We start from the raw sequence: 67,898 nt of genomic DNA, 5'->3' as shown, positions 1-67,898 counted from the left end.
GGTAGCTCAGAAACTCCTCCACCCCCACCCCCACTGATATAAGGCTACTTTGAAATATAGTTGACAATCAAATGTGTTGGATTCATTCCTGCAGTGAAAGCCACAATAACCTGTCTCTTCCCAGCACATCAGTAAGGAGCAAAACAGAGATGTGTGTACTGTGAAATGCAAGAGTCTGTGTTGCATGCTCACTCCTTTAGAGACATGCTTTTGATGTAGGAGTTTCGTGGCATTTCAAAACACGACAAAGTAGTCTTCTCCAACCTGCCCCCCTCCAGGGGTTGTGGAATACAACTCCTCTGACGACCCCCTGTTGGCATAGCAGATTGCATTAACATTTTAAATGTGATTTGTTTGGTTTTTTTGTTTTAGTGGATATATTTTAGTGGAGTCACTTGGAGATATTCTCTTTTTTGTGAAAGGAAGTAAATGGAATCATAAATGATCCAAAACCCCTGCAGTGGACCAGGTTTGGGGAGGCCACTTTAGAAATTCACTACAATTGTTGATGGCCTATGTTCTAAAAGGGCCACTTCATTTGAGCAGCAATATGCATTTTCTGCTATATGTATACACGGTGAAGAGCCATAACCAGTTCCTCACTACCTGGAATAGTTTCTATGATGCACACCTGAAAGCTGGTCACACACACATCCTAGGTTGGATCCAGTCACACTTAGTCCCATGTAAACCAATGACAGTTAAGTCAGGGCCAGACTAAAGTGCCACTGGTTTGCAAAGCACTTGCCTCCCGGACTGGCTATAATCTAGGAGTGAAGAGCAGGGAGAGAGTCTGTTTTTCCCAGCACAGGAAGTGAGCCATAGCAGGCTGGGAGAGAATGGTTTGAAGCAGAGCAGGATCTGTGTAGGAATGTCAGGGAATCCTGGTGAAAATGAAACAGGGCAAAATTGCCAATGCTCACTTATTTGGCCCATGTCCAGAAGATAAATCAATCCAGCAAATACAAATCTGTTGTTGCCTTCAGTCCACAAGCCCTATGTAAATGTTTACATCGGGGGGAAATGAATTTGAGTTGAAATGAATGGGACAGCATAATGTAACGACAATCTAATTTACATAAATATGTAATTATATACATAATTATGTAAGTTACTTAATTTTGCCAGAGTGGAGACAAATAGCACAGTTTTTGGCAGAAGACAAAGGGCAGCAGAAGAATAGGAGTGTTGCATATGGCAGTTGCAGGAAATGAAAAGATGGCCCTTAGGGGTGTGAGAGGACAGGTTTTGCTCCCACCACTCCATTTAGGGATAAAGGTAGACCTTCCCACCACTGGTTTATTGTCATACTTATGTACATGTGCATAGAAAACAAGGACACACATCTGATTTGGACATGAGTCATGAACAGAATCATGGGAGGGATCCCCAAAGCCAGGCATCCCCAAACTCGGCCCTCCAGAAGTTTTCGGACTACAACTGCCATCACCCCTAGCTTACAGGACGAGTGGTATGGGATGATGGGAATTGTAGTCCCAAAACACCTGGAGGGCCGAGCTGGGGGATGCCTGCCCAAATGGTCCTCTGTTCCAACTCCCTGCAATGCGGGACCACAGCTAATGAATGCCGGGCAGCTGGCCATCCAGCCTCCGCTTTAAAACCTCCAACGAAGGAGAGTCCACCACCTTCTGAGGTAGCCCGTTCCACCATCAAACAGCTCAGAAAGTTCTTCCGAATGTTTAGTCAGAATCTCCTTTCCTTGTACTGCAGCTTGAAATAACTTAAGCACAGCTAGTTCCCAACCCAATGTTTTCAGGTGTAAAATATAAAAAGAATTAAGGAGGCATCTTGACAGGCCTCTACCACCACCTGCCCGCCTTGACTTTTTACTCTGTATTCTGAAAGAGAACAACAAACCCCTGCTATGGGGCACTATTGTTCCAAAGGAATAAAAGCTCAACAGAAGAGCTTTGCTCTGGTTTGTTGCCCCAAACACTAAAGATTCTCCCACATTCAACCAAGCCTCTTCATGTGAAACATATCAAATTCTGCCCTGAGCACTGATCTGTAACCTCGAGGTTGAGACCACCAAGTCAGTCTGCTTTTGATCTCACTCAGATTTAAAATGTGGGTCACTGCCTCTTTCCTTACTTGTCTCCCCGCTCTCCCAAAGAGGTTTCAGTATCCAGGGTATATATTCTGTCTGCATAAAGCCTGGTCCCATGTTTAGTGCACGACTGTAATTCAATTACTGTACGTGGCTGTGTTTCACTTTTCAAGGCTAAAATCCAGGAACCTGCACAAAACCTAAGAGGAACAGCTATAGGGATATTTAATCTGGCGACATGTGATGTCATTTATGAAGTTTAAAGAAAATTGTTTCTGATCTTACAGCAAAAGGGATGGTGGTATCAGAGTGGGAGAGTATAAATTCCAAATTAAAAATACAGTTGCGCCTGGACATAACCTCATATTTAGTTGTGGCATAATCACATAAACAGCAGCAACACATGTGCTATGCATACTGTAAAGATAAGTATAGCCCAGCTCTGCCCATGGCTTTGAACCGAAGTGGAAGCTAAACTGATACGGTGCACAACATTTCATGAAAGCCCCATATCAGAGCCCTCTGCTTTACAGGATAAATTTTTGCCTTATCTCTCTCTCGTTCACTGACAGGGGATCAAAACTGTTTGGGCACTTCCATAAATAGATAGAAAGCTGAAATCTGGTCATCTGTGCATGCTTTGAAATTATGATGTTATCACCAGAGCCTAACATATGGTCACGCTAGATAAAACCACAAAGTTTCTCTGGAGATCACTATGAGGGCGACATGTGACCAGGTGGGAAGGATCAAGACTGTGGGGAAGGGCCGGGCCGTAGCTCAGGGGCCAAGCGTCTGCCTTGAATCCAAAAGCCCTCCAACCGTCCCTATTTTAACAGGACATTCCTGAAATGACAGAAGCCCCCCCGGCTTCTTATGTGATCCTGGAATGTCCTGGGATGAGTCAGTGCTTGCGGCCAGCACTGGAGCTTGCCATGGTGCCGTGCTCTCGCACAAGTCAGCGGCAGTGGTGCAGAGCACGGCACCAAAGACACACTTCCTTTGGTGCCGCTCTCTTGTCAGCCAGCTGATTCTTGCGGCACCAAAAGACGCACCACTTCTGGTGCCCTGACTTTCATCAGGGCAATGCTGGAGGGGATGTAGTCAGTGTAGACAGTAATGAGTCAGATAGACCAATGGTCTAACTCGCCATGAGGTAAATTCCTTTGTTTTATGTTCCTTTCTCAGCAGCAGAACTAAGGTGACTCTTATGCCCAGTCAGAAAACAAAATTTGCCGTATGGCATAAATAACCCCTTGACCTACAAGGCCAAAAGCTGGTCCCAACCTGAAACTGTGTGCAACCTGCCTGTTTGAGCATCAAGGCAAATTTCACAAGCCCCATGAGGATGGCAGTAAGGATCAGAAAATAACCACTGACTGAATTCAAGCTGGAAATGCTGCCAAGCAAAACAATCTCTTCAGACACTCACTGTGGAAACAGGATCCTGAGCAGACCTGGGATAGAGTAGGGTTGCCACATTTTGAAGAGCAAAAAAGAGGATGCTATGACGACTCTCATTTTAAATACCCCTACTATATGTAGGCTATAGAAGCTGTGATAAATTGCTGAGGGAGGCAGGAGAAGAGAATAGGAAACACTAAAAGAACAACCCCAAAGCAACCCCTAAAACACAACCAACATTGATCTCTCCTGAAAACATCCCATTTTACCATCAAGGTACAACAATGACTCCAAGGACATGAACCCATGTTGGATGCTAACACATGTACAGTGCATTTCTGCAGCCAAGCTACACCTTCAATTTGATACTACATACTCATAAATACGCTCCCTTGAGCTCAGATGCAGTAAAAATAAGACTGCATACTAACAGCTGATAAGCAAGGAATGTCTTTTAAAAATATCAACTCAATAAACATTTGGTTCTTTTGCCATTCAGAGCTACAAGACCCAATGGTTCAGAGCACAAACTATGTTGGAATTAAAGTTATATAGAGAATTTCTTAAAAATCAAATAATTATAATTACTTTAACAATCCCCTCATTTGCATGCAAACTGGAGGACTGCAACCATTTCCCTTTAAAGCAAGCAAAAAACTTTTTTTAAAAAAAGATGGAGAAAACAAAAAGAAAGCTATTAACACATCTACTGAAAATCTCCAAGCATTTGGGGGGGTGCATGGAGGCAAAGGCTTTTAAAATCTTTTTTCTTCCTTTTAAATGAGGAAAGGAACCCCATCAAGGCGTGTGCATTAAATCCTGGAGTTTCCAGCACAAACAGAAGGTCAGTCACGCTGCCTCAGAAGCCAAGAAGACATTTGCTGCAAAAAAAGGCCCTAGGGCCAATGCTCTCTTTTGCTCCACAGCCAGCTCAAGGAGGGACAAGGCAGGTGAGCTGAATTTGCCCAAATAAAAACAAGAGGCTAATTGCAACAAAAAGCATTTTGCGCCTCCCAGTATGTTGCTCACTCAAAAACATACATCACCCCCTTCCTCCCTGTAAATTACACATCACTGGGTATCAGATCCCAAGCAGTTGCCAGAGAAAAGAAGGAGAAGGTGGGGAAGAGACCCAGACGGAGGTGAAGCCCTGGCAAGGGAGGTAGGAAGGGGAGGAAAGAGGGAATGAGGCAGAAAAAGGGGGTGAGAGAAAAGAGGGGTTGGGAACAGCTGGCCTCTCCAGCACAGCCCTCCCTGAGCTCCAGGAGAGGCCAGGCGGTGGGGCGGGATGCTGAGGGGAGAGACCTCATCTTCATCCAATTAATTTGAAGAGAGGGCTGATGGACACTGCCTGCCCCCCAACCGGGCCTGCCAAGCCCCTTGAAAAGCAGGCCCTGAAGTGAATCAAGTTGGCAGGCGGGAGACACCAGATCCCATGGCGATGGAGGGCGGGACATAGGTAGGTGAGGGAGGCCCTTGAGCCAATGAGCGCCGCAGTACTGCTGAATGACAGGAGGCGTGCCCAATAGAGGTATACCTAAGGTGGGATCAAGGGTAGCAAACAAAACCCCCGGGACAATTTGGCCAATTTAACAAATCCCCCCAGACTGGCATTTTACCCTTGAAAAGGAGGACATGTCCGGGGGAAAGAGGACCTATGGCAACCCTAAGATAGAACTAAATTGTGTCACTTTGTCAGCAAGATTAAAAACAAAATAGCACCCCAGAAGCCCAGTGTGGGGATTATTAGGGAGGCGGGAGAGGATATATTATTTAATGATATCCTTCCTAACTTGTGCTAGCAAGTTCCATATTCTAGCAGAGTCCCCCTTTTTAAATTACACAGCGATCAGCTTCTTGCTGACTCATCTGAGTCTTACTATTAAAGATTCCTTCCTGGTAAAAACCCTTCTAATCCCTCTTAAAAAGAATAAACACAAGAATCTGATTAACGTTACTATAAAAATAGTTTACTCACAGATTCATTCAGGTTCACAGACATATCCCTGAAGGCAGGCTTGGGTTACATAACAACTAGAACTACAGTGGTGCCTCGCAAGACGAAATTAATCCATTCTGCGAGTCTCTTCGTCTTGCGGTTTTTTCGTCTTGCGAAGCACGGCTATTAGCGGCTTAGCGGCTTTAAGAAAAAGGAAACAAACTCGCAAGAACTCGCAAGACGTTTCGTCTTGCAAAGCAAGCCCATAGGGAAATTCGTCTTGCGGAACGACTCAAAAAACGGAAAACTCTTTCGTCTTGTGCGTTTTTCGTCTTGCAAGGCATTCATCTTGCGAGGTACCACTGTATTCCATAAATAAGTGAGTCCCAAGTGACTGCGACTAAGCAGTCACTTCTCCAAGCACACAGCAACATCCAAAATGGAGAAGACACACTGATCCGAACATGGAGGCCGTGGGCTCCTCCTTGCTAGTACAACAGACCTCATCCTCTTCGAGTCTGTCCCAGCTCAGGAGGAAACAGGAAGTCTTCTCCTGAGTGGGACAAAACATCCCCTAATGTGTCCACTGTAGGAATGTTGTACAGAGGTACCTCGGGTTACAGACTCCGCTACCCCAGAAATAGTGCTTCAGGTTAAGAACTTTGCTTCAGTACCTGGGGGTTAATATGACAGCTAAGAATGTGAATTTATTTAAAGATAACTATGAAAAATGCTGAACGGAAGTGAAAAAAGATTTAGAAATATGGTCAAATTTGAAGCTTTCATTGCTAGGCCATATCGCTGCGATAAAGATGAATGTACTGCCAAGAATGTTGTTTTTGTTTCAAACACTGCAAATTTTGGATAAAATGGACTGTTTCAAGAAGTGGCAGAGAGATATTTCTAGATTTGTCTGGCAGGGCAAGAAGCCCTGTATTTTAAAATTTTAAATACTAACGGATGCAAAAGAAAGAGGTGGATTTGCCCTGCCAGACCTTTAACTTTACTATGAATCAGCCGCATTCTGCTGGCTGAGAGAATGGCTACTTCTTGAAAACACAGACATTTTGGATCTAGAAGGTTTCAACAATGTATCTGGGTGGCATGCATATTTGTGGTATGATAAGGTCAAAGCACATAAAGCATTTAAAAACCATATTGTCAGGAAAGCATTGTTTAATGTCTGGATAAGATATAAGGACCTACTTGAAAATAAAACCCCAAGGTGGTTGTCACCGATGGAAGCGAAGGCTCAGAAAAAGCTCAATATGGAGGCCAAATGGCCGAAATATTGGGAAATTCTGGAACAAGAGGGAGATAAATAGAAATTGCAGAGCTTTGAAAAACTAAAAAACAAAGTGTGAGATTGGCTTCATTATTATCAAATAATGGAGGCATACAATTTGGACAAGAAAATTGGCTTCCAGGTGGAAAAATCAAAATTGGAAAAAGAACTGTTAGATCCCAAAACTAAGACTCTGTCAAAGATGTATAACTTGCTGTTGAAATGGAATACTCAGGATGAAACGGTGAAATCTGCTATGATTAAATGGGCACAAGATGTTGGACATAACATTATGATGGCTGACTGGGAACGGTTATGGACCACAGGTATGAAGTTCACGGCATGTAATGCCTTAAGAGAGAATATTATGAAAATGATATACAGGTGGTACATGACACCAGTCAAGCTTGCAAAAATCTATCATTTGCCCTATAATAAATGTTGGAAATGTAAAGAAACTGAAGGTACATTCTTTCACCTTTGGTGGACATGCCCAAGGATTAAGGCTTTCTGGGAGATGATTTATAATGAAATGAAAAGGGTATTTAAATATACCTTTCTGAAGAAACCAGAGGCCTTTCTCCTGGGCATTGTCGGCCAATTGGTGCCAAAGAAGGATAGAACTTTCTTTATGTACGCCACAACAGCAGCAAGAATACTTATTGCAAAGTACTGGAAGACACAAGATCTACCCACCCTGGAAGAATCGCAGATGATGGTGATGGACTATATGGAACTGGCGGAAATGACTGGCAGAATCCGAGACCAGGGAGAAGAGTCGGTGGAAGAAGATTGGAAGAAATTTAAAGACTATTTACAGAAATACTGCAAAATTAATGAATGTTAGAATGATGTCGGAATGAAGTTAAGTGGTTTTAGCAGCAATGTTACAAAGGAGTATGTAAAAATGGATTGTTAACAGGTGAGAATCTAAAGTTATAATATATTAAGATAAAGGATTAAGATAAAAACAAAGAGGGAAAGGATTTGCTGAATTAACTAACTGAACTGAAATACAAAAAAGGGAGGTGTGAGGAGGTCAGGGAAACAAGTAAATGAAAGACAAGATATGGAAAGTTTGATTTGTTTTTAATTGTTTTTATTTTTCTGTATTTTGTATTTTCTCTTTTCTTTTTTTTCTTTTTCTTTTTTTTTTGTAACCATTTCTGAAACTTTAATAAATATCATTAAAAAAACCCAAAAAACTTTGCTTCAGGATGAGAACAGAAATCGTGCTTCGGCTGCGCAGTGGCAGCAGGAGACCCCATTAGCTAAAGTGGTGCTTCAGGTTAAGAACAGTTTCAGGTTAAGAACAGACCTCCAGAACAAATTAAGTTCTTAACCCGAGGTGCCACTGCACTTGACTGCTATAAGTTTCACATCCCACACCCAGTTCCATTAAGGGCCCCTCCATACTTTAAAACAAAACAAAACAAAACAACAAGCCTGCTCTTGAGGTCTTTGTTCAAGGTGAGTGTTTTCTAGTAAATCAGAGCCTCCGAGGCCTTATCAACTTTGCTGGATGTTGCGCCCGAGTAACTATTCTGGTTTATGTACAGCATAAAATATGTTCTATTTTTGCCAGGAACATAAACTCTTCCTCATCATCTATTCCTAACCATGCCATTTCAGCAAAGGTTGGAGTAAAATATTCTAATATTCTTTTTGCTAAATATTTGCACAAACCCAGTCCTGAAACTGGCAAACCACATCACTAGGTGAGAACTTGCTCTGAACTTTGACTATGAATTTGCTAGAGGCAAATTCTTGTTAACTTTGCTGCATTTTCCTAGCCAGTGTCCCTGAAAAAAGAAGGGGGGGGATGCTCTCAGGCCTCCTGCAAGGTACCAGGGGTTTATATTTCCTGTAACCCAATGCCCCTGGATTCAAATACAAGAAATTGGTCAGATGCCTGTTTATTAAGTGGGGCGTAGTGAGGGGGGGAATGGGCAGATTTCAGCATTATGTCTCTGGCTAACTCACTGCTCTTTTGTATTATTATTTCTGTGGTTGGCTTATTATTTATTTTAAAAATGATAAATGGGGGTATTTGTCAGCCTTGCTGCTTTTTGAATAATTGGATTGTTTCACTGTTCAAAAATTCCCAGAGGAGAATAATGTTTCTGAAATCCTCAATGTAAATGCAGTTTGCTGAGTTCAGGGACAAGCCCAGTAGGTTTTCAAACTTCTGGCTTTCTTCTAACAGCCCCCCCCCCCACGCTTTGGAAACATTCCTATTTTAAAAGCAGTTTGGACATGTGGCACCATGGGGGGGGGAGTGTAGGGTTGCTCTTTGAGAAAGAAATTCAAAAGTGTGCTGTAGCAAGAGGTGCGCTGCATGGTGGGCTAAGACATCACACAGTGTTCTCATAAACCCTGTTGTTTTCAGTGAGTGCAAGCAGGCCATGGGGAAAGTGAGATTAAATCCATTGGCCATACACCCAAATATCCATTTGACCACTGGCAACCAGAGCTGGCCCACCCATGAGGCAGTGTGAGGCGACCACCTCAGGTGGCAGGATCCATAGGGACGGCAGATCCAGCCTCCAAGGAACGTACCACTGCTGCTGTTGTAGTGGTGGCGGTGGCAGCATACTCCTTGGAGGCTGGATCTGCCTCCTTCTTGGCCGCCTCTACAGCAACCTCTTGGCGAATAGGAGGCACTGCTGGTTTCTTCTCATCCCTAGGGAGGAAATGGGATACGGTACCTGGTATCTGGTATACTTCAGGTATCTGAAGAAGTGTGTAAGCACACAAAAGCTTATACCAAGAACAAACTTAGTTGGTCTCTAAGGTGTTACTGGATAATTTTTTTATTTTTTTATATATTTTATATGTGCATGTACAGTTTAAATAATGATTACTGTAATTTAAACATACATAAATAATAGTAATTTCATCTTAGCAGGGAAGGCTGTGACCATGTGACATCTTCTGGTGATAGGCAACTTCAAGCCTTCTTCTGCTCTCTCTTCTTAATGGTTCTTTCTCTTTAAACCAGATTTGGACCAAACATGGGATTGGCCCTGAAAACAGAGGGCTATCCTTTGTAAAGTTGGATTAATAGCCACCCTACCCATCTTGCCAGAGGATTGTTGATACTGATAAGGGTTATGTCTCTGCATCAAAGTTGCAGGCTGCTCTCCCAAGAGAGACCCACCTGGCTGCTCAATCTCTCTTACAGCTTCTTGCAACCTGGCCATAACCTCATTCTGCAGACAAGCTTTAGGGCAGAGAGTGGTCCACAGGTTGGTCAGCATTGTAGGTTTTGAAGGGTTATCAACTGTTGTGCTATTTTTGAATATTGGTTGTTTATCCATACAGTGGACACTCGGGTTGCGTACATGATCCGTGCGGGAAGCACTTTCGCAACCCGCAGCACCACGTGTGCGCACGCACGGGTTGCGATTTGGTGCTTCTGCACATGCACAAATGTAGCGCTTCTGCGCATGCGCAAGCGCTGAAACCCAGAATTAACCAGTTCTGGTACTTCCGAGTTCAGTGCGGTGCACAACCCGAAGCGTCTGTAACCCGAGGTATGACTGTATAAATTTTGTATTTTTCTTTATTGTTTTACCTAGTGCTATTTTTCTAGAAAACAGGTACAGGTACAGGAACCATGAACACCTCCCTCATTCTCTTAGAATGGCAACAGAGAGGTTGTGGAACATTGTTGTTAGCACTTGAAAATCAAAACTAAGAGAGAGTATTAACCTTTTAAGTTAAATGCAGTGCTTTGAACACTGTTGTTTAAATTATTGCTATCTAAGCGATCTGTTATTGTGTCTGTGTATGTTATGATGTGGGTGGTGCTGTGGTCTGAACCACTGAGCCTAGGGCTTGCCGATCAGAAGGTCGGCGGTTCGAATCCCCGCGACGGAGTGAGCTCCCATTGCTCAGTCCGTTCCTGCCAACCTAGCAGTTCAAAAGCACATCAAAGTGCAAGTACAGTGGTACCCCGCAAGACGAACGCCTTGGAAGACGAAAAACTCGCTAGACGAAGGAGTTTTTTGTTTTCTTAGCCGCTTCGCAAGACGCATTTCCCTATGGGCTTGCTTCGCAAAACGAAGCTTGCCCCGCAAGCTCCGGGGATAGCGGGGAAGCGCAGCGCATCTTCCCCGCTGTCCCCGGACCTCTTTTGAAGCAAGGGGCGGCGGGGAGAAGATCGCTTCTCCCCGTTGCCAGTACCGCAAGCTCCGGAGACAGAGGGGAAGGCGCGCGCGCCTTCCCCTCTCTCCCCGGACCCCTTTTGAGCCAAGGGGCGGCAACGGGGAGAAGCGATCTTCTCCCCTCCACCCCTTGCTTCAAAAGAGGGGACAGAGGGGAAGGCGCACGCGCCTTCCCCTCTGTCCCCAGAGATGCGGGGCAGGCAACGGGGAGAAGCAATCTTCTCCCCGCCGCCCCTTGCTTTAAACAGGTCCGGGGACAGAGGGGAAGGCGCGCGGCGCTTCCCCTCTGTCCCCGGTCTCCATAGGAACGCATTGATTGATTTTCAATGCATTCCTATGGGAAACCGTGCTTCGCAAGACGAAAAACTCGCAAGAAGAAAAAACTTGCGGAACGAATTAATTTCGTCTTGCGAGGCACCATTGTAGATAAATAGGTACCGCTCCGGCAGGAAGGTAAACAGTGTTTCCGTGCGCTGCTCTGGTTTCGCCAGAAGCGGTTTAGTCATGCTGGTCACATGACCCGGAAAAACTGTCTGCGGACAAAGGTTGGCTCCTTTGGGCAGTAAAGCGAGATGAGCGCCGCAACCCCAGAGTCGTCCGCGACTGGAGTTAACTGTCAGGGGTCCCTTTACCTTTACCTTATGTTATGATAGCACTATTTTATTCTTTTCCATTACAGAAATGAACCTTTCGCATGATGAATTCTGCATATAAGTTAAATAAGCAGGGAGACAATATACAGCCTTGCCGTACTCCTTTCCCAATTTTGAACCAATCAGTTGTTCCATATCCAGTTCTAACTGTAGCTTCTTGTCCCACATAGAGATTTCTCAGGAGACAGTTGAGGTGATCAGGCACTCCCATTTCTTTAAGAACTTGCCATAGTTTGCTGCAGTCGACACAGTCAAAGGCTTTTGCATAGTCAATGAAGCAGAAGTAGACGTCTTTCTGGAACTCTCTAGCTTTCTCCATAATCCAGCGCATGTTTGCAATTTGGTCCCTGGTTCCTCTGCCCCTTCGAAAGCCAGCTTGCACTTCTGGGAGTTCTCGGTCCACATACTGCTTAAGCCTGCCTTGTAGAATTTTAAGCATAACCTTGCTAGCGTGTGAAATGCGTGCAATTGTGCGGTAGTTGGAGCATTCTTTGGCACTGCCCTTCTTTGGGATTGGGATGTAGACTGATCTTCTCCAATCCTCTGGCCACTGTTGAGTAACATGCAAGATAGGGGACAAATAAGAGTCAAATTCCAACTACAGCACAACTGCAAATTAGATATCCATTTTCCTACCCAGCCATGCATCCATTTTCTGTGCAATGATGCTGTACTGTGCTCCAGTATTTTAAGTTGTGAATAGTTAAGGCTCATCCTCCTCCTATAATTTTTTATTGTGCACCTTTAAATAATCTGTGTGCTTTCAGAGGATAGGGTGGGGACTCTTAAGAGATGCCAGCATGTTGACTTCTTGAATAACAACTTCACCAATGCCTTCAGTGCTACTGTATGCTGAAATAAGACAGCACAGAGGACAGTTTTAAATATTTGTTGTTGTACTTATATATGGCAATTTCCCTACCTGAGACCTTGAGGAAGGCCATGAAAGTCAGTATTACTCTAGTGTATTTCTACATTCACTATTCCCCCCCCCAGAAGCCTCATTCCAGAGGTGGCTCTACCAAGTGCAACAAGGGTGTTCTGTGTGTGCGCGCATGGAGAAATAGTATGATTAAAATAACTGTGAAAAGAACTAGAAAATCATGAGCAGAAAATAATTAACCATTTCATTTAGAAAAGGCTTGGGTAAATAAAAAGGTCTCAAGCATGCATTTGGGACAGTAGGTTGATCCCACATTAAAGGGGCCACAGCACTGAAGTCACAAGGCAGAGGGAAGTAGCCCTCTTTGTGGCTGGGCATGGCGTAGGGGGCAGGCAATACCCGTACCCCTCTCTTGGTGAAGGTCAGCCATCAGAGTGGCCAAGGCCAAGTCAGTCCCAAACCCACTTTGGAATCCAGTCAAAGTACTCAGTTTCATTCAAGAGCAACTGCAGCTGAAATGCAAGTGCCCTCTCAAGAGAGCATTCGTGATCCTGTGGAAGTTGTGGACCATTGGATCCAGGGCAGGCTTTTTCAGAAGTGATCACATCAACACTCCCTTCAAAGTGGTAGGCACCACCCTCGTGCGCAATGACGCATTAGCTGCCCCCTAGACCCACCCGTCGAAAATCAGCACCACCAGTTAGTTTCAATCAGCCAAGAGGTGCAAAGAGTTGAGAGGACAGGTGTCAGGGGCAGTGCCACAAGCACCTTGTTCACGTCACCAGGTTGGCGAAACTGATCCCACAACACTCACGTGGCGCATTGGACACCTAGAGAGATTCTGCATCAATATCAGTTTTGGAGGTGAGCAACTTTATCCTCAAAGTGTCTTACAAAGAATTCACAACTACTAGATAGCACAATTTGCTATCTATTTATTTGCAAAAATCTTAGATATTGTTAGTCTCTGTTTTAAGGCAGTATCTATTAAGCTCAAGTTTACTGATTGTAATAAAGATGAATGGAAATGTGCTATGCTTGCCAGTATTTGGTTGGCAGCATGTGTGTTTGACACGACTAAACAACAACGTGTATTTCAACAGAAGTCTGATGAACAAAATGATAAAGCTTTTCCTTTAATTTCACCTCCATGCTAGGGAAAACAGTATGTTTTATATTTCTGACTTTCAGGTCACTGCTATCAAAAATAGATTCTATATTTTACTGCATCTTATTGCATTAGTTACAAGTTACCGGTCTCTGCAGCCACTATGATTCTCCAGCAGTTTGACTACACCTCTGGAGGTGCACTCCATTGTCTCTTGAGACAGATGGACACCAACAAGGCATTTTGGTGCACCTTTTATTGTGAACTGGCCTCAGCTGAAAGGTGGTACAGATAAATTTGATATATAATTTTTTAAAAAGATAAAGAAGTTAGGCCAACGGGGGGGGGGGGGGGAGATAGCTGAAACCTATCGGGAAAGATCTGCTAACTGCTAACTCAAATTCTTTAGAACTCATGGGGGGTTTTTTTGTCCCCGCGGCCCTAAAATTATACAAGGCCAAAACGTTGGCACAGCTCCTTTATGGGTCCTTGTTGGGCCCACCATCCTCTTCTTTCACTCCCCTCGAGAGAATCCAATCTAAATTTCTCAGAGCCCTTTTACAAGTCCCCAGATGCGTTTCAAATGCATAGATTAGAAATGGGGATGATGAGAGTCAAGGTTCATATTAGCTTAACATCAGTCTATAAGTGGTTGACACTGAAATTGCTCCAAGGTATAGCTCCACTGATTCTTTGTGATCGGTTCGTCTGGCTGGCAGATAGCGGTCCTGAACTCTCTGCAGAAATTGGGCCTTGCTCCTCAAGCCATCCTAAATTTGGGATTGGATCAAGCAAGATCCGTGGTCAGGCAAATAATTATGAACATAGAGAGACAACAGGACTGCCTGAGGTCCCGATTACATAATTGCAGAACACGAGAGATATGTTGCTGTCCCAGAAGCAGACCTTCATTTCCTCGTATCCAGAAATGCAAGAAGGGCCTTTCCTCTTGATACGGAGGGGGGGGGCATGTCTTCACCTTCTTCTTCGCTACAATATATCCATTTAATTCCAATTGTCAATGTCAAAAGGGACTAAAATCTATAAAATTCATAGAAAATCAACGTGCCAATTTGCTCAATTTCTCTAGGACCCCATGACATCTCCCCTGTCCTCCATAATCCCTCAAGCAAGGTGTCAAGACCCTAATCCGGTCAAATCGCTCTGCCAAGCCCTTCCTCCGGGCGATGCCAGGTGACAGACTATGCATACATGGACCATTGTCTTCTCAGGATGTGCTTATCTGCGCATATCTCCAGCTCTGCATATTCCCCCCTCCCTCCTCCATATCTCCAGCTCTGCATATTCCCCCCTCCCTCCTCCATATGTTAATCCGGTGTAACCCAACCTCTTCCTAATGTATTCATGATGTAACTGGGATGTATTTTGCACTGTATTCTGGGATATGGAGGGAAATTTCAAAAGTTCATGTCACCCCTTTCTCGCTGTTCAATCTCGCCTTGAAGCTGTTGCGCAATAAACTTGGATCTTCTGCAGTTTGCTCCTGTCCGGCTGAGCTCATTTTCTTCCGCAGGGACCCGCGGACCTAGTCCGACGAGCTGGGTGGCAGAGTAGCCCCGCACCCAGATTTTAGCCATAACACTCTCAACCCCCATCTGGTGGGGCTTGCTGACCTCCCGGACCATAGCTGTCAACATTTCCCTTTTTTAAAGGAAAATTCCCTTATTCCGAACAGGATTCCTCGCAAGAAAATTGAAAAGTTGACAGCTATGTTTTGGACAAGCCTAAACTAAATTTTCTCTTCTTAGGCAAAAATCACAAGATGACCCGGATGGTCGCCAGATTCTGCGCACAGATTTGTAGGCGTAGAACACCCCCTGGAACAAGTAGATCGCTAGGAAAACTGCCCTAGCCAGCCTCCTGGGCATCCCGGGGGCAATCTGCATGTTAGCTTAACCTTAGGTCTTTTTGTGTTCATGCAACTATTTTAATTTTAATCTATAAGCTGTTGTTGTATATTGTTTTAAATGTCTACAGTCATACCTCAGGTTACAGACGCTTCAGGTTGCATTTTTTGGGGTTATGGACCTGCTGAAATCCAGAAGTACTGGAACGGGTTTCGGCAGTCGTGCATGCACAGAAGCACAAAATCGCAAAAGCGCGGAATCACAAGCCGCACGTGCGCGGACGTGGCACTGCGGGTTGCGAACGTGCCTCCCGCATCAATCTCATTTGCAACCCGAGCGTCCACTGTATTTCATTCTTGTGAAAGCAGTCTCAGTTGTGCTTCTTGAACTGGTCTTTGACAATAATAATAAATTACTACTACTACTAGCTGAAACCTAATGCAAGATATTGTCTACAGGTTTATGCTCATAAATCACAACACACACAAAAGCATTCCATCATTTTATTATGATATATAAGGTTTTTAGCAATATTTAAAATTCTTAAATTATTTTCTATTAGTCGAATAGAAAGACATTATTGACTAAAGGATGTGGGGAAATACCATATTTATATAGATATAAAAATAAAAAGGCAAAACACCTTATCACAAAATATAAAACAGCAGAAATACTTTTGTAAGCACTTAGAAAGAGCAGAGCTACAAAAATAATTACATATCTATGTCAACAGAGCCATTAGCTACCTTCTAACTTCCCCTCTGACCATCAAATCAGCACCCACTGCCTTCTTTAAGCCTTGGAATTTTACTTTCAGTTTTCCACAGATGTAGTGGCTTTTGTGAATGGGAAAGGAAAAAAGTGTCCCAAACTATTAGATGATTTAGATGTAATGCCAAATTATGATTTGCACAGCCAGAGCATGGTTTTGTCACGACTTAGGAACAGACAACTCGCGATCTAGGTTCCAAAACACAATTTGAAGCAAGCCATGGCTTTCACATTCCTCTGAAAGCCATCGTTTGGGAACATCAGTCCACCCTATGAGGCTGTTGTTTAATAAGATAGCATCTGGGGATTTGGAGGGTAGGTGTGGAAAGAAGGAAACCACACCAACCACTGTTTGCCTGAACATCTGGAAGTAAGGGTTTGGAGTCTATGCTTAGTGCAAACCATGGTTTAAAAACATGGATTAAAAACAAATCCATTAATTTACTCAATGCTTAATATTAAACACGACGCCAAGGCTTGCATGTAGCTTGGGCAATGTCTTGTTTCAACTGAGAACACCACATGGATTTTTTTTAAACCACCCAATCTAACTCGGTGGAGAAATTCCCATTCATTTAAAAAGGAATAAATCCTACTCTTTCCCCCTATGGAACTACTTGCAATTTAAAAAAATACCACCTGAGGGAAAGAATTATTGGATTTGAGAATACAGGATGCCTGCACCTGCTTTTCTGAAGAGAAACAGCTGCCTGAAAGAGGCTTGTAACCGGTCCCTCACCTAAGTGGCCTGCTAGCACAGCCATAAAGGGTGTGGCAATGCGAAAATGTGTTTGGGGAATTGTGTCCTTTTGTGAAACGTCTTAAATGCTACAGTGTTTTGGGCCTTTTATTTGTGTATATTTGTGTGCGCTGTAATTTAAACCACCTGGAGAAGGGTGTGGGGCTTGAGCATGCCTGGAAAAAGGCTGTTCTGCCTCATGAGAGTAAACAAAACCAAGAATGTAGAGGACTTTCTGAGGCTGTCTGTTGCTAGACCTGAGCTGCATGTGCTATCAGACTCATGAACTTGAAAAACGTGCTCCCTTCAGCTTGCCCGTGTGTTAATTTGGGTGATAAAAAGTCAACCACAGCCAAACCAATGGATTGTTTAAAGTGGCCTGAACTCTGGTCATATTCACGCCCTACCTTTAAAGCTCTCCTACACTGCTTGAAGTGACATGTCTTCTCCCAAAGTGTTACGGCACTCTTAACAAGCCACAGTTCCTTGGATTATTTGGGGGGAAGCCATTACCGGTGAAGAGAGATAATTATAATTTAAATGTCTGGTGTGGGTGTCATTCTACAACTAGATGCTAGTAACTTCTTGATTTCTTAAACAATGAAAGCTGGGATTCTCGGTAAATTCACCTTTACATTGAATACCCACATCCTGTGCTTTTAATGTGCCTGCATGGAACCATGCACTTTTAGTCTTCATTTAACACCAATAAATTCTCTTTCCCTGTCACTGTCTTGTGTGTGCAAATTTGGTTGTGTCTAAATGCTACACAATGTCTTCTTCATTGGCTTGGCAATTCACATACATGTTAGTCAAAGCCCATTCTTATGTTTTCGCTTGTGTGCAAAACTTTTGCTTTTCTCACATGCTTTAGTGCAAGGCGTGAGCACACATTGGATCTAACTGCTTACATGATGATAGCTTGGTGGGAAGAGTAACACCATGCATGCACAAGTTCTCAAATTCAATCCCATGTTTCCCAGTTAGAAGGCTGTGGAGGAATCTCTCAGCCCAAGACAAAAGCACATCACTGCTACCCATCTCTGACAGCACCAGACTAAACAAACCAGTGGTCTGATTGAGGCCACTCCACACCACAAATGTAAAGCACTCTTACGCCCCTTCCAGAATCATGGCTTCCCCAAAGATTCCTGGGAACTGTAGTTTGTTAAGGGTGCAGAGTCGTTAGGCCTTTAAGAAAGCGCAGTTCCCAGGATTTGGGCAGGGGGCAGGAGCCCTGACTCTCACGGTGCAGTTGTGACATAGGAGAGCTTCATCTATTAATTGCCACCACACACACACCATTTTTTGTGGAATGCAGCCAGTTTGGGTAAAGGTTTCTATCTTCCATTTGTGTATAGAGTTGTGAAATATAAAAGTTTTAGAATTAAAGCATTTCAATACAATATTCAAGAAAGGTTTGGGCACTACAGAAGTAAGGCACTCAAGATTTTAGAAGCTGTGCTTAATTTACTCAGACTGAATAGCTGGCAATCTCAGGGTGGGGGGGATAAATATATAAAGTTCTGTCACTTAAAAAAATAGCATCCCCCTTTTTAATGGGGCAAATAGTTCCCTTAATGTACAAAACGTGCTCTGAATGCAAAATTAATAATAACCCTACACAACATAGCATAGATAAAGCAATTCTAAAGTCCTACCTCAAGCATTCAGGTCTTCAGTTGTATAAAAAGCTTCATCTTATATTTGCAATTCTTCAGAATCTGGCAACATATAAACTTTCTATCACCCATTATACTCTGGATATCATGGGTCTTGCCTGGCTAAAGTCAATAGTAACTCTGCTTTAGTGGAACGGCATGTGCAGATGTTAAGTTATGGATGGGGGCTGGATGGGTGGAGAGTTCAGACTACGGTGTCCTTCCAAGTGATTAGAAGAATTACTATTCCTCTCTTTTCCCCTCTCCACATTTCTGATGTAGGATAAATTTACAAAAGTGAGGTTTGAAGTCTTGTCACCGCTTGGCAGGATGAGCACAGACAACCATTTACCCCCTTGATGACCAGTTGGGAAACTAGCCGTGTGGAAGAGCTCCTTCCTTCACTTTGCAATGATACAGCAGTTCTGGAACCGCTTAGCAACATGTGCCACTTGGCGCGGACAAGCCCTCAAACTTTCTGCCACAATTTCCCACAGTGCTTCTGGGAAGCCCTCAAGCAAGATGCAAGTCAAACAGCACCTGCGATTCCCCACCCACAAGCACCCCAAGGCATACTGATAAATAGTCATCTGCATTCAGCATCTGTAGTAAATAACCTTTTGGCTAACTGTTTACCTGTAACAGTTATCTGTTCTCAAATGTGGGATGCATGCATACATGATGTACCCTTAACGTACATCTTTAATCTGAATCCAAGACCATACACTCCACAACATACACTTTTTAAAGGGATGTGATGGAGGTTGATTATGCCACACAACATGGCTTATAAATTAAAAAAAGTTCAAAGGACGTTTGCCATCACTCACCATGGTAACATTTTGAGGCAATAGCTGTTGCAATAAACAAAACTAAGGTCTGGGTCTCACTTGCATTTTAGTCTTGAAGTCAGGAAAAACAAGCCAGCATTGCAGAAAGAACAGTAAGATGTTTGTGATGAGCCAGTAAGAATCCATTCATGTGTAGGAGCTATATGATACCCACCCACCCACAATTTATTTTCATGAACTTTTCTGCCTTCAATAAGACCGGCATCATATATTCTGAACACTTTAAAAAAATCTGCATAATAGTCGCAAGGTACATGTGCAGTTGACTTAAATGAACTCTTTCCTCCATTCAAAAGAACAAATATGTCTAAGCAGCATAATGGATATGTAATAATTGTTGCACATTAAGATGCACAATTTGTTTAACAATGCATCTTTCCCCATTCGAAAGGACAGCTCTTAAAAGCAGTATGTATAATGACAGTCAAGACAATTGTGCATTGTATGCACAACTGTCGTTAACTTAACAACTGCTTCCACAGCTAAGCCAATACTTTCAAGTCCCTTCCCTTCATTCTGTTGTCCATACAGTCACTTCTTGTTTCATCCATTTACTTCAGGTTTACTAGGTTTGTGAATCTGCAAATCTGAACAAATGTCATTTCCCCTCCTCATACCCCTAAAGAGCTAAGCTTCCCTTCTGGGAAATCTTGGCCTGAGTTTTACAGTCCTTTATTCCAGAAAGTAAAAAAAGGCCTTTGGTCTCAAACACCGTCTTTTAAAAAGCTATTATCTTCCAGATCTTTAGCAAAAAGTAAAAAAATGCAGCCTCCTGAAGGAATGAGTCCACATGTTAACTCTTTCCCCACACATTCAACTATACGTCCAGCTATTTTCCATCTGTTATATCCACACAAGGAGGCAGGTGCCCAAGGAATCTTCTCGTTGGCTTCCTTTATAAAGGCAGCTGGCTGCCAAGGAACTGTAAACGCCTGCTTTCCACGAATGGCCCCTGTGCAGCAGGGATTTGGCAACTCCTGCTCATTGGCAAAAATGGTGCCCTTTGGCTTGCCACCCCTATCTATTGTGCTGGGACTTCCACTTAAGATCCCAGGACAAAATTAATGTTTGATATGACTAAGAACTGCCTGCCATGATCTACCTGATGTCTTTGCAAAGCCAAGTCTTTGCCAAACTGGAGATGATCTTCTGTGACACAATCACTTTCTCTAAGGATATATTTGGCCACATCCTACATGCTACAGAGGGCCCACACACTACCCTATAGTAAGCTTTCTAAATGGCGACCAAGTAACGGAAGGCCCTCACTACTGAAAATGCATTCAAGTGCTAATTAAAGAGGTTCGATCCGAGGCTGAGGGGACCCAAAACCAGCTTCTAGCTGCTTCAGCACATGAGAATATCTCCCTCAGCTGCTTCTAGGAGCAGGGAAGCTACTTGGCATATCCAAGCCTGTGTGTGAAAAATGAATGATCCTGGAGCCATTTAATGGATGCCCTCAGCCAAAGGCCATTAAGTCTTAAAAGGCTTCTCCTCCGGCGTAGGCCTATGCCTTACGCTGATGTTGTAGTCAAGAGTTCTTCGGTAAACAAAACACAGCATTAAACATTTTCTGTGTAGACAATGCAGGGACTGTTCTCCTCACAAAGCTCTAGCTGCACACTTGAGGCGAACCACCTTTTGGCAGAACCAAGGCTATAGTTGAGTGTGGTCCGGTATATGTTCTTGGCATGTTTGGGGAAGATGATTGTTGTACTCTGGAACCTCAGGGGTTTCTGGCGCGGCTCAAAGATGAGTTGGGACTTGTAGTTTCGCCATGTGCAGTTGGGGGCAGCGATGACGGTCTCACTGTAAGTGGTGACAGTGGGCATTGGGCAGTAGAAAACATCATCCCTGTAATGCCTCTCAGAGCCATATTTTACCTCAGAGTTGCACCTGAAATTTAAAAGGGGGGGGCAACAAAAAGTCACGCACAAGAACTTCAGTGGAGCCCCAACAAGATCAAACCAAAGACCTACTCAAGTCCCACATCCTGTTCCCCACAGCAAGTACCTCCTCCTCTGCTGAACCCTTTGCTCTCCAAGACGCAACCATATCTGACCCTGAGCTGCAAGTTTTGGGGGGGCCTGTGGGCACATTTGGAAATGCTGAGAAAGTGCCGTAGGTCCCACTCATAAAATGGCTGCCATAGGGGCATGGCATAAAAAGTAGGAAAAGAGGCAGGATCACCCCACAACCCCCAAAATTGTGTCTAGAAGGAAATGGGACTTCCTAGCAACTCTTGCAGCACTTGCTTTTGCCTGCCCCGTTCAAGTCTTGTGAGAGTCACACGAGAGTTGGCACTTTCCCCTTTCTGGATAAAGGATGTTTAGGACTGCAAACTCACCAGGGTTTCACTGGAGCTGAGTCTTGCCAGCTGGGGCCTGATCCTGCCCTTTTTGCTGCTTGTGCGAAGCAGAGATGGCTCACTAGAGTGCATGGGCATAGCCAGGATATATTTGGGGGGGGAGGCTTTATGTTGGGGGAGCAGAACCGTGATACAACTGGTCAGTTAGTTAAGTATTTTTATTCATTTACTTGATGGGGCAGCTGCCCCTTGCACCCCTTGGCTACACCCGCGTCTACCGCCACACACATGTGTATAACAGTGATCCTCATGTTGCAAAAACCTCGGGATCCAGCCGGACCTCCAGAACGGATCCCATTCGCAACTGGAGGTACCACTGTATGTGATTAGGCAAATGTAGCCAGTGGTTGCAGCCTGACCAGCCCAGCAGAATTAGGGATTTGTTGGCAGTGGGGCAGGGCAGGTCCTGCAAGCAACCTCTACAGGGAGGGAGACCAGGAGTGGTGCCAACTTGAAGAAAATACTGGGGGGGGGGGGAGGTAAGCCCCGCCCCACATAATTGATCACATGACGCAGCACACACACATCATTTGAATCGCAACGCCCATCAACTTTGGAAGGACCAGTTGCATATCCCCCATCCTGAGCTACTGCCAATCTGCGTCTGTTGTTTTTTTGGGGGGACACTCAGCACCTCTCTCTCATATGGACACCGTACCTGATACAGAGCCATGGAGGACCAAGAAATGGCACCTTGCCCCGACTCTGCCCTATATTCGGGGGTGGGGGGAGTTGAGGTGGCAGCTCAGGGCAGGGACTTGCATTTTCATCCCCTGCTGCCAAAAAATGATGGTATCTCCTCCCCTTCTCATTTTATTCCAGTTCCATGTTTGAGCCACTTCCATGTTTGAAGGGCAGTCGGCAGGGAAACTAATGAGAGATGGAACCAAAATGTTCTGGAACAGAACAATTGCTCATGAGTGAAAACTGGGGGAGTGACTCAGAGGTTGCCTGGGGCACAAAATACCCTTACGCCAGCACTGCTCATAAGCAAACACCAGAATAGATTCATCAAGTCTGCTTTTGCAACGAACAGGTAAGGAAACCTTGAAGGCTGGAATCCACATTTTCTTCAGGTCTTCTCCACTTACACATCCTTTGTCAAATTTGTCTGATTTGTGTCTTGGAGGGGTGGGGAGTTAACTGGAAAAACCTACATCTCCCTGCAAATCTGGTGTTTCAATATCTAGCTCGTCTCTCTGTGTCTATAGTAAGTGTCCTAAAATATTAGCCAAAGCTGGAACAGACTTCACAAACAGATATCTAGATAGATCCCTGTTAGTTTTTGCATTCTTTCACTGCACACCCAACTTGAAGAAGCAGCTTTTATAGTCTGTGAAAAGCATCCCTGTCTTCAAAGAAGCAGGAGGGACACGCAAAGCATCCTGCTGCCAGGTTGCCGTAGGGGTTTTACATGGTTTGATGCTTCCAGATCTTGGAGGCGCAACCAGCAGCAGCAGCTGAGGAATTTGCAGCTCTGTGTATAAAAAGATTAAACGCTGGGTGTGGCGCACGGCATTTGCCAACGCCCTGGAGGAGGCTTGGCCCACCAAACGGCACACGTAACACAATCTGCTTAATGAGTTTTGCACAGCTAAGCTCAGAGGCCAGCAAGTTGCTTGGTGCAGACAGCAGGAGCCCTCGATGGCAATTGGAAAAACATCCTTGTCAGTGGCACCTTGAAATTTCAAAGGCTACTCTTTAAAAGTTGGGTGCATGGGTGGCATTTACACTGGGCAGAAAGCTGCAGCAGCATTTCAGCACACCAGCAACCACCAGAACATCACTGGCTAGCACCAAAGGAAGGTTGAGGAGAACCCCAAATGAGAAATGTCACTCGTTGCATCAAAACCACATTGGCTTCCCTTAAAATGTTTTGGAAATTTGGCCCACTTAAAAAACACACTTGAACTTAACCTTACATTTTTGCCTTTAAAAGCAAAATTCAGCAGCAATGTCAAGGACTCTCACTGCCATTCACTGATGGACAAGAGTCTGATGTCACCACTACTGTCATGCCCACATATGGTTGGGCTGTTGGGCTTTGCTAGTACTGGAGACCCTCAGAGAAGAATCTGACCACAGAGCACTCGAGGAGACTCCAAAAACATGGAAGTGGGAGATGGGCAACTCTACCCCTCAGCACACAACTTAAACCCTCACAGTATAAGACTGAAAGACTAGAAGATGGGGGTGGTAATCTCTGCCTATCCAGAAGAATTCCAGAAGGGTGAGAGGTCAGAGCAGTTCTTTGCCATCATTAGAGCAATGGCTAAATTGTTCACTACCATCCAAAGGGAGAACCATGCTCTTGGGATCTCTGGGTTAGCAGTATTGTTGATTGGCACAGCTTTGGCCCTAAATGCTGTGAAAATGCCCAAGCCCAGCAGACACCTGGGATGGTTATGAAAGGTTTCACCACAAGTGCGTACTGCAAGAAATACTGAAGTATGGACTCACTTCAGAAATGGCTGGTAGGGCAGAAGAGGCAGGAAGGCCAACGATAAGCTTTTTTGAAAACTGTAAATTGCTTTTGAGACAAATTGTTTGTAGTGGAAAACAAATATTATAAATAAAATAAGTCAGTAGGTGGAGCCGGAGCCCATGTCAAACAGGGCCAAACTAATGATTGTTTTGTCCTCCTCTTCTTCTTCCATACTGCGTTCCACAAGGGCAAAACTGGACTGAAGAGGAGGAAGATGAGGGGCAGCTCCTTCCCACTGGACTGGGTGCAAGTAAGAAGGCAGGGAGCTGGGAGCTGGCTGAGGACAGACGGAACTTGATGGGGCAATGCCTCATTTGCCCTTAACGGACCAGCACCCACTGCCTGGCCTCCAAGCAAGAGTGTTTTAGTTCATGGATCTAGCCAGCCAGCCAGTCTCCTCCAGGACACTGTAAGCGACAAAGGACACAAGAAAGGCACAACACATCTGGTGTTCTTTTCCAGCAGAGATTGGGACTGATGGTACTTGCCTAAGGTCACGTAATGAGTTGTGTTCATGGACCAGGGCTGTCCTGGTTCACAGCTCAGTCTCGTAAACTTGCTTTCCTATACGATCTTGAAGTGGCCCTCTTGTCACTGTGCTACCTATTGCTTTTATTTATTTGTTAGATTTATTACCCCTTCCCCATGGCAGGTTACAGCAGCGTAAGATATCATACCAATCCTACTTCTTTGTTCCACCTGCTTGAGAGCACAGGCCCATCTCCTACACAGAGGCAGAAGCCCTCCCAATGATTTGGGACCACAACACCCACCACCCCCAACCACTGGCCACGCTGGCTGGGGCTGATGGGAACTGGAGTCCAACGACTTGTCAGCCTGGAGAGCGCAACAACGCATAAGTTAGCTTTGTAATGTAGGCCACTACCTAACCCTGCTCAGCAAAAGGAGATTCAGGAAACGAGGCAGCCTACAAATTACAGAGGTGTGAGGGACAAGGGATTTGGGGGCTGGCCCCCTGACCTTTTGTGATCCCCCCTTAGCTAGTGTTTTGGAAATCTAAAGAGGGGGAAATCTGGCCAAAACTGGAAGGAGCTGGAACATCTGGGTTTCATTAAGGACCCATTCATTTCGCCCACCTACCCACCCACAATAATCGAGCACTGAAAAGGAATGGACAGCCAAATGAAAGATGTGACGGGCGCAAGCTGCCATGGCAAGCAAGGGAAAATTCAACAGAAATCTTCCCCACCCATTGTGAGTTGAGCTAAGACAAGGAGAGACAACCTGGTGCCTCCAGGTGTTGCTGGACTGCAGCTGCCCCCAGGTCCCAGCCAGCATGGCCAGGGGTCAGGGAGATGTGAGCTGTGGCTCAACAACATCTGGAGGGTATCACATGGGCTGTCTCTGAGCTAAGACCACCAATTCACTGAGTTCAGGCCGCTCAACAGCTGGCAGTGATTTTCTGCCTCAGATCTGAGATGAATTCAATGTGAGATCTAAGTGGTGACCCCTCCATCTCCCCACCCCTCACCCCACTCACACTCTCCTATTATTCTACAGCATTCACTCTTCTTAATTTCAGCCATTCCTTCTTCCCCTCCCCTCACCCCACCCACAGCTCTGGCTAAAACACCCACCAACCTATTCATAAACACCACTAATCTTTTGCAGGAGAAAGCGGGAACACAAAAGGAAGCCCATACGTTACCTAATTTCCTGTGCCGGTTCGGGGTTGACCTCTATGCTTTCACCAAAAAACACAGGGTGCATCCGAGGCCTTATTTCTGATGTGGAGGCATTCAGAAGAAGATAAGGGATCTACAGGGCAGGGGGAGGGGAGGAAGAGCAAAATGGAAACACATGAGGAATCTGGAGCCTGCTGAGATGTTTACAGTTGAATCCGTGGTTAGTTTTAAGCATAGGTAAGAAAAGCTATTGCTGTGGACCTGTTTAATTCTCACAAGCACCCTAGTCCCGATGAACACCCGCAATTTTCACATATGGTACAGGCCAGCTCAGACCCGTGCCAGTTCCAGAAACACCATGTGTGTAATGGGAAAACATTTCACCCTGCAACAGTGCCCTGCTTGTGGGCTTCTCACATGCATGTAATTGTGAGGACACGATGCTAGTCTGAGCCAGTAGGGCTCTTACATTCCTAACAGAACACAGATGTGTACAAGGGTATGCTTCAAGGTAGCTGTCCACCTCAAAATCAGTGCAGAACAACATCAGGAAACAGAGGTCCAGATCAAGAAGGCTTAAATATGCATACAGTGTTCCAGGATGCAGAATGCAGAAGTATATCTAGATTCAATGTTTGGGAAGCACCGCAAGGCTAAACTCTGCTCCTAAACAGATGTATATGAAAGCAAGTGTTAATTCACACAACTTTTTTCTTATTGTGAAGGTTACACGAGCTGACTTTTTAAACATGTCTATCTGAACTTGTGGATGCTCCGATCTGTGTCATGTGGAGGTGTGCCATTACGTAATCAGCTCTACATACACTCCTTGGGCTTGGGAGGGGGGATTATTGGTTTGTTCTTGTTTTTATTATGCATTTTGTGTTTTTATCTTGTAGTTTTATGCTGTGCACCACCCTGAGATCCATGGATGAAGGGCGGTAAACAAATTTAATAAATAACAATATTAATAATTCTTATTATCTGCACCTCTGTTTGCTGCACTGTTTGCCCCCAGAAAAACCTGATCTTTAGCGCTGAATTGGAACAAACAGCAACTGCATTTTCTGCAAAACTGCAGTTTGTTCCAATTTACCGCTAAAGAGTGGGTTTTCCAGGAGGAAACAGTGGGGCAAAGGCTAAACCGCTTGGGCCCATGCCTAGAAAGCAAGGGGCAAGTGGGAAACCGTTCAGACCAATGCTCTCTAAGCAAGGGACAAGCGGAAGTGTGGACGAGCCCCTTGTCAGTTCCAAAGGGTTTTCACTGTCACCTGCCTCGGCTGCTCCAATGTTGGAACACCCCCAAAATACACTTCATTTCTGGGGGTTCATTCAGACTTCCTTTGGTGCTGCACTTTCTTTTTCATCCCAGCCGCCCCCACCCCCAGAAAAACCTGCACTTTCCTGCTGAATTATAGCAAAAGGCAATATTCCATGCATTGCCATTTGTTTTGATCCAGTGGTGAAAATGGGTTTCCCCAGGGAAAGTGCCAGGACCAAAAAGAAACCTCACGCAGGCATGGAGCTTCAAAGTGTGGACCTGGGCCTGGAGAGCAGGGTGCAAAAGTAAGTCTGGATGAGCCCCGAGTGCATTCAGACAACCAGCCTTTCTTTTCTTTTGAGGAGGACCAGTTGTGGAAATCCAAAGGAGCGAGGCTTATGAAGGGAACGTGTGCACACATGGCTCCACTCTCAACCCGGCTTAAGGGAAGGCTCACAGCTTAGGAGCAGAACACAAAATGTTGCAGGTTCCACCTCTGGCATCTCCAGGTAGCACTCTCTGAAAACCTGGAGAATTGCTACTAGTGAGTGTAGACAGTACTGAACTAAGGGGACCAATGGTCCGACTTGGTACAAGGCAGCTTCCTAAGTTCTGACTTAGTTGCTGAAAACAAGATTTCTGACACTCGTCCATAGTTTGGCTGCATACTCTCTATTCTCATGGGGGCCACTAGACATTAGCCACTGAACTTCCCATGTTCAGTCAGAGCACACTTTCGAATGCCATTGCTAGGGAGGGTCATGCCCTTTGTACAGTGCTTGCATGCCAGAAGTACCCAGTTGGCCACAGCTGGAAGCAGAATGGACTAGGAGAGAGACAGTGTGGTGTAGTGGTTGGAGTGGCAGAGCAGAACCAGGGGGACCCAGGATCAAACCCTTGCTCAACCACGAAGCTCACTTGTGCCCGTCACTTTCAGCCTAACCTACTTCACAGGGTTGCTCTTGTGAGGATAAAATGGACGGGAAGTGGCATGTAAAAGAAGCTGGTCTGCAGCTAACATAGAACCGTGACGATAATTTACCATACTTATTAATTGCTTTCCTCACAGAAGTGACCCAAAGTGACTTGCAGAAAATAGTGGCAGTTTGAGTGGGCAGTCTGTACGCAAGGCTGCCTGGATCAGAGGAATTCCGTGCAACATATTCCCAGGCAAGTATTTGAAGACTGGGTTCTAAATCATCATATGTTCTAGCTGCAACTTTCAGTCCTGCTGCCCAGTTCTTATTATATAGGATGGAGTGCTCCCAAAAAGTTAAATTCACCAGCCACTAGTCCACATAAAGGTATTCCTCAATATTTGGCAATCATTATTAATGCTGCCACAAGAGCATTGGCAAGTGCTTCTGCACAAAGGGTCGGCATTGGCTGCGTCTGTATTACCAGGCCCAATTCAAGATGTGGGCTTTGGCTTTAAAGCACCAAATGTCCAGGTATTGGATACCTTTTCCTTTATAGACTGAGATGGGCCATGAACCCAGCAAGGTTCCAGCAAGGTAGGGACAGGGCCTACTCTGTACTGGTGCCCCAGCTGTAGAACTCACAACCCCTTTTATTAGATTTTTTTTTTAAAAATGCCCTACCTTCTTCCCTGATGGGACTCAAGGCAGCATACAGATTAAAAACAAGAACTAGAGGGACAGATAAGATACGCTGACTAAACTTTAGATACATGGCTAGAACATACCTGATCTCTCAAGCTTTTTGAAATACAGTATTTAATTTTTTCCCGTTTCAGCTGGTGCTTAAGACTTTATCTGATCAGCTGCTGTTTACCTGTAACTGCTGTAAACTGGATTTTAGTTTATAGTACTGTACAATATGACTAATCTTTATATATTATGTTGGAAAACACCTTGGGGTAACTGCATAATGAAGGGCAATCTATACATTTCCTTAATGTTATAATAAATATAGCCAAAGGTGACTTTTTGATCTGGTCACACAGGGCTCTTGTGCTATTACGATCTATCTTTAGTCACTTGTTACCTAAAAAGGTCTCCAAGCGATTTATATTTAAAAACAGCAACATAAATATGCTACACCATTAAAAAAAATCATATAAACATTTTCACATAACATACAAAAAATAGTCGTCCCCCACAGAACAGCCTAAGTTATACTTCATTATGTCCCAGTTCTAGTGAATTCCACCCCCACAGTGACTGTAAAAACATCTGAGGGTTAGGAAATTACTGGTTGTCTGAATCCAGCTTCTGTCTTTGTCTCTCCCCCCCCCCAACACACACTCTGGTTTGATGTGCCATCCCTCCCTGGCTTTCCCCCTGCCTCTGCCTGCCCCACACACCCCGTGCCCCTTTCCATCTGCTTGCCTGCCCAGCCAGAGCTCTCGGAGAGCCAAGGTTTTTTGTTCTGGCCTTTTTTGTTTTTAAAGGACCTGCAAGGAGGCAAAACCAAGCTTAACCGCAAGCTTCCCTCCTGCTGAGCTCAGCAAACAAGCCCATCCCTGTTCCACAGATGTTTCTGGGTTTTTGCTACATCAATGAAAACCGTATGGGGAGGGGCCAGGAGAGTGGGTTTTCTGACATGGCTGGAATTAAATAACTGCCTTTTTGCCATCTTCATTTTGATCAGAGGCTCCTGCGCCCCTGAGGCTTTTAACGAGAGCATGATGAAGGTAACGTGTTGGGGGCAAAAATGCCACATCGGAAATAGAGCTTCTGAGGATCCAATGCAAAGGAGAGAGGGACAACAAACATCTCTACATCCCATCCAGGGTGGAGGGAGCATCAACAGCAACAAGAGACAGGGCCTTCTCAGTGGCTGCACCAGTAACTATGGAACACCTGGCCCACTGAAGTGTGGATGGCTCCCTCTGCGGCAGTTTTTCGCAGGTCAGCAAGGGCATTTTTATTATGGCAGACTTTCGCTTGCTGAGTATATGCTGCTTTATGCAAAAACTATGTTTACACACCACTTTTTCCAGTAGCAACAACATAAAGGTCTCTGGGGTTGACCATCTCCACCCACAGTCAGGGAGGTCCGCAGTGTGCCATCCGTGGATACCGGTGCCCATTGGGACTGGGAAGACAGAAGGTAGGGAGGCCACTAGTAGGCAGAGCTAGAACCAATGGCAGGCAGAGCCCACACACTGGTGTGGCTGCACGCTGAAGGCAGACTGAGATCAGTGGGGCAGTGCCCCATTTGCCCTAGGGCAGCAGCCTCCAATGCCAGGGACCATAAAACTGGCCCTTTAATTAATGGCACTGTGGTTATATATGTGTGTTGTTGTTGTTTTTGTGTGTGTAGCCCTCATGAAAATTCATCAACATTTTAGTGGAAATTAATCCTACCCATACACATGTTTGCATGTAATTCTGCCCAAGATACAAATTTTTGCAAAGCAATTTCCCCTTAAATAACGCATTTTTGTATGTTATTTTCACTAATAGAAGTATTTTTTTGGACACGTCTCTCCCATTATATGCATTTTTATTCACATTACCTGCCTAGAGAACTGCAAAGCAAATTGAAAGAAGTGTGAACTTTGAAGAATTGTTGTGTTTTGGTCCCCATATAGTTTTGAAATGTGCAAATTAGGTAGGTTTGCCTTTACATGTGAACGGAATTCAAATTTCACCTCCTGTCCTAGTCAGAGGAAGGGCATGTTCAGGCTCAGGGCTGAATACCGCCCTCCAGGCTTCCTTGCCCAGCCCTCAGGGATGGGTGATCTCAAATCAGGGGCCTTGGTATATTTTTATTTACTTTTTGTATTGCGTTTTTATCATGCCCCTTCCACTGAGAAGCTGAAGGTAACAGTGTGGCTCTCACCTCCTAGGTTATGCTCACAAGAATCCTTGTTAAGCTGAGAGAGTGACTTACTCAGGATGTCTGCCCAGGGTGCAGTTGGTGTGAAAAGGGCAAATCCCAGGTTAGAGTTCATTGGGAAAGAGATTGGGGAAAAAAGCACCCAATATGATGATGATGATGATGATGATGATGATGATGCACAAAATGGGAGTTCTAGTCTCCACACCTCAAAAATCATGGAACTGTAAAAAGTTCAGGAAAGTGCAACCAAAACGATTAAAGGGTTGGAGCAATTCCTCTATGAGGAAAGGTTATGACATTTGGGGTTTTTTAGTTGGTTCCAACCCTGACTGTTTATTATATTTTTGTTCTTTCCCCAAAAAAGCTCAGGAAAGCACCCGTATGCTGTCTAATCTTGACAACAGCCCTATAATGTAGGGTAGGTTAAGAGACAGCGGCCGGCTGGCCCAAGGTCACTCAGTCAGTTTCTTGGCAGTGTGGGGATTTCAATCCAGGCTTTTGCGGTCCTAGCCCAATGTATTAACCACCACACTGCACTAGCTCTCCGGACATCACTCTCTAAGCCTGCCTTGCCCAACCTGGTGCCCTCTGGGTGCTTTGGATGACAGCTCGCCATGGCTGTGCTGGCTGGAGCTTATGGGAATTGAAGTTCAAAACATCTGGATGATAAGTAGTCGGTGGTGGAATTGCATCTCCCAGCTCAGAAAGCTTGAAGGTAACAAAAGGCACTAAAACAGCTTCATCCTATAAAACTGGTTGTTTTGCTGTTATTATTATTATTATGAATTAGTTACTTATTTTGCTTTTGCCTCACTTTGTCCCAAAACACCTCCCAGCAGCATACTAGAAAGCTCACTCGTAAAAGCTGAATCACAAAAAAGAAAAAGAAAGAACTTTCCTCTCCAGGCAACAGGGTGAGGGTTAAGGCAGGCAGGCAGTGGTGTGACAGGACCCCATTTGCCCAAACGGACAAACCTTCTGAAGGCTGCAGCGACATTCTCAATTCACCAGGTACGTTTTGCCCCTGGCTATCAGCTGCTTGCAACCAAGTGAAGATGCCTAAGTGCCAGGATGGCACCTGACGTCTCCACCATCTGGAGGTGCCTGCCTGGGGATCCTTGGATCTGGACCCTTTTCACACACTAATACCACATCCTGTACAATTCTATCCATTATATTTTATCGACAAAATCAGAATGAAAAGTTGTCCTGGAAAATACGAGTTTTGAGCTGTCTGGCCCCAAAGTGGCAACTACTGTAGATATTCCATTTTGGTGACTGTAACCCTGGTTTAAGGAGCCATTTGTCACCTAGCTTATATACCTGAGCTTCTAACACTGGCTGTAGCATCTCCCAGGCAGTGAAGGACCTATCCAAGCCGACCACTGGCTCTCCTCAACAGGAAGGGCTCCAAAGACTTCCTGATTGGTAAGGGGCTGTACGTGGGTAACCAGAGTCACTCCTGGCTTGCTCTCTGGTTTGACCTTCCCATGCTGACCCATGAATCCAAGCACCTGGCTCCCACTTGGCGCAGCTACCTGTGGCTGACTTGTGGCAGCTCCACTGAACTGATGGACCCGCAGTGTTTCCCAACCTTGGGCCTCCAGCTGTTTTTGAACTACAATTCCCATCATCCCTGACCACTGGTCTTGCTAGCTAGGGATGATGGGAGTTGTAGTCCAAAAACAGCTGGAGGCCCAAGGTTGGGAAACACTGGACCAAGGAACCTGCAACATTCATGACTGAGGTGTTTTTTAAATGCTCTTGAATCCATTTTCCTCCTTCAACACATTCCTATCAGCCCCTTTGGGCTTCTGCCAGGAGCTTTCATTTGGGGTGGGTGAGGAAATGCAAATTCAGCCCATTTTAAAGCAATTTGTTCTGCCCTGCAATTATCAAGAACAGCTGGTATACATATACAGTGTTATGGAAAACAGCCTCTCTGGTGTGCCTCTTAAGGGAGCGACAACCTTGCTTAGTGCTGGCCTGCCTTCAACTCTACTTACAAGCATCCGTAAGGAGTGGGGGGCTTGTAACGGAGCATTTTATTAATTTATTTAATTAGGTGGGGTTAACTGGCAGAGTTCAGAATTTGAAGGACATTAAAATGGTCTTCCCTTCTAAGAATGAACCATAGTTGTAATTCACATTTTAATAAATGGCGCCAAGAGGTCTCCAAAGAGCTCTATGCAGATAGATCACCTGCTTTGCATGCAGAAGGTTCAAAATCCCCGGCATCACCAGACAGGTCTGGGAAGGTATCTTGCCTGAAACCCTGGAGAGCTGCTGTCAATCTGTGTAGACAACACTGAGCTTGATGGGCCAATGGTCTGAACAAAGCAGCTTCTGATGTTCCTATACTGACGTTTGGATAATACAGTGGTACCTCGGGTTACGGACGCTTCAGGTTACATACGCTTCAGGTTACAGACTCCACTAACCCAGAAATAGTACCTCCGGTTAAGAACTTTGCTTCTGGATAAGAACAGAAATCGTGCTCTGGCAGCGCGAGGCCCCATTAGCTAAAGTGGTACCTCAGGTTAAGAACAGTTTCAGGTTAAGAACGGACCTCCGGAACGAATTAAGTACGTAACAAGAGGTACTACTGTATACAAGTGTAATCCGTTAGTCAACCAATACTTAGGGCTGTAACATTTCATTTTAACAGGAAGAAATGTTTTTTTATTCCCTTTAATTAATTTTAAAAACTAATTTCTAGTTATTGTGGAAAGGCAGTAGAGTTGCAAGCACTCTCTTGGGCCATCTTGCTTAAAATGCCTCAGAGGAAGGTATGGGTTGGCCATGAGCCAGGTGGGCAGGTGGTGTCAGCTGTCCGTTGGTTGGGCCGGATGGCAAGGCAAGTGAGCAGGGGCAGGCGGGGACAAATTTGCCATTGATTCAGCTTGCCTAATGGAAGGGTCGGCCTATTGTTTTCTTTTTACAAAATTTATAAATCAATATCTCAGAAGACAGAATCAGGATTCAAGATGACCTTAACAGATTGAAGAACTGGGCCCAAACAAAATGAATTTTGTCTTGGTTGACCACAAACTTGACATGAGCCAACAGTGTGATGCGGCAGCTAAAAAAGCCAGTGCAATTCTGGGCTGCATCAACAGGAGTATAGCATCTAGATCAAGGGAAGTAATAGTGCCACTGTATTCTGCTCTGGTCAGACCTCACCTGGAGTACTGTGTCCAGTTCTGGGCACCACAATTCAAGAAGGACATTGACAAACTGGAACGTGTCCAGAGGAGGGCAACCAAAATGGTCAAAGGCCTGGAAACGATGCCTTATGAGGAACGGCTAAGGGAGCTGGGCATGTTTAGCCTGGAGAAGAGGAGGTTAAGGGGTGATATGATAGCCATGTTCAAATATATAAAAGGATGTCACATAGAGGAGGGAGAAAGGCTGTTTTCTGCTGCTCCAGAGAAGCGGACACGGAGCAATGGATCCAAACTACAAGAAAGAAGATTCCACCTAAACATTAGGAAGAACTTCCTGACAGTAAGAGCTGTTCGACAGTGGAATTTGCTGCCCAGGAGTGTGGTGGAGTCTCCTCCTTTGGAGGTCTTTAAGCAGAGGCTTGACAACCATATGTCAGGAGTGCTCTGATGGTGTTTCCTGCTTGGCAGGGGGTTGGACTCGATGGCCCTTGTGGTCTCTTCCAACTCTATGATTCTATGATTCTATGATTCTATGATTCTATGAATTTTAGTAGGGACAAATGTAAGGTTCTGCAGGAATAAGCAGATTCATAACTATATAATGGAAGACACCTGGCTTGACATCTGTACATATGAAAAGGATATAGGAACCTTCGTAGACCACAAGCTTAACAGGAGTCAACAGTGTGATGCATCAGCACAAAAAGTACAGTCAAACATCGTGTTACGCTTGCTTCGCGTTGCGGCTTTTCAGGTTACAAACGCGGCAAACTGTTCGCCCCGCGCGCATGTGCAGAAGCGATCTGCGTGCTTCGCACACACGCAGTAGCTGCACTCTACTTACGGACTGTTTGGGGTGCGAACGGCACCCCGAAATGGATTGCATTAGTAAATAGAGGTACCACTGTATAATGTCCCAATTAAGGGAAGTCATAGTACCGCTCTATACTGACTTGGTCAGACCTGGAGTCCTGTGTCCAGTTCTGGGCACCACAGCTTAAGATGGATATTGACCAGGTGGAATGTGTGCAAAGGAGGGCAAGCAAGATCACAGAATCATAGAACTGGTGAGTTGGAAGGGATCCTGAGGGTCATCTAGTCCACCCCCCTGCTATGCAGGAATCTCAACTAAAGCATCCATGACAAATGGCCATCTGGATTTGCACACAGCCTGTTGATTAGAAGCCCCAGTTAGACAGGTATTTCTGCTGGGAGAGGGGGAAAGGAGCAGGACAGGTGCTCGCTCCCCTCCGTGTCTACTTATCTTTAGAAAAAAGAAAGAAATACTGAAAGCATAGGAGAAACCGAACAAGTTATTTTGACCCTCTCAGCACAGCAAAGGAGTGGGAGGAAGCTGTAAAACGAAAAAATGCAACATAGCAAATTGTATTCACTAAGCAGACATCACCTGTTCTTGCTAAAAACAACCAACAACTGAGTTATGAACTGACAAAACTTGTGGGATGAAATACACTTGCAAGAATGCAGAAGAACATTGTGGTTTTTCCTTTCTTTATGAGCTGAATGGCAATTTCTAGGCTATCCAACCCATACGGCAAACACACAGAGCATCCCCTTGGCCTAACGCACCTCAGAAAAATGTTTGCCCAAGAACATGTCAGCAAACCTGAGGACGGAAATGCCACAGAAAAACAAGGTAAAAAGTACACACACACCCAAATCAATGTAGACCCTCTCCTTGTGTGTGTATAGAGACCCTCTGAATACAGAGTTCAAGGGTCTGAGGCATAATTTCTCTCCTTCCTCCCTGCAGTTCACACAACATGAATTGGAAGTTAGGAATAAGTTCATGCTTGTAAACAGCCACTTGCCTGGCTACCTGCCGCAAGCAAATGTCCACCACAGGCAACTACATATGCGAAGCCCTAGAAACATTGGCTTCTGGTTTCTTTTATACCAGAGTTTCTCAAATTTTCCCTCTGTGGACTACTTAATAATTGCACAGACCACTTAATATACTTTTTCTGTAAGTTGTCAGGGGAAAAGGCTGGATGATGATGATGATGAAGAATGTGTGTTGTAATAACTGTGGGCTTGCCTTTCTACTCTGATGGACGTGCTGTTCTTTATGAACAAAGTGTTCCACAACCTTCCAGCAAATAATCTGAATACAGTGGTGCCCCGCAAGACGAACGCCTTGCAAGACAAAAAACTCGCTAGACGAAAGGTTTTTCCATTTTCGATTTGCCTCGCAAGACGAATTTCCCTATGGGCTTGCTTCGCAAGACGAAAACGTCTCGCGACTTTTTTTTCTTTGTCTAAAAACAAAGACATGTTTTGTTTATAAAGTTAATTTATTTTCCCTTAAATTTTTGAACTGCTCTTTACAGTATGTGTGACTTTAAAGAGCAGTTAATAAACTGTTGTTGTACCAAATTTGGCTTTGTTTGGACTTTTTTTGACCATAGGAACGCATTAATTGATTTTCAATGCATTCCTATGGGATTTCGTGATTCGCAAGACGAAAAATTCGCTAGACGGCAAAAATTGCGGAACGAATTAATTTCGTCTTGCAGGGCACCACTGTAGAAGTTGGAGGTCGCCATTTGAGAAACTCTGTTTTAGACTAGGGCAGCTTGACTTGGATGATTCTTAGACTTATTTGCAAGCCTTCACAAACACCTGCAATGTTTGCTTATGGCTGTCCTAATCTGATGATTAAAAAGTCTTCCTAATGTTTCCCTTTACTCTCAACTTTTCTTTTCAATATACCTCCTGCTCATTCTCCTGCTGGTTTAGAAAGGCTGATAGAATCCCAAAATATCCCAATCTTCTTTCTTTGGCAGTCAAGAAATGAGACAAAGTGGTTGCAGTGGGAAAAGAGCAGCGCAGCTGGCAATCAGCTGCAGAAGGAAATAACAGCTTTTCTTCTCCCTTGAATGCTAAGACTGGTAGCTTACCTTTTAATCATGCTCTGGATTGTAACCAGCTGATCTTAAAGGAAAAAGAGCAGAGCACCCAGCCTAGACTCTAAAGGATGTCCTGGTGGTGGATTGTATGTTTTCAGAATTGGAGTCAGGCTAGTTTAGATGGGTTAACAGAGAGAGAGAGAGAGAGAGAGAGAGAGAGAGAGAGAGAGAGATATTTCTAAAGGAAAACTGCCACCGTCATTTTCAATAACCACAAACAGGCAAAGTCCCGAAATTCCAGCAACACAAGTGGTCTCCTGCTCCAGAGCTGTGCGTACTTCTGGCCAAAGAAAGTATCCAAAGCCAGTGCCAAGGAATCCAAAATCCATGCCAAGGAAACACAAATACGCCACTCAGAATAAATTATGGAAAGCCAAGCAAATTTTCGTAAAGTTACTTATAATGCATAGTACATTTTCGCTGTGGATTTGCAGAATTTGACTCGTTTTTGGCAAGGCTGGAGGGAGGCACAACAGGAGAATAAGGGCAGAAGATACACAGCTGTGCCAGGCACAGAAACTCCACCCTGACCCGCTGGAAACCTGCCCAGAACCCTTCTAATTCCTGGCCACTTCAACCGTCTTCCTATTTTCATGCTTTTCTCTGCAACCGTGAGGGCCAGAAACTTTTTTTTAAAAAATGAAGCCAAGATTCCAGCACTTCCCCAAGTTTCTTTAAACCAAAGAACGTAGAAGGGATGCTGGAAGGCCCCTGGTGAATCTGCAATGCATGATGCAGCTGCAGCATCATATCAGGAGATGCTAGGCAGGTCCCATCACTGCTCCAATACCTCCAGTGAATGAGAGCGCACCACCTTCCAGGGTCCTCTGTCCTGCTGCCAGACAGGTCTTGCACATCAGGATGTTCCAATGTTTAGCCAAAATCTGCACTGTTGTCATTTCTGTCCACCACTTCTAGTAACTACTGTCCTCTTCAACAACAGAGAACAAGGCCACATCCACACCACACATTTAAAGCACTCTCATTCCACTTTAAACAGCCCCCAAAGCATCCTGGGAACTATATATTGCTATAGGTGCTAAGAGTTGTTAGGAGAGCCTCCCCACACAAAGCCACAATTTCTAGAGTACCTTGGGAAGTCAGATTGATTTCTAAACCACTCTGGGAACTGTAGTGCTATATAGGGAACAGGGGTCTCCTTAGCAACTCTTGGCACCCTTCACAAGCTACAGTGCCCTGGATGCTCTGAGAGAAGCCATGACTGCTACCATGAGTTGCTACTTTTAATAGTAGTATAACAGTGCTTTAAATGCAAGATGTGGCCCAAGTCTGTGCCATCTTCTAAGACATAAGGAAAGCCTGTTGGGTCAGCCAATGGCCTTTCTAGTCCAAGCATCCTGGTCTCACAATGGCTGAAGAGATGCCAGTGGGACATGTGCCAGCTGGACCCAAGTGCAACAGCGCTCTGCCCTCCCACAATTCCTAGAAACTGGTATTCTGCACTTGGACAGTGTATACTGATGAAGGCAATACATCAAGTCTTACTTCTCATCAACCCTTATTCATGTTTGGAACTCAGAATCAGGAAAGACATAGGGAGTCACTGCTTCAATCTCGCCACCATAATACAACTTCCTGTACTAATTAGCACCACACGTGCATAGTAATTTCAACGGTCCTGCATTATACGAATGGCCAACTCACCACATTGTTTCAAACTAACCTAGTGGACCAATTCCCTGTGGCCAAATACAGTGGTACCTCGGGTTAAGAACTTAATTCGTTCTGGAGGTCTGTTCTTAACCTGATACTGTTCTTAACCTGAGGTACCACTAATGGGGCCTCCCGTTGCCGCCACTGCGCGATTTCTGTTCTCATCCTGAAGCAACGTTCTTAACCCGAGGTACTATTTCTGGGTTAGCGGAGTCTGTAACCTGAAGCATCTGTAACCTGAGGTACCACTGTAGCATATAATAATTTTCTTCTGACCACTGAAGAAGATAAATTGGTTTGAAATGCTTCTGGTCTCTGAAAAAAAAATGTTGTCATCTTTTGGTCATAGATGGATTTTGATCAGACTTTGACCTGAATAGGCAAATCAGTTTGTCATTGTATCATATTTGCAATTTTATCTGTTTTGACTACAAATTTATATTTTTACATTGGATTAAAGTTGCACTTCATTTTCCTATAGTATGAAGTATTTAGAAGCATTTCAATTTTTGCATTTAGAAGCATTTCAAATTTTTCACTCTTATGCAACTTAAGCCTTTCACCATAACTTTCAGAAACATTTAAATTCTTCTCTGTTCCCCAGGATTCTTCACAATGCAACTTTTATTCTTGGTAGTTGCTCTGAGGCAATTGCCCATATAAACACTGAAAGCACAAGTAAAATGCTGTACAACTACAGCCTTTTAGATGGGCCCTGGAGGCTCATGGTGCCTTCATGTCTATTTAATGTACATTAATATACATTATATAAGCAAGGCATCCAGTTTCCTCACACAATGGAGACTTGTATCATGCAAGCAAGAAATTGCTTCACTACTATGAGCTGCTTTAGAAGTAAAAAGATCCAAGAGTGTCATATCAGACTCTAGAAGTGTCTGATATGTCATATAGCAGTGTAGTGTCAGAGAGAGGCAAGGTTATGCCAAGTAGGCTGAAAAACTCCATACGTCACTTGGAGAAGGTCCTGTTCAATTCTGGGCAGGAGTCTCACCCACATTAAATATCTCACAGTCCCTGGGCTCTTAAATGTGGATCAAAATAACTGCAAACTGCAAGGCTGTGTCTCCATGGTAAAGGGCACACATTGCGTGCAGTTAGTGCCATATTCCATCCCTGGCATCTCTGGACAAGGCTGGGAAGAAGCCCTGTCTGAAACCCCGAAGAGACGCGGCCAGCCAGCAGAGACCATACTGAGCTAAATGAGCCAGTGGTGTGACTCAAAGCAGCTTCTTCTATTCATGGGGAAAACCTGCTGGAGGAAGCTATGGCATTCCACTGCTGCCCACTGTGGAGGCAGGCTACCTCTGAGGTTGCCTCCTTCTGTGTAAGCTTGCTCAGGTGCTGAGTTATTATCAGAGGCCCTGGACCTGGTTTCCCCAACTAAATAGGTGAGAGCCTTTTTGGTGGTGGTGCCCTGACTGAAATGCCCTCCCCAAGGAGGCTTTCTGGGTGCCTATGTTAAGATCCTGTTACCTGGGGAAGACCTTTTTTTAAGAGCCAGGTGTCTTTTGTCCTTGGATTGTGTCTGGTGGGTTTCAAATGCCATTCTGCTTCTTGTGCTGGATTTAAGCAGAAAACTGAGTGGCTTTTATTTAATGTTTTCCTTTTTTTAAATGCATGCTGTCTGAACTCTGCATGAACTACCTGCAGGACAAGAGGCGGCCTCCTTTCCCTGCAGAGTGGCCTGATATGCCAGATATGAAACCGCTGGGACAGGACACAGCTGTTGGCCTGGAGACTCCAGAACTCCTTCTAACTCAGGAGGGAAGATGGGCTGGAGTCCTGCCTGAGCAGCAGGTAAGTTGGGAGAAACTGCTTGGAGGAGGCTGCAGTGGCTAGCAGGCAATGCTTGGCCATGCCCTGGCTGGGAAGCTGGCTGGAGGAACCAGCAGGGCACATGGCCGGGGGGGGGGCAGTTGAGCTGCAGGCAGTGCCCAGTTACCCCATAGGCACAGTATGGCACCACCAGCAAAGTGGGGGCACTCCGCATCTTCTTTTCTCTCTTGTTTGTAAGCAGAGTTGCCAAAAGAATTTCAGAATACTGCCCCAAACCTTTCAATCAGGATCACCAGAGTGACAGAACTATAATCATTCTTCCCATTTCTCTTTAAAGGGTCTTAAAATGAAGACTAGGAGCCCTTCTTCTCTGCATTTAGAGAGACACAAAGAGAAACACAACTTCCTACAAACAATAAATAAATAAAAATCCAAATGCAAATATATATAAATGAATATAAAGAGAGCTCTTGACCCTTATGGCGGATTAAAGTGACTATCTTTCATTTTGCAAGTTCTGTGCCATGAAAGTAGCCGAATTAAGGCTACAATCCTAAACATAATGATTAGAGCATAAATCTCGCTGATTTCAGGAGGATTTACATGCTTAAGATTGCAAAAAAAAAAAAAGATACACTCACTGTTAGGCAACAGTGACCACAGAACCTACAGACCACCAGTGGGCAAACCAAGTCACCTAATCTGCACCCTCTCGCCCTAGTTTTAAACAGCTGGTGCCACTTTGCAGACAGAGCAAAAGATAGGATATGTTCTGCAGTGGACCTTAGAATTCTGGCTTTCCCTCCTTCTGGCTCCTCCTCTTTCTGGTATTTAGATGGGTACCAAAGCCCCAGGTGCTTCTGTAGGTGTTTGAGTTTTATGTGTTGTTGAATTGGGACTTTTTAGCCGATTTATTTCTGATGATTCTAAATCTGTTGTGATAGTCTTCCTCCTGTTTAACGGTGATATTGGAAGAGTGTCTGTTTTATGATGTAGTTTTTAAACCAGACTGTTGGCCCCCCTGAATACAACACTTCTTTTACTAGTGAATTCAGCTGGTGAGTGCCAACAGAGCTGCAGCAAAAACAGTGCTATTGAGAAACACGAGGGAGGAATCTGCATGCCCAAGAGAAACTCATGGTCTGCAAAAGTAGAAATAATATTTTACAGGGCAGCAACCTAAGCAGGTGAACTTACCCAACCCTCCACAAAAAAAGGCAGTCTGATGAGAATGGAGTAAGCTCAGTGAACACAGGACTCTGTGCTAGTTTGGGGGAGATGGGGGAAGGAAAAATGAAAAGGGGGTTAAGAATGCAATGGAGCATTTTGGAAGAGGGCGTGACTGGCTTGCTGGCACACTGAACAGGGTTCCTCTAGGCTTCTACAACTTGTTGCAGATCCCATTTGCAACTGATAGAAAAGAAGGTATACAAATTACCTGAAAAAAATCAAACGGCTGAGACCTGCTGTGCGCAAATGAGAGGCAGCACCTGCTGCAAGAGATCCTGGGCTCCATTTTCACATGGGCTTACGCCAGAAGAAGCTGTTTCAAAACCCAAACAGTGGCGCCCCTGCCATGCCTATTTTCTGTCACCTGGTGTTGGGTGAGGAGAGACTTGTGGCAGCGGCAGCAGCCAAGAATAGAGCGTACGCTGGCACCCGCAGGTGAATTTCCAGGCTCTCCAGAAGCAGGCACAGAAAATTGCTTCAGATTTTCTGCCCCGCAAGGCTTTTTCTTGCTTGGGCACGGATTCTGAGTCAGCATCCAAGGCTCACTGGCCTGTGAGTCAAAGGCTGCTGCTTAGATTATAGCATCACACACAAGTCATTCATAAATGGCTTACAATTAATGGTGGGTTGTTTTTTTAGGGGAGGTGAAGTTTAACTAGCCAGTGTTGTGTAATAGTTAGGGCCTGGGAGAGCAGGCTTCAGATCTCCAAACGGCCATGAAGGTCACTGGGTCTGATCTGCGGCCAGACACTGCCTCTTGGCCTAAACTGCCTCACAGGGTTGCTATGAGGATCAACTGGAGAACTGGGAGAAGAACCATGGATTGCATTCAGCTAAGTGCTACCCACCATTAATCTGAATCTGTCTACTCTGAGTAGGACTCATGCTGAACACAACCAACATCAACTCCTTGGAGGGAAGATGTGGTATAAATGTAATGCTCTACTACTATATATTTTGGAAATCTGCTCATTTGCTGTGCATTTGGACACTAAAGGTATGGTAAACCAAGTTTTGCATGATGGTCCCTGAGGACCAAGGAGCAGGTTTTGGTTTATGCTTCGGTAACATCAGGTGCCATTTTGAACCAAGATGGAGGACGGAACCTTTCCAAACTCCACTGGTTTTTTGGTTCCTCAGAATTCCAGAGCAAAGCTGGGTACAAAGCTGCTAGTAAATAAATAAAATAGAGAACAAATTTGTTTAAATAAAGAACTACCTTGCATGAGAGACAAGAAGCTGCAAAAAAAGAAAATCATACAAACAAGTCAGGGACTGGTTTGAAAACTTGCTTATAAAGCTGCTTAGGCCCTGGACCCTGTGCTACCCGGGAGCCACACATTAAGTGTCCTGGCCTTCCCAAAGAAACAATGAGCGAGAAATCAGCAGATAATAAGACGTGACCAACAGCCACTGACATTTTTGTGTGTGTGGAAAGTGACATGGCATAAATAAGATGACCCCAGATTCTAGTTTTATGAGAAAGGGAGAAAAACGCCTCTCCATCTGCTTTCCCCAGGACTCTTTTTATGTTCTTAGCCTCTCAAAGCCTTCACATGACACCGCTTCCAGCTTTTTACCTCCATGACAATGAGGCCCAGCATCCTACTTTTTAAAAAGCTACTTGTTGATGCCACTGAAAATTCCATCCAATCTTTAAAAAAGAAAAGAAAAAGCTGTAACGGTGCTCTAGATTCATTTCCAGCACCACCCTGATTCAGGATCATCATAGGCCGCTGGCAGTCAGCAGCACAGCACCTGCCCCTCTCTGGGATATTCGAGGCCCCACCATAAATGTTCATCTCCATTTGAAAATACCAGCATGTTTCTAGATCTTTCTAGAAGAAAAGCATGGAGGCTAAATTCTACCTAATCACTTACCAGGAAGTTATCCTGCTCCTCCAATACAGAGTTCTGGGCAATTAATGCAAAACAAGAGGAATAACTCACCTTTGGAAATCTGGTTTAGTGACTGCTCTGGTTTATGAGATTGTACCACAAGCCCATCTCCACAACTAAGGGCCAGAAACCTGAAAACCTCATAAAATATAGATGCTCATGATCTCAGGAAGCAAATTTCCACATCCAGCAGCACACTATGCAGATTTTATGAGTTCCTGTAGAATCATGCATAGGTAGCGCTTACCTGGCGGATTCAATGGAATGCATCTCCAACCAAGAACTCAAAACAGGCGTCTAATCCAGGGTTTCCCAAACTTGGGTCTCTAGCTGCTTTTGGACTACAATTCCTATCATCCCTGGTATTGGTAGCTGAGCATGATGGAAGTTGTAATCCAAAAACAGCTGGAGACGCAAGGTTGGGAAATACTGCTCTGGTCCTACATGCACTTACCTGGGAGTAAGTCCCACCAAATGCAATGAGACTTACTTCCAAGTAACCATGCACGGTAGGTGTGCAACATCCCTTGCTCTGGAGGGAAAATACATTCCTGTTCCTAAAGCTGCCAAACTTATGCAAGATTAAATCAAATCTCTTCAGTTCATAGAAACTAGCAGCATCACATTTCTAGGTGCCTTGGTAACGAGGAAATTTCACCACACCTGCAACTCAGCTCTGAAACTAATGAACTGCTCCTCTAATTTATTCCCTCCCTAAGATATTATCGGCTTCCAAAGTGATTCATTCTAGAAAACAAACTTCAACAGCTCATTATTCTTTGCTAGAGCAAAATAATCTACCTTTCCTTAAAAAGCTGGCATTTCTGTCCATGCCACTTTGAGTAACTATGCAACACACGACAGTTCATATCCATTTGCCTGATCAGCTGTGGCGAGTATAAATCAAGTCTAGGTGACAATGCAAAGGAAAACATTTTTTCTTCTGTTGGCCCGCTGGCAAACTATAACTAGAATACATATTGGTAGGGTATCCATAAAAGCTTATTTATGGCGAGAAACGTTTGTGGATTGATGAAGGAACTCAGGTTACCTGTCTTACTTAGAGACCCCTCTGTTAATGTGTTAAGGCAGCAGGCTGTGGAATCGCACAGATCTCTTGGTCAGGCTTTTGGGGCTACAAAAGGACATCACTGCCCAAGCCTGAGATAAAGCATGCAGTGGGAAAGGCCATCGGTCAGCGCCAGCACGTGCTCTGCATGCAGAACACTTCAATCCCTGGTATCTCCAGGGAGGGCTGGGGGGAAATCCCTGGCCTAGACAGCCTCTGCTAGTCAGTGTAAAGAATGCTGAACTAGGTGGGCCAACGGTCTGACTCTGCATAAAGCAAGCTGGAATTATTTCCAAAGAGGCCGCTCTCCGAAACACAGCAGGGCAATCACAGTAACGCGCACTCAGACACCCAAGTGGCAAATGAATTCTTACCACGTTCCCCTCCTTGCCATCCTTCCTGTGCCCATGTCCCTGGGTATCCGTGGAAGCGCTGCTGCCTCCAGGTCTATTTTCAACAATGCCCGGAGACAGGGAGTAGAAAGGTGGACTAGGGCTGGGGGGCAGCCCCGAATCCGGGCTATCCAGCAAACCTTCTCGGTTCTTCTCTTTCAAGCTGTCTTCCATTCCTTGCAACTGCAGGTGACCCACCATGACTGGGGTGGGGAAGTGAGGGCTGTGGCTGCCAAGCAGGGGGAAACCCACCACCTCCTCCTGCAGGGAGGCAAACGCACGTGGTACATGCACAGGGAGTGCCAGCCGGATCCCTGTGCGCCTGTTGCCTTGGGTAACTCAGGGCTGGTTCCTGTGGCTCCAGCTGCCCCCTGTTGGAAGGAGAGAAAGTGGAAATGAACAGGCCATTCCTCATCAACACAAAAAAACAAAAGTGCAGAAGAGAGGGCAGATCTCCAAGTACACCTGGGGAAGAGCCTTTTTTGCCTGAGACCCAGGTGAGACGCTACCAGTTGGGCTAGCCCAGGTGTGGGGAACCTTTGGCCCTCCAGATATTGCTGAACTACAACTCTCATCATCCCTGGCCATTGGCCATGCCTGATGGGACTGATGGAGTTGTTGCTGGCATCCGTCCGTCTCCAGAGACAATGGAGTGTGCCTCCGGGGGTGAAGTCAAACCACTGCATTAGCAGCCCCAAAGTGACCTCCCTGGGGCACAAGCCTGGGCAGTGTGTGTGGAGGTCCTGGGCTGGCCAGATGACAAGAGACGCCCCCCCCACCGCCTCACTCATGTGGTCCAAAGGAAAGCACCAACTTGGCTGAAGGAATTGCCGGAATAAGGCATACAAGGCGCCATCCAAGCATAGGGACTCCACTCCAGATTTGTGTAGAGTTTACTCCTTAGCCTTTTCTTCTTCTGAAGATATTCTGCAAGGCAGCAGAGGTTTAGGATCAGTGTGTTCCTCCTCCTAGACGGGCTCCCTTCCAGGTGGAAGAGACCCATCTGCCCCTCACTTCCCTCTATAGCACTGCAGAAAGCACTTTCTTGGCCACTGGACCCACTATTGGTCTTATCTGCTCAATCAAGACTATAGAAAGCATTTTTTAAATTAAAAAGTGTTTCCTTTAAATGGCAGGTGCATACACAAAAAACGGCCAAGTGGAAACCTATGCATGTTTTCGAGTAAACATACATCTTTGGGAGAAGCAGAGAGCTTGAGGCTTTACACTCTGAGTCTAGGTTGTGTTTAGGATTACAGCCATGGGAGTAAGCCCCATCGAAATCAATGAGATTTACTTCCAAGCACTGCACTGTGCTTTGGGCTACAGTCCTATGCAAAGTTACTTGGCAGTGAGCCCCATTAAGTCAAATGGGACGTACTTCTGAGTAAACATGTAAGGAACTGTGCTGTAAATCTAACCTGTGTTGAATTAAGACAGGAGAGGCCAGATTCAAATCCCACTAAGCTGTTAAGGTTCCCAGGTGCCTTTGGGCCATTCCCTATCTCAGCCTGACTGACCCACCTGCCTCACAGAAGCGTAGAGCTGGAAGGAACCAAAAGGGTCACCCAATCCAAACCCCTGCAATCCCATGTGGCTAAAGTGGATGGGGAAGAGTCATGTACACCATTCTATATTCCTTGGAGGAATGGGTATATATAAAACAAAGTAAAGATCCCCCAAATGACTTGCAGAGAGCAGAAGAGAGCCAAGGCCTGCCTGGCCAGCATCCTGTCTTCCACAAGGACCAATCAGATGCTTCCAGGAAGCCCATGGCCAGGGCAGGAGGGAAACAGCTCTCCCATTCTGGGTCCCAGCAAGCAGCTTTCAGGTGCGGGGGGGGGGGGCTCTGACAGCCTTCCCCTCCTCCACACACCTTTCTAACCTCCTTCTAAAGCCATTTGAAGCTGGCTGCTCTCACCGCATCTTGCAGCAGCACATTCCACAGATTATTACATATTTCCTACAGATTGTCCTCCCGACTCTCTTGCCCTTCAGCTTCAGTGGGTTAGGAGAGGCATTAGGAGAGGTGGAGAAACACTTCTCTCAGCTGCCTTTTCGAAAGGCCCACCTTTTAAAAGGGGCTTGCTGTACAGCACGGGGTGAGAGTGGTGCTGTCGCTTAAGAAGCAGGAGCCCAAATCCCTCCCTGGGGGCCTCGGAATAGTTCCACAGGGCTTTGGATCCAAAAGACTATATTCCAGTGCTCTGGGTCAAATAGAAGAAGAAGAATCTAAGAAGAAGAAATCTAAGAAGCTGCTTCAGGCCAACAGCCTGCCTAGTACAGCATCCTGTTCTCACAGTGGGGATCTAGTTGCCTGTGGGAAACCCACAAGAGGGGTTCCAGCTTCCTGTGGTTCCCTGAAACTGGTGTTTGGAAGCATCGCTGCCTCCCTCTGTGGAGAAGAGCCATGCCATCATGGCTGGTTGCCCTCAAGAGCCCTCTCCTGTAGGAATCTGTCTAGTCCTCTGTCAAAGACAGAGACAGCCTTGAGTGGATATATGCTGAACTCTTCTTCATCTGCTCTCAGACCCCCAGCCCCCGTCTTTCCAGTTATCCCTCTGATCCTATGCCTGCTTTTCCAGAAGCAACTCTTCTCCTTAAGATTTCAGTCTTAGAATAACGCCTTTTGTGGACAAGGCTCCTCAAGGTTTTGCCTGCACCTGAGCTAAGTTAGGAATGTCCTTTAAAGGAAAAACAAACAAACAAGGTCGCATTCATGAGCTTCTCCAATGTAGCAAAAACTAAGCAGTTCAGCAAATCCAAGTCCGGACAAATTAAACACTTGAGTCTTCTATGCAGTAAAATCAAGACAGAAGACTGCAGGAATCAGGGGAAGTTGGTGCAGCGTTCTCCAGAGGGGGCCAAGCACATTTATAGCGGGGTGGGGATAGTTTGCTTATTTAACTCTCCCCTCACACTTTACTAACCTTTTTTCCCTTCATGAACCTGGTAAGATCACGGACTAGCCCCTTCCAAAAATGTATTTCCCGTGGAATACGGGGCAGATTTCGGTGGCGACTGCCCTCTTCGGACACAAAGAAGCCCCCCGAGGGAGAGAGAGGTGCCCAGCGCCCCCACCCCCCGCCAAGCTGCCCTGGGGCGCCCGGGTTTCTCCAGTCCGCCCCACAAGCTGCGCTCGGCGGAGCAGGAAGGGGCAGCGGGCGCGACCAAGGCACTGCGCCGGGGGTCTCCTCGCCCAACTCCGCTCCCCCCCGCGCGGCGCCCCGGAGGCCCCTGGAAGAGACGGCGCCGCCGCCGCCGCGCTTGGCTTGAGCTTCCAGGAGGGAAGGCGCGCGCGCCCGGCGGCGCCAGGGGTCTCTCCGGTGCCCGTTTCCTCCCCCGCCGCCGGCCAGCAAACAAAGAGCTCCGCGCGCGGGGCCTCGCCAAGGAGCCGCTCCAGGCGGGGAAGGAGGCCGGCCGAGGAGGAGGAAGAGAGCCAGGCGAGCGCCCCCGCGCCCAGCCCGGCCACTTACCTTGAAGCGAGCGAGTCCCCTGCCGTCCCCGACGAGGCGCCGCGTCTCTCCTCCGCCGACGCCGAGCCCGCCTGGCTCCGGGAGGACGGAGCGCGCCGCGCGGGCGGAGAGACTTAGTCGACTGACGCGGCGGCTGGAGCTGCGGCTGCCGCCTGGCTTGGCTCCATCTCCGGCCACCAGGGAGAGCCTCGCCCGGCCCCCCAGCAGACCCCTCCCACTCGCCCGCTCCCGGCAAGCCGCCGCCTCGCAGGGGCAGAGGGGGCTCCCCCAAAAGCAACCCCCCTCCAAACTGGCTTTTTCTCCTGAAGAAACTGGGAGCAGGAGGCAATATGTTGAGAAATTATATACTGTGCTATCGTTGCTCCTGCCGCCCGGGACTGCTGGAAGTTCGGTGTGCAGGCTGGTTGTTTGTTGGCAGCAGCAAGCGCACAGTAAATCACACCAAGCAAATTGGAGTTAACTGTTAGCAAAAACAGGATCTGCACAGGAGTGTCAGGCCTAATGAGCACAGCTACTCCTCTCTGGTCTGTCTTGTCCTCCTAAAGCATTTGCCATCACTTTGCCTCCTCTCCAGGGTTTTCTGCAAGCAATTTGAGACTGCGCCTGCATGACCTCCTGGCTTCTTCAGCAGCCTGCCTCTTCTCTGCCTCTGGGCCTCCCTCCTCTCCAGCCTCCGCTCCTGACTCTCTCTGGACTGCCCTCTGCCACAGACTCTCCCATCTCACGAAACCCGGTTGCCTCTTCAGCTTCCAACACCTGCTCCTCCCCGTCTGTTACCTCATCTCCCTCTAGCCACTCATTGTTGTCCCACCACCAATCCCCAGGCTATAAGTCTTCTTTCCTTGGGGTCCTCTCACCATTCCCCTGCGTCCAACCATTCCATGGCATTTATTATTATTTCTAACCCCCTCTTTCCTTCAAGGAGCTCAAGGTGCCATATACATGGCTCCTTCCTGCTCCATATTATCTTCACAACAGCCCTGTGAGGTGGGCTTGGCTGAGACTGGGCGACTGGCCCTAGGTCACCCAGTGAGCTTCCTGGCAAGGGGGCAACTTGAACCCTGGTCTCCCAGGGTTCTGATACTATATCCATCACACCACACCCAATTCCTTACCTCTTGTTTAAAATTTGGAGAAGAGATACTGTGTTGACATCGTGCAGAGCATCCATAGGGTTCCTAGACTCCAGTATTGGTACTAGCAGATGAGCGTTACGCGTGTTGCAGTGAATGTCTAAATGTGGATTAATGGAGAGAGGGGTGAACTGTTATTGTTATGCTTATGTCAGGGGACTCTTTTGAGAATCTGATGAAACCTATGCCCCACTACATAAACACATGCACAATATATTTGCATGTAATTTACTTTATTATATTGGAAACATCTCTCTGTGTGTGCCAGGTTCACGGCTCCCCTGAAGCCCATACATGAACCTACTAGGGGTTCTTAGACCCCAGGCTAAGAACCCTTGGCCCATGTGCCTTGTGCATTTAGGTTGTATAAAACTGAATAAAAGAGAAATGATTGGTGTCATTATTAAACAATGATTTTGGTAGTTTATAATGGATGGGTGCACAAATATGATTATGATGTAATTTATATGGCTGTAGATGGACAGATTACAGGGTTTATTTATTTGTTGCAGTTATATCCTGCATTTTCCTCTCAGGAGCTCAAGGTGGTGGGCATGGGTCTCCCCCCTCCTCATTTAATCCGCACAACAATCCTGTGAAGTACCATAGGTTAGGGCAGAGAGGCAGTGCCTGGCCCAAGCTCACCCAGGTCCAACACCCTCACCACTACCAGTGGCGTTGCAACAGGGGGGGCTGGGGTGGGACGCCCCGGGTTCCATGTCTGCGGGGGTGACAAGAAGTCACCCCGAGGGGCCTCGCAGCAACACAGTAGCCATCGCACCGCCGCGAGCAAAGGATTCCGGATGGCGGCAGCAAACCTCTAAATACAGCGTATGTGTGGCGTGGCACGCATGCGCTGTACGTAGCGATGCCGCACATGCACTGTATAGCGGTTTGCCGCTGGCGCTGCTTCAGCGCCGTACAGACGGTGCCAGCATCCTCCATTTGTGGCTGTAGCAGCGCCGGAGGGATTCCAGCACCATCTGTACGGCGCTGGGGCAGTGCTGGTGGCAAACCGCTATACAGCGCATGTGCGGCATCGCTACGTACAGCACATACGACACCTTCACCCCTGACCACCACACCACACTGGTCATCAGTGATGGCTGGCCCACCACCCTCAGCCTGTCTTCAGTCAGCCCTCACCTGCCTGCCTGCCTTCCACCTTGGAAGCAGTCTTGGGGGGGGGCCCTCTCTCTCGTTGGCTTTGGCACCCTCTACTGTTGGTCTGCCTGCCTTCTGCTCAACGGGCACCAACCAGCCACCACTGACAGATATAAACTTGCCTCAGAATTCCTACTGGTTTTGCACCCAAGACTGCAGTGCTGGAATAACAGGGTGGGGGGCTTAATGAAACCCAGACACCCCACTCCTGTCTCCTTCCAGTTTGGGCTACATCAGCCCCCCCCCCCATGAGAGGGAAATGGAGGCAGGGGATAAAGGTGCGTTTAGTCAAAGGCCTATTTAGTTAAAGAAGAGTTAGAGGTGAATATTTTAAACAAATAGACTTGCGACTGCGAGCCACCCAAAGCCTTTGGGGTATGTCTGTTTGAATAAATAAATGACCGCTGAATGGGGGCAAATGACTCAGTGGGTCAGGTGTGACTTGAGCCCCTGCTGATCCTGGTCCAAGTTCTTTAACTGCCTTTCCCAGTTTCACCTACCCCCCCCCCCCAAGGAACTTCAGTGGCCGTTTCCTCTGCTGTTTAAAAGGGGCCAAGTTGCCAGTAAAAGTTGCTCGATGACATTTATTGAAGTTCAGGTCAAAGCACAGACCGTGGTGCCCTCATCCCGCCCTCAGCTGAAACCAAGGGCCTTGTGCAAATTAACTCGGGTGATTTGTATGCAGTGAATGTTGCCGAAAGGTTTGGCAGCTTTATAAATGTGAAGGAGCCAGCAGGCAGCCCACACAATAACCCCAGTGAATTATTACGAATGACCCCATCCGCTGTGATTTTAAGTCCGCTACTGTAGAGGGATTTGGGCTTGCATGCAGAATGCAACGATGGAGCAGCAAAAGTTCCCAAAGAGTTGCAATTAGGAGCAGAGAAGGTCAGATCCTGCCATGTATTGGGGGCTCTGTGATTCCTACAGGACCTGTGTAAGACATTTTGCTGCCTGAGGCAAAGGACGAGGAAATGCCCCTTCATCCTGTTTCACACGCACACAAGTCAGATAAGCAGGCAGCTGAATCTTACTTCAAAACTGGTGGCATCCTTCACTATACCTGAGAGCAGAAGGCTAGTTTTAGGGCATCTGCTCTGTCTTCCAACTACCACCCACTGCTGTCCCCAAGACACACCCTTTTAATCATTTTTTAATGTATCTGTTCAGTGTTGTTGAGCACACATTGAGCAGCAGGTTAGACCTGGTGACTTCCAAAATCTGCTTCAACCCTAAAATGCTATAATTCCAATCTGAGCAATTTAACAGTGCAGTTTGAGGTGCAGTTTGTAACAGTGAGTATTTCTACTTGGGTGGGTGGAAAAGTCTTGTCATATGCCCACCCCCTCCCAGACATTTTAAAAGTCCAAACCATTATTAGCGTTTCCTCATTGAGAAGTCACCTCAACCCTTGGCCACTTGACTTTCTCTGCACCTTTTCCAGCTCTCCAGCACCCGTTTTGAGATGGGGGCAACCAACACTGCACACAGTGTCAGTGGCACCTGCAACAAAATATTGCACTTACTCCATTCCATTCTCCCTGCCTCCCAGTTTTCTCCAACCCAGTAGTCACCATTCTGTGCCCACGAACATGCTCAGTCCTCTGTGGGTGCCAGGCTGCTGCCAGCAACTCCCACAGCTGGTTGCCCAGGAACATACAAAGACAAGGAATGTTCTTACCGTCTGCTTTTTATTCAGTCTTTACAGAGAGAGGCTTTAGAACACAACCTCTTAGATTAGCATTGTCTGGAGTGAATCTCCACCCTCTCATGCATCATCCCTATGGGTGCTGACAAGCGCCCTAGTCTTTGAGTTCTTTGCTCTCCTACTTTCAAGGCTCGCCGGGTTCTGGGAGAGGAGGATTCTGTAATGCTTTCTAAAAACACTGTGTCCGTCAGTTGTCGCCCCCTGGTGCTTCCTCTTCCTCTTCTTCCTCTCCCATTATTTCCCAACTTTCCCCCTCATCTGCCTCTGAGCTGTGACCTCCCACAAACCACTGTTGTAACTTTCTTCCTCCACCCTGGAAGGGTCAAGCTAGGGAGGCGGTCTTCACCATTCCTCCTCTGCCCAGTCCCTGACAGTGGGGGCTTTTACCACCCTCACTGGTTTTAGCGTGTGTGTGCGCGCACACACACACACATGCATGCTTCCTCTTGGTATGTGGGTTGGTGGAATTTGATTAAAGTTGAACCTGCCAGATTCACATTTGCAAAACACAGCTATCCTTCAAAATCTGCATGTCTCCAAATTTTGCAGTGCTGTTTTCCAGCAAAATAATGTGTACAGAAAGGCATGTACTATAGTAAAGTGTGCATAAAAATGCATATTTGTGAAAAGATCATACAAAAATGCCATATGATGGGGATATTGCTTTGCAACTTTGTACTAAACAGATAGTGTACAAAAATGTTTGCTAGGAGAAATTTGCACGAAAATGCTAAGAGAACTGCAGAAATGTAGAGAACTGAATTTAAGATTGGAAAAATGAGAAACTTTTGAGAACCAATGGCTAGGGCTGGTGGAGTTGTAGTCCAATGGTAGCAGGAGGGCCACAGGTTCCTCATCCCTGTTTTAAGTGATGCTCCTCCCATGAAAAAGAAGGTGGGTGAGATCAGTTTAATGGGTACCACTCTGGAGTACTTGCTCCAAAGAGATTCCGACTGAACACCAGGAATAACTTTCTGGCCATAAGAGCTGTTCAACAGCAGAATGGGCTCCCTCGGGAGGTGTGCACTCTCCTTCCTTGGAGGCTTGTAAGCAGCGGTTGGGTGGCCATCTGTCATGGAGGCTTTAGCTGAGTTTCCACCATTGCAGGGGGTTGGATGGGATGAGCTTTGGAGTCCGTGCCAATTCTCTGAGTCTATTAACCCTCTAATAAGCCCTGACCTTCTGAGGGAGTCCCTTCCACTTGTTTAAAGCAAGGCAGTTCCTGCCCTGCAATCACACAATCTAATAACTGTGATGCAAAAGAAAAAGGGGTGTGAAGGGAAGAGGTGAACAAACAAATCTATTCTCCCCGCACACCATCTTCATTTCAATACCTGCAGCCATACATATGGGCTCTGCATTTGTCCAGGAGGTTAGCACAGCAGAACTGGCCGTATCCTAAATGATCCATCACTTTTACTGCTATGAATGACTGAGTCACCCACACCAGCTGGAAGCCGCAGTAGCTGCAATTAAAGCTGTGTGTGAAATGCTTGACAAATGGCCGCCCAGAGAATTCCCCAGCTTTCATCAAGCTACATCTCTATGAGCTTTGCCAGCAGAGCAAGAATTTCAGAAGAAATCTGAAGTTTCTCTCCACGGTTTTCTGGCAGGGGTGGAAGTTTGGCGGTGGGGGTTGGAGGTGGTGGGAAAGAGAGACAAAGAATAAATTTGACAAACGGCCCTTCTTCAGAGAGCTTTGGAGACTTCTGTTTCTGCCAGTTCTAGCGATTCATTCAAGCAGCCGGTAGTATTACTTAGCAATCCAGGATCAACAAACGGCGTGTTTTCATATTCGCAGCTGGGCCTGTATCATTACTGCGACAACTTAACACCCACACAGAAAATGGCTGCCACGCGATGGCCACCACTGAGAACTGGTGATGAGTGATGAAGAGCAAACCCTGCTTGTTTTTATAGAAAGGGGCAACCAGTTTGCTATTTTTAATTTAGATGAATTCTTTCCATTGACTTGTTAAGAGGGGGGAGTTTAAAAAATATACCCCTTTTGGGTGGGCATTGAGAGTCAGCAAGAGGAATTAGAAATCTAGAAATGGGAAAGATTTTCTCTTAAAATCCCACATTTGTTCTCTACATGGATTTGAACCCTACATCTGAGAATGATGGAGCTGAGCAGCTGCAGCGTCCATACGAATTTCTGGTGTTGGGCTTGAAATATGGATATTCAACTCTGAGCACTCAAGAAGAATGATGTACAGTGGTGCCTCGCAAGACGAAAAGAATCCGTTCCGCGAGTCTCTTCGTCTTGCGGTTTTTTCCGTCTTGCGAAGCAAGCCCATTAGTGGCTTAGCAGATTAGCGCTAATAGCGGCTTAGCGGATCAGCTAATAAGCGGCTTAGCGGATCAGCTGATAAGCGGCTTAGCAGATCAGCTGTTAAGCGGCTTAGCGGCTTAGGATCAGCTGATAAGCGGCTTAGCGGCTTGGGGGAAAGGGGGGGAGGGGAAAAAACCCCGCATGAACTCGCAAGACATTTCCGTCTTGTGAAGCAAGCCCGTAGGAAATTCGTTTTGCGAAGCACCTCCAAAACGGAAAACCCTTTCGTCTAGTGGGTTTTCCGTCTTGCGAGGCATTCGTCTTGCGGGGCACCACTGTAGATGAATTTGGGGAAAGCTAGGAGAAGGACAAAAAAAGCCCTTCTTCCCAAAGGATGAATAATACAATCATAGAGCTGGAAGAGACCACCAAGGGTCATCTAGTCCAGCCCCCTGCAATGCAGGAATCTCAACTAAAACGCCCATGACAAATGGCCACCAAACCTCTGCTTAAAGACCTTGAAGGAAGGAGAGTCCACAACCTCTCAAGGGAGACCATTCCACTGTGAAACAGCTTAGTGTCAAAAAGTTCTTCCTGATGTTTAGTCCTTTCGTGTAACTTGATGCCATTGGTTCAGGTTCTACCCTCTAGATCAAGAGAAAACAAGCTTGATCCATCTGCCGTCTGACAGCCCTTGAGATATTTGAAGGAGGCTTTCATATCTCCTCTCAGTCTCCTCTTCTCCATGTCAAACATATCCAGCTCCTTCAACTGCTCCTCATAAGTCTTGGTTTCCAGACTGCAAGTATTTTAAAAAATAAATTCTGTGCAATCTTACACACATTTCACTTAAAAAGCAAAATTTCATTATATTAATTTAACCAAAATCTCTTTTGAATTCCCAAGTAATATTACAACTTTTTAGCACCCCTCATTTTTGCAATCTGAAAGTTTGAAAATTCATCGCTGCTATGGCACCCAAGTTGTGCAATTCTTTTCCCATTGCTATCTCCTTTGCTGATGTTTTCCTAATGTCAAGTGGAGCCATATTTGTTCTCCTGCAATGTGGGTTTTGCAGTAAGTTTTGCATTGGAAAATTAGTGTGATTTGCATAGGGTAATTTCTACCAGACTACTTGTGGTTTGATTTGGGTCAGACGATTTTCTGATGCCGTAGAACAGTGGTTTCCAAAGTTTTTTCCTCCTGGAACACTTGAAAATTGCTGAGGGTCTTGGAGGACCACTTGGTGACTTTTCTGCCTGTTGCTTAGCAATTCCAATGCATTGTGCTAGATGCTGAAGTATGTTTGTGTGCATTCAAATTTTAATTCCATACAATAAAATAAACAGTAAAAAGAATGAATAAAAATAGAGCCACTGTTGCAGTGTAATTTAGCAAGTTTATTTTATTTGGATTTCAGTAAACAAAGCACAAAACTTTGAAACTGCCTAGCTTGCCCAATATTTGTTTGCAGTGGAATAATTTCTGCCCGACGCTGGAGCTCTTGGCTTTTGGGGACAAATGAGCTCATCAACCAATCTGTCTACTGTAGGAATTCTGTTTTGCTGAAACTTGCTGAAATTTTGTTACGAATAGTAGTGATTTTATGGTTTAAATTTGATGTTTTGTTTTGTTTTTTAAATAATATTTATTAATAGTTTCAGAATAATAGAAAAAAGAGAAAAAATAAAAAACCAACACTACAATACATAAAGAAAAAGAAAAAAACACAAAACATAAAAACCAATACAGCAATGCAACAAAAAAGGAAAAAAAAACACAAATCCCAAATTACATATCTTTAACTTCCATTTGCTTGTTTCATTGACCTCCTCACACCTCCCCTTTTGTATTCTAGTTTAATTAGTTTTTTCAGCAAATTCTTTCCATCTTTCTCAATTTTTGTTAAATAATTTAACATTTTAACCTAATAGTTAACTCAACAAATCCTTCCCATCTTTCCCCATATTCTGTTATTTAAATTACCTTGATTTATTTAACCTTATCTTACCCTAAAATATCTTAAAGCTTGGATCTTAATGCTCAAATATACATAGCTCCTGATATCATTTCTGCTAGAGTCATATAGTTTCATTCCAACATTTCCCCTAATATTCATTTATTTTAGGCTGATTCCCCAAATAAAAATTTTCTTTATAGATTTTCTTCCAATCTTCATCCAACGTCTCTTCTTCCTGGTCTCGGGTCGTGTCAGTCCTTATTGTCCATTCCATCTAGTCCATCAACCTGGAAGTCTTATGTCCGAGGCCCTTAAGTCTCTTCCATGTTCCTTCTGCAGATCTTCTTCTTCTTGTTTATACTTGCCCTTTTCCTTGTCATTTGTTGGTCTCTTTCTTAATTTCTTTCCTTTTTCATTGAGGAGTAGGTCTCTGGGGGGTTCCAACCCAAAATTGTCTCCATCTCCCTTCATCAAACCCACCCATTCCCCACAGTCCCACTCCCCACAGTCATCAGTGTAATCCAAAAAGTATTTAAAAACATATTTCAAGGTCTCTCCAAAATTAGGAACCTCCTCAGCTCCAGACTCCCCCTGGCCCAATCCAACTTCTATCTTCAATGGCAGTGGCTTATGCTCCTGTAGGGCCTCGGGTTTCTCCATTTGTATTATTTGAGGTGCAAACGCATCCTCCTCCATTATTTTATGCACTTGCCCAATCAGTACAGGTTCATGAGTTGGTCCCTGAATGGTTTCTGTATCAATGTTCCCTGTTTGTCCAGAGTTGTTAACCACAACAGTCATCAAATCCATTTTCTCATTCATCAAATCCATCTTCATGCATCTGTTCCAGCAAGGCACTTGTCTTGCATAAAGCAAGCACCCAGTCTTCCTCCCAGCTCATCTTTAGTCAAGGTCAGAAAAGACTAGTCCCACGATCTTAATCTGACAGCTGTAGAGTCCTCACGTAGACTGCAGCAACAATTTAACAAGCTCCCTCTAGGGGAGACAATTTCTATTTGTATCCATTTTTTTTAAGGCAAGTCCAACAAAGGAAAATTACTTTCATTTTTCAGATATTTTTCAGTTATTTTGTTTCTTTAGAATGCAAAAGGCAACATTGGAATCAGTTTATTTCTCTTCTTTAGCTATCTGTCAAAGTATTCCATTCACAGTCAATGAACCTCTCCAACTATTTCTGTCTCTGACACCCCGTTTCCAGGTTAGAGACGGTGGAAACTTATCCTTCTTCACTCCCTCTCCTGCAGGGGTTAAACAAAGTTTCCCCCCTTTTTCTCCTACTTCCAAGGGGGTTTCAGAAATTATAGATGAAGGAAATTTAGACTTTTTAAAACAGCTTTCCAGGCTTTAGCTTACGAAGTTTTTGCTTTAGTCTATATACAGAAAGCGGAAGGCGGACTTCCTGTTTTGAACCTTCCCGCTTCGGTGCCAAATTAAGATATTTCTTGATCCAATTTTCCGTTTCTACTCACGGGTACTTGTTTTAAATCCAACTGTCCACAGGAAAAAGTCAGCGCTCTCTGGCAATGGCTGTGCGGCTTCACTCCGTAAAAATAGCAATCAGTTCGCAGCACTGCGCCGCTCACCCCACTTCACTCCGGAGCCCCAAAATGGGGTTCCCGGTGCTCCTGGTGCCCTGCCGAACCCCACATTCCCAGGCTTCCTCCGCCTGGGATTTCTAGCGGGTCCCCACCTTCGCCGCGGTGGGAAGACCCAATTTCCACGGAGCCCGTTCCTCCAATCGGAGGAACTCCGCCATTCACCCATGGCGCTGACCCGGAAGTCTAAATTTGATGTTTTGATATGCTGTATTTTATTGGTATATTTGCTGGTATATTTCTGCACTGACTTGGAAAACTTTGTATTGGAAGTCCGTTTAAAAATTCAATATGATAGTAATATGATAGTAATACTAATAATGGAGATAATAATTTGAAAATCTTATTTATGAAGGCTTTAATTATGAGCAAAATAAGGAGAACTGGATTTAGGATTGGAAGAATGTAACTCTGAATCTTCACATCAGCTTGCAAAAAAAAATTGAGCCTTCACAGATATTTATTAGCACTTTAGTGTGAATTTCACATATTTTTGCAAATCAGTTTTGCTAATGCATTTTTGTATGTCTTTTCCACAAATATATGCATTTTAATGCAGATTCTACTACAGCGGTTCCCATCCTATGGGCCGCGGATCCTTGGCAGGGTCTGCAGAATTGTCCCAAAGCTAAATCTCAGCTACTGTCAGGGTGGAACGGATCATTAGGAAGTGTGTGCAAAAGAGCTAAGTAAGAGTTGGGGCAGAGATTGCCATGGAGCCTTTGCAGCCCCCTCTGTCCCCCCACCCACCACTGCTGCAGGAGGGTGGAGAGGATGGAGAAGAGGGCGGTGGTGGCCAGCAGGACTCTCATGAGGCTCCACAGACAACCCTTCAACCGTGCATTGTCAAAAGCTTCTCTGCTGCTTGGCAGGATGCGGTGGGAGAGTTTGTGCTGAAGGCGCTTGCCCCTTGCTTGCTATATGAGAGTCATGGAGAGCATCTTTGATGCTTCCAGAGGGAGCCAAAGGAAGAGTGTGGAATGATAAATAATATGTCTTGGACGTATATGTCCTACTCTTTTTCAAGTGTTTTTGTTGTTGTGATGAATTTAAAACTGTTGCGTTTAAACTTGTTACTGAGTTTTTTGTCATTATGTATTTTCTCAATTAACAGAGCCTAAACTTAGAACAATTAGCATGTGGGTATCTGCCCCTTTTTTTAGGTTAAAAAGGGGTTCATGTACTCGTAAAAGTTGGGAGCCACTGCTGTAGTATATGTATTTTTGTATGCATTAGTTGACGTACGTGGCTGCAGAACTGTATTGCAAAATTCAGGGAGGTGCAAATTTTGAATGGCGGCTGTGTTTTAGTTCATGTATTGTTTTGGAAGGTACAAATTTGGTACATTCACTTTTAAATGCAAACTGAACTGAATTCCCCCCCCCCTGCCCTGCTCTAGTGAGAAAAGCATACACATTTAGAAGGTCTCAGGGAGACTGCCCAAAACCATCAGCTCAGACCAACTAAAAGTATATATTTGCTTCAAGCTGCAGCTGTGCAAACTTCTGTTTTCCTGGGATCTTCCAGGCTTTACACTGAGAGGCTGCAAAGACAGTGCCCTCTTTGTGAGCCTGAGATTCCACCAATCTCTCACAAGTCCTATTCAACATTTCAAAAGCAAACTGGTCCAAAATAGCCCTTCTGACAAGAATTTCAGCTGCAGCGCTCTAGAATGGAGCATTCAAGGTGGGAAGGAACCTAATTTGAGGTCACCCAGCCCTGGTCCTGTCAATTAGTGTAAATGTGTTTGCAACGTGGGGGGGGGGGGGATGGTTGTTACAAGTTGGAGAGAGTGGGAGAGAAACAAGTCTGACAATGCACCTTTCTGCAGGTTGAGCAGGTCTGTCAAAAAAGCTGATTTTTGGCAGGAAACTTCAGCCTCATAGATAAGCTCTGACGCCACCAGTGTCTGGATTAATAATTGTGCTATGTTGTAGAGCAGGTCCCCAAGCAAATTGGGGCCCTGCCTGTTGTTCAGTTCCTCCACATGTTTGCATGTGTGAAATAAACTCAACCTCATTCCTCTCTTCTTTGTTTATTTATTAAATTTATATCCTGCCCTTCTCTCAAAGGGGAGTCCAGGGTGGCAAAAACGCCAGTGATAAGATAATTGAAACATCTAAAAACAATTCCAATACAGATGCAGACCAGGAAAGACCTCCACTTGAAAGTCTTGCTGAAAGACGAAGACCTGAAAGACGAAGACGAAGACCTTCAGCGGGCGCTGAAATGACAACAGAGACTGTGCCTGTGGAATCCCCAAGGCTACGGGCCACAACACGAAGGGTCTGATTCCTATACATGCAGGTCCCGCTTACTGAATACAATTAATTCCCTGGAAATGGTTTGTAAGGCAAGTGTTTACATAACGAGTCAATTATTTCCATCTACCTCTATAGTGAAATTTCTTTCTTTCCTCTTTTTATAATAATTTTTATTAATTTTCAATTACAATAATCCAATAAAAGCCACATTGTCACAGTAAGGTAAAGGGAGCCCTGACCATTAGGTCCAGTCGTGACCGACTCTGGAGTTGCGGCGCTCATCTCGCTTTATTGGCCGAGGGAGCCGGCATACAGCTTCCAGGTCATGTGGCCAGCATGACTAAGCCGCTTCTGGAAAACCAGAGCAGTGCACGGAAATGCCGTTTACCTTCCCACTGGAGTGGTACCTATTTATCTACTTGCACTTTGATGTGCTTTCAAACTGCTAGGTTGGCAGGAGCAGGGACTGAGCAACGGGAGCTCACCCCGTCGCAGGGATTCGAACCGCTGACCTTCTGATCGGCAAGTCTTAGGCTCTGTGGTTTAACCCACAGCGCCACCCGCATCCCTACATTGTCATGATACCAAATTACAGTACAATTTAAAAAGCCAATTATTCAAATACCAAATTAAACAATTTTAGGTTTCAGGGTGCAAAGTTCTTATTTCTTCCTACTTCCATAATCTTGATTAATCCAATTACAACAGTTCTGATCTTGCTCCTTTGTTTAACAGTCACTGATTTCTTGACTTTTATTCGTGATTGCATATTTAATAAATTTTATTTCTGCAAGAGGAGTTTGTATCCTATAAATTTCCTTTGTGAGATGTTTATTTTCCATTTGTTTCTTCATTCTTCCTGTTGTAATCCAGTCAAACACAGCATCTCTGCTTCCACTTTTTCGCTTTCTCTCTGCTCTGCTCTCAAGGGCTATAATTTTAGCTGTGTCACTCACCATCTTTGTATTTCCTCTTGCCTTTTGTCAATCCATTAGCACTCAGGGGGCGGGTTTGCCAAATTGTTAAAGCAGCAAACATAGTATATCTAAAGAAAGGATAAAGGCTCCCCCCCCCAAACATACCGCACTTTGTTACGAATAAAATCTCTCCAGTTCAAAATGTTGCTGCTCAGTGGCTGATTCATTTAGCAGTTTATCTTGTCCCATTAGTCCATAACCATTAGATCCAATTCATCCTAATAAACAGAAGAACCTCTGCCCATAATGGCTGCATCGGAGGGTTACCGATTAACGGAGTGCTCTGCACTCAGTGCCTCCTGCCTCTTGGAGCGAGAGCCAGGTATCAGACGATCTGCAAGTGAAGCTCACTCCCCCCCCCCGGGCCCAGGGGAGGGGCTTGCAAGGACCATTACCCTCAAATTGTCCTTTTTTATGCTCCGCAAACTACCTCCGCTAACATGGGATCTGCCTCCAATATGGCAGAAAGCACTGGAAGTCTCCCCATGGGGGAATTTCTAATGTGTTCCGGACCATGGAATTTTGATACCTCCCCCACAAAAGCCAGACCCCCCCCATCACTCCCTCTACCTCTGGTCCTCAGTCAACCAGCAACAGGCAAACAAGAAAGTGAATATCTGAATCTGTGGTGTGCATAGCGAGGTTTGGGTATTGATTCCTCATGTTCAAATAAGTGAATAGTGAATAAACATAGTGAATGTTTGTAAAACAGGACTTGTGTGGTGTATTGTGTAAAACAAACCAGGGTCTACTGAAAGACAGGTTGTATGAAGTATTGTTAGATTTCCTATCGTTTACAAATTAGGAGACATATGCACAGCTGGTCCCTCCAGCTTATGCCAAGGTGTAGGTTACATGAAAACACAACACAGCCATGCTCTTCTACTTTATCTTATTTTATAACAGGGCCGTCTTTACCCAGGGGTGCAAGGGGTGCAGGGCACCCGGGCGCCAAATTCTGGGGGGCACCAGGTGCCCACCACTGAAGCCGACTAAGCTCTTAATTACCATATTTTTCGTTCTATAAGACGCACCAGACCACAAGACGCACCTAGTTTTTGGAGGAGGAAAACAAGAAAAAAAATATTCTGAATCTCAGAAGCCAGAACAGCAAGAGGGATTGCTGCGCAGTGAAAGCAGCAATCCCTCTTGCTGTTCTGGCTTCTGGGATAGCTGCGCAGCCTGCATTCGCTCCATAAGACGCGCACACATTTCCCCTTACTTTTTAGGAGGGGAAAAGTGAGTCTTATAGAGCAAAAAATATCTACCTGTTATGAAATAATAAATAATTTTTATCAAGCTAGAAAAACAAAATACATATATACCTAGGTATTACCAAAATGTATACCTACTGTTTCACTAAAGGACTTTCAACTTTGTGTGCTCATTTACCAAAGATGCGCCACACCAGCAGCGGTGTTTGTCATTCACAATGGCAGTGCTTGACCCCACGACGGCGCTTGTCATTCTCAACGGCACTCCTTGCAGCCAATCCAAAGTTGCAGACACCTCTGGGCGATGCCTCTTCATTCCCACTGAGGCGACCGCATATGGCCAAGAGTTGAGTGGGAGGAAACGGTGGCAGCGGGGAGGCTGCCTCTGCCACCCAGGCCAGCGGCATGGGCTCTGCGTCCCGCGGACCCCTGGCTGAGGCGGAGGATGACAACGCTGTTGAAGACGAGGCGGCATTGGCAGCTGCAGCGAGCGAGATGGACTCACAGAGCTTGTTGGGCAGCCGCCGCGGCAGCTCCGACAGCGAGTGCAGCAGTGACAAGTTTGGCTTCCTCGTCGCCAACAGTGGAGATGGAGCAGAGCAGGAGGTGCCATGAGTGGCGACGGTGTGTGTGTGTGCACGCTGGGCACTCTTGCTATGGGCGGGGGCACTCTTGCCCTTTTCGGGAGAGAGTGGGTATAGGCTCGCCTTGAGGCCAGGATTGGCCAGCCAGAATCAGGAGGCAAGTGGTAACAGTGCCTCCCCCCACTTTGTAGTAGCTTCAAGGGTGGCAGAGGCGCTCTCGCCATGCGCAGGGGCACTGTTGCCATTCCAGGGATTGGCCTGTCTCTGTTCTTGGCCTAGGTTCCTTTGTCGTTGTCGCCCCGCCCCCAATATAATATTTGGGGGAGCTGCCCCCCCAAAAAAGTTTTTTCAAACTGTAGTCCAGCCCCCGACAGTGTCTGGGGCACTGTTTAAAAAGATTGAAGACCCCGATCTAGATTAGTCCTGAGCAGATCACTTGGCAGCAGCTCTCCAGGATTTCAGACGGGGCCTTCCAGTATAACCAGCTTCTTGTGCTCCTCATAAGTAATCGATTCAATAATAGATAAGGAGTATTGGCAGCACTTTAAAATATTGCCACAGGAAATAAATTAGAGGAGTCTCCATATCCTGAAAATGCTTTGCGCTCTCTCGCTCTCTCTCCAATGGCATCTTTGCCGCCCTGTTTACACTGCCTGATTCATCACCACACACACTGCCTGAGCTTCCGACTTCTGTTTTTCTAGCCTACTTAAGTTTTGTGACAAAAACAGGGAAAATATCGCAGTGGGAAGGAAACTCCTCTGCTCCAGCTGCTCAAAGAAAAACAAGTGAAAGAAGAAACATGCCAGAAAACTACTTTGACACGATCCAGTATCTCACACGTTATGCTAGAGATACAGTGAATAATTTAAAAGAGTTTTTCTCCAAATTAGCCAGGAATTCACACAGGCCTGTAAATTGCCCCTCGCCAGGTCACCTATGGTGAGAATTACTAATAATAGTAGTAACAATAAATTTCTTTATATCTTGCCTTTTTTCCTGACAGGAATTCAAGGTGGCTCATAGACAGGGTGTAGCTATCTCCTCCAGTACCTGGTGCGGTGGGGGCAGAGAGACCTGCCCACAAGGCTGCCGTGATCCTCATATGGGGGACATTGCCGCCGGTGCTACGATCCCCACACAGGGGCTGTCTTCACGCGGGGGACACTGCTGCCGCTGCAATCCTCGCACAGCACCGGGGAGCACCCACCACCCACCGGGGGTGCAACCACCCACTGCCGGGGGGTGCAAACGCCGACCACCAGGATTTGCGTGATCAACGGGCAGATTTTCGCGGGGACAATTGCGCCGATCACAAAAATATGCCAGCTGGGGGTGCGAGAACCACAACACCAATCCACCCAGGGAGATTTTGTCACCCCCCCCCTTAGGCATGACACCCAGGGCGCACCGCCCCCCCTCTTGTGACGCCCCTGCCCATAGATAAAATAAAAACAGCTAAAAATGAGGGAGGGGGGATCTCAGAGCCCGGGCAGCAGGTTTGTATGAGGGAATGTGGTCTTTCAATAGCTTGGACCTAAGCTGTATAGGCTTTTATGGGTCATACCCAACACTTTGGAAAGAGAAGAAAAATAAAAAAGACTTCCGATTTTTCATCTGTCAGTTACTTAAAATATTCAAAATATTCACACTAGAACACCACCCAACCTGATCTACTTTCTGTTAGGCAAGGTTTTCCCAATCTTCCATCCCAAATAGATTAATTAATTTTCCTTTTTACATAAAAAGTCCAAAAGGGATTCTCTGATTATTATTTAATAAATATTAGCAATAGTTTTTCTATATCAAACATATCAACTTTGTTTATTGATCAGCATGCTAACACGCAGCACAGGAAATTGAAAGTAACCGCAAAAACAGGGCAAAGGGAGAATTCTTCACTCCAACCCATAACAATGGAAGACAATATTTACTACATCCTGGGAACTCTTTACGGCTCACCCCATTCTCACTTCCACAGCTGTGGAAGATGCTCCATCTTGCAGTCCAGTGTAAGAGGCTCCTGGCTGAAGTCCTGACAAGGGTCAGGCAGGGACTGCACATGGCCTCTCGCCCTGGGGAGCAGCAAAAACCAGTCCGTGGCAGGGGAGGGGGAACTGACTCCAAGCTGCAGCAGCCACTTATTCAAAAGCCTTCGCTGACTTCTCTCTGCTGGCGAATAAGTCACATTGCACTTGGTGGGGCTCATTCCCAAGTTAAAGTGTTTAGGGCTGAGTTGTAAAGCTGTCCATTTTGGTTTCTTCCCATCCCCCCCCCCACCTTAAATTCAGTCTACCACATTCCCACTTCACTTTGCAGGGTTGCTGTTGCTTTTTAAGCCCCCCCACAAAAAGACACCTGCCTTTCAGTGCACATTTCTCCTAGCATACATTTTCCTGCATGTAGTCTTGCAGAACACACATGGCGTTGTTTTGTTTTTGTTTTTTGCAAGCAGATTTCCTTAATATGATACATTTTTGTGACACGTTTCCCTAATATGATGCTTGTTTTGGCTGGAAATCTGCATTGCAACATTTGGAGGAGCTGCATTTGGCACTTGGATTGTTTCGTGAAGTGCAAGTTAGGCAGGTTTGCAATAAAATGCGAGCCAAACTGAATTCCTCTGCCATCCCTGCTAAGCAAAGGCTGCATATTGGCTCCCAGTTAGGCTACTTTAAAAACCCACTGTATGCAGGCTCCTAGCCAAAATCTCCTATGAGGAAGCTGGCTTATTAAAGAGGCAAGAAATAAAAAGCATTTTTCACACTATTAAAGAGAACATCAGGAGTAATAAAAACGAGCCCTGTGCATTTCTTTTTGACTCTGTGCTGTTAAAATTATTTTGCTCACCTCCCGTTTCCCGCAGGGAGAGTTTTCCTTGAACAGCAAAAGGCCCAACATCCTTGCCTAGACTCCTGTATTCTCCCCTCTGCCATTAAGCCAGTCTTTACTAGTTATTTCCATGAAACGTGTTGCAAAACACACCTTCAGGTGGTGTATGTGAGCATATATATATATTCAGCAGTGGTTACCAAGAGTTCCAAAATTCTTGGAGCTGAAAAGCTTTCCAATTTGCCCTTTACACACCCACAGCCTATTCCCTGGAGTGTAGTTTTGTGTGTGTGTGTGTGTGTGTGTGTGTGTGTGTGAGAGAGAGAGAGAGAGAGAGGTACCCCCCCATTTTCTTCCTTTTTAATAAAAGCAAGTTCACAAGAATAAATTGATGTTGTTTTTCCCCTTTGAAGAACTGCTGATTGCTCCCTAAGGTGAAGGAGATCTTTTTTCATGATTGACACAGTTGGTATCTCTTTGCTTTCTCTGTTGTTGCTCCAGGAAGCCCTTTCTGGGAGGCTGCCACACGGCCTCCTCATGTTCCACTGTTCCAGAACCTTCCATGTGGGGTCAAGTGCACATGCCGAAATATTCCACACACAGCCTGCTGTATCTGGTTCAGCCAAGGTGTGGTCATACAATTCTGTAACAACGTGGGTTGCTCTTGCTTCCCAGGAGAAAAGGGGAGGTGATTGGGACGTTGATGTGGCACAAATGTGCCGGCCAATGCACCAGGTTACTTCCACCCGTCCGTTTGCACCATGTGCCATGAGTCCCATGGAGGCACTGTGGAGGGAGTGGTCAGACAATGAGGAGGAGTGGGAGGAGATCGGGGAGTTGGAGTAAGTAGCCTGACCCAAGGGAAGGCCCTAGTGCAGTGTTTCTCGAACTTGGGTCCTGCCAGGCTGGCTCTGCCAGGGAGGGCCTTAGCAGCTTGGAAAATAGAGACCAGGGTCTTGAGAAGGGTTGTCAGAAGAGCAGCCTGTCTCAGTGTCATCGGATACTCTATCCAGCTACTATCCTCAGCAATGAGGAGCCATCCCTCTCAGAGGAGATGCTTAAGGATAGATAATTTCCACTTCCATTTCCAAGGATGTGAAGGTGAGTGTGTCAGTGCCAGCCGCCCCTGAAAACTCTGCCCACTTGCAGGAATGCCCTCTTCCTTCTCCAGCACCAAGACTCAGGAAAACAACCACCCTGTGCCCACCCTGCTCTTCAGAAGGGGAGTCTGAGTGGCTTACACCTAGCCACGTATTGTAGAGCTGTGTTGTGTCTCACAAACTTGTAACCAGTAGCCCAACCTATGTTGGGATGCTGTACTGAATTTTAGAATAAAGCCTTTAATCATGTGAGGTGTGTTTTAATAGGTAGGAGAGGATATATTGCGGTTTATCCCTCCAGGCTCCCACATGTGTGGGTTGAACATACACAGAGCAGAGTTTAAAGTCCCATCCTTAGCAGAAAAATGGAAAACATAGAGGAATAAGCTGTGAAGACTTCTTTTAATTAAGTCCAGCTGCAAAGAAAGGTGCCTCCCCCTTTTCTTACCCCGTTTAACAAAGAATCAG

The 67,898-nt window shown here is 45.7% G+C and overlaps 1 protein-coding gene across 2 annotated transcripts; it reads right to left on the bottom strand.

Moving 5' to 3' along the window:
• Window positions 1-15,866: 15,866 nt before the first annotated feature.
• On the bottom strand, window positions 15,867-48,821 carry RFLNA (refilin A). Of its 2 annotated transcripts, XM_083476765.1 has the most exons (5): window positions 48,058-48,582; window positions 47,199-47,334; window positions 45,110-45,498; window positions 25,922-26,031; window positions 15,867-21,295 (listed from the first exon to the last, which is right to left on the bottom strand). In XM_083476765.1, the coding sequence occupies exons 3-5, from the start codon at window positions 45,326-45,328 to the stop codon at window positions 20,962-20,964; spliced, it is 663 nt and encodes a 220-aa protein (XP_083332891.1). In that variant the 5' UTR covers window positions 45,329-45,498; window positions 47,199-47,334; window positions 48,058-48,582; the 3' UTR covers window positions 15,867-20,961. The 2 variants fall into 2 exon arrangements, with proteins under 2 accessions (XP_083332891.1, XP_083332890.1); XM_083476764.1 differs by lacking the exons at window positions 47,199-47,334; window positions 48,058-48,582 and adding an exon at window positions 48,604-48,821.
• Between the last annotated feature and the right edge of the window lie 19,077 nt (window positions 48,822-67,898).

Source organism: Podarcis liolepis (assembly GCF_965112155.1).
Source record: "Podarcis liolepis genome assembly, chromosome: 15".
NCBI lineage: Eukaryota > Metazoa > Chordata > Lepidosauria > Squamata > Lacertidae > Podarcis > Podarcis liolepis.
This window is presented reverse-complemented; position numbering and strand designations above follow the sequence as displayed.

Excerpts from the sequence above, each read along its gene's own strand:
- RFLNA (XM_083476764.1), bottom strand. The coding sequence starts at position 45,328 with ATGGTGGGTCACCTGCAGTTGCAAGGAATGGAAGACAGCTTGAAAGAG. Across the intron at positions 26,032-45,109 it reads ATGGCAAGGAGGGGAACGTG|ATCCCTTATCTTCTTCTGAA; the intron begins GTAAGAATTCAT and ends CCTGCCCTGTAG. Across the intron at positions 21,296-25,921 it reads GAACCGGCACAGGAAATTAG|GTGCAACTCTGAGGTAAAAT; the intron begins GTAACGTATGGG and ends TTTAAATTTCAG.